We start from the raw sequence: 56,898 nt of genomic DNA, 5'->3' as shown, positions 1-56,898 counted from the left end.
TTGCAAATCCTCTGACTTTATCACACAGTGGCAGCATCAGCTCTGTGTACTTTGTTCCTGTAGAAAGTTGTCCAGAGCTACAGTCAGGGGATAGCAAGAGCAGGAACTGAGGACATGGGGCCCAGGGTTCTAGTGTAAAGACTTTTGGCCCTGGCCCTGACTTGCTTTCCCAACAGCTTTGGCTTCCCCCCTCCTTGTGCATTCCACTGATGTCACTCAGACACTTCACTTTCTACCTCATACTCTGCAGTCTCCAGGCCTGTTGCTATAGTGCCCACCTGAATGTCAATCAACAGCAGCTGAAGCAAAAAAAGAAAAAAAAAGAAAAGAATAAAAACCTGTCCTTAGCATTTCAAATATATTCTAGATTTATACATCTCTGTTTAAAACTAAATAGAAAGAAAAATAGTAAAAATTAGTAGTAATATTTTCATTTACACTTTGATATTTTTACAATCTTGACAAAACAATGATGAAGTGAACATGATTTATAGAAATTACATAATTTTAACTCATATGATCAGGACATTTTGTAATATGAAATGAAAATATATATTTCATTATCACTTAAATATCTTTGCATTTAATAAATTAGGAATGTGTAAATTTAACTAATTTTCGCTTTCACTCCACTTTTCCATGTAAATGATCAGGATAATGTACAGTTTCCTCCATGTGGTAGGTTAAATTAAACTTGTTTCTCTTCACCTTCACTTAACGTGGAATGGGAATACTTAACTGCCTATCTTTGACTACATCTACTAATTTATTTTAACCAAAGAATGCATTGTCCATTCAGAAGAGAAATCCCACATGAAAAATGACAGGAGAAAGATACAGAACAAATATGAATCCTGCAGCTTAGAGCCAGGATCAGCCAACTCAAGGATAAGAGTTTAGAGAAGAAAGTAATACTTTCTGAATCCCAAAGATTGAGTTATTAGTTAACCAGATAGTTCTAGCAGCAGGTGATTAATAAACTGTGACTAATAATGCATGTAATTTGAGGAACAATTATGAAAAAAATTATTAAAAATCTGTAATATTTTTCTAATTTTGTAGGCACATAAGCATAGTAGTTTGTATAAATACATAATATTAAATTGGAGGTTTTTTTTTTCCAATCGTAATGCCATCTTTTTTTTTTTAATCATTTTTTACAGTCCAGATTTTTCCCCCTCCTGGTCTACCCTCTGACTATTTCACATCCCACATCTCCTTCCCCCACCCACAACCCCATGTCTTCCACAAGTATGGAAGCCACCACCACACCAAACCTCCTCCCTGGGGCCTCCAATCTCTTGAGGTGCATCTTCTCTGAGTCCAGACCCCGGAGTCCTCTGCTGTATAAGTGTGGAGGGCCTCATATCAGCTGGTGTATGCTGCCTGGTTGGTGATCCAGTGTCTGAGAGATCTCGGGGGTCCAGATTAATCGAGACTGTTGATCTTCCTACAGAGTTGCCCTCCTCCTCAGCTTCTTCCAGCATTCCCCTAATTCAACCACAGGAGGCAGCAGCTTTTGTCAACTGGTTGGGTGCACATATTTATATCTGACTCTTACAGCCGCTTGTTAGATCTTTGGAAGTGCAGTCATGATAGGCCCCCTTTTTGTGAGCACACCACAGACTCAGTAATACTGTCAGGCCTTAGGGCCTCCCCTTGAGCTGGATCTCAATTTGGGCCTGTCCTTGGATCTCCTTTTCCTCAGGCTTTTCTCCATTTTTTGTCCCTGAAGTTCTTTCAGAGAACAATAATTCTGGGTCAGAATTTTTGACTGATGCCCTGTCTTTCTGCTGGAGGTGAGTGGGCTCTACAAGTTCCCTCACCCCACTTTAGGGCATTTCATTTAAGGCCTCTCTCTTTTAATCCCTATTGTCTCTTACCTCCCAGATCTCAGCTACACTCTGGAGGGTACCCCAAACTCCTTCCTCCGGAGGTTGCCTGTTACCATTCTTTCTACTGGCCCTCAGGGTTTCTACCCTGTTACCCCCACCCAATACCTGACCATGTTCCCCTGTTCCTTTTCCCACCCTCTTTCTGCCTCCTGAGATTGCTTTCTTCTTGCCAACCTGGATTGAGGCATTCTCACTTGGGCCCTTAGGCTTCTTAACCTTCTTGAGTTCTGTGGATTATATCCTGGGTATTCTATACTTCTTTGGCTAATATTCACTTCTTAGTGAGTAAATATCATGCATGTCCTTTTAGGTCTGAGTTACCTCAGTCAGGTTGATATTATATAATTCCATACATTTGCCTGAAAAACTCAGGATGTCCTCATTCTCAATATTGTATATAAGAAACACGTTTTCTCTATCCATTCTTTTGTTGTGGGAAATCTGGCTTGTTTCCAGATTCTAGTTATCAGAAACAAGGCCACTATGAACAAAGTACAACATGTGTTCTTGTGGCATGATAGGGTATCTTTTGGGGGATATATGTCCAAGAGTGGTATAGCTGGGTCTTTAGATAGATCTACTTCCAATTTTCTGAGGAACCTCCAGATTGATTTCTAGAGTGGTTTTACCAGTTTGCAATATGACTAGCAATGGAGAAGTGTTCCTGTTTCTCTGCATCCTCGCCAACATGTGCTGCCTCCTGAGGTTTTGATCTTAGCCATTCTGATTGTGATGTGGAACCTTGGGGTCATTCTGATTTGCATTTCTCTGACCACTAGGGACTTTAAACATCTCTTTAAGTGCTTCTCAGCAATTCAGGATTTCTCTGTTGTGAATTCTTAGTTTAGTTCTGTACCCCATTTTTTGATTGAGTGGTTTGGGTTTTTGGTGGTTACCTTCTTGAGTTCTTTATATATTTCAGATTTTAACCCTCTATAAGATGTGGAGTTAGTGAAGATTTTTTTCTAATCTGAGGTTTGCTGATTTGTGCTATTTATTGTGCCCTAAATACACCTTAATTAATTCATGGAGAACATTATACATTATATTTTCATTTTAATCACTCCATTCTCTGACTGCTTCTAGATCTACTTTTTTGCCATACACCTAAAGTTGTGTGTTATCATATTTTTACTCAGACCATCAGCTAGTGATTCCTTGTGTGTTGCCATCCAATGTAGCCAAAACTACTAAATTCTGTACTCTTACAGCAAACTAATTCTCCCTCTCTCAACAACTGTCAACTGACAATAATTCTGCTCTGTGTGTTGAACCTTCATGAACATCTCCTTTCTCCATGCTTGTACTTTGTCTCCCTTGAGCTTTGAAAAATCTTATGTAGGCTATCATGACTGTTGTGATACCATGTGCAAAACTGCCTAACTTTGTCCAGAAACTTTGCTTCATGGTAGTGATATATATGATCACTATATATATATATATATATATATATATAACATATATAATACATATATATAATACTATACATATATGACCTTTAGCTTTTAAAATATTTCTGCTGCCACTGTTAGATAGTTACCCCTTAACCTTCAAAGAAAGGATGTGACATGAATGTCCTACTTAGAACTGCAGTTCACAATCTCTTAGTCTCTACACATTGACTAGTTTTAAGACGCTGTGTTGTCACGAACTACAAGTAAAAGCTTTTATGATCAGTGCGTAGAGATTATATGAATAGAATTACATGTTATTAGGATTCATTTTAATACTGTGTACCATAGCAGACTAATAGAAATAAAATATACTATGGTGCCTATGTCCTGTCTAGCTATAGGTTTTGGCCCAGATAACAGTTTATGATATAGATTCCATATGTGTGTGGGTAAAAAATCTAATGCTAATATTATTGTTTACATTAATGATGTTTGTGTCATTATTGTATCAGCAGACCTGTATTTCCAGGCTAGACATCACTGTAAGTCATAGGGATCCCAGATGGATAATATCCATGATTATTTTTCACCTCTGCTAAAGTGAAAAACACCTTTACACAATATAGCAGTTAACTAATGGAGAAGTTTCTGTATCAATGTCATCTTGACATTTCCATGTTCTATTACACAAATGTATGGTGTATTCCCCAAAAAGTCTTACCATATAGATGAAAGAAAGATAAAACCTACATAACTCACAGTGTTGAGCACAATTTTCCAAATATACTATACAATGAAATTATATTCACTTCCTCAAAATCAAAGAATGACCATATGAGACTCATGCCAGTTTCGAAAAGCAGGGGAAGTTAATACTCCTTTTCTGATCACTTTCTCCTTTTTATGCAGACTAGGACTCTAGCCCTATATTGATTGGAGTGGTAGTTATAAGATTTTCATAACTTAAGTAACCTAGTCTATATACTCTCTAAATTTTTTTTTTCAGAACGTAACCTAATACTGGCAAACTCTCATAGGCATTGCATTAAGGCTTATCTCCTAGGTGTTTCTATATTCTGTCCTCCTGGCAATACTTAGCATTGCAACCCCACTCCTTGTGAACTTGATACTGAAACCCATCCTTTATAAGCCATATTATTCTGCTTGTGACCATAGTATCTCATAATGCCAAATACGTAGTCCAATTTCAAAAGCACCCATTTTCTTTAACATTTCCAACTCTATTTGAAAGTCTGGAGTCCTAATGTATTCTGAGACTCAAGGCATTATCTAAAGTGTGAAATTCTTCAACATTTTACTTAAAATTCACATCTATCTATGATGGGAAAAGGGCCACTTGAACATGAACCAAACACTTATGACTAGGCCATCCGCTATGATGAAAAATTTTATTTGAAAGTTAAATCACAGAAATTCTATAATTTGTCAAATCCTATACATCTTTCACTTGGGTCTGGACAGTTGATTCCCACCGCCTAAATGACCTAAATAGGGGCACCACCAATATGCATACTAGTTCAGAAAATGGAATTCTTAGAGGGTCCCAATCTTAAAGAACTACAGGCAAGAAAACAATATGGAGAGCAGGATAAATAGTTCTCTCTATGGAAGAATATTCAAATCGAGTATCCAGTGTCATGTGGTCAGCCCTGAAATCATATACAAAAGTAACATTATATAGTTAGAGCAGGTTGCATACAGCCCGTGAATCTGAGAAAGAAAAAGGAGGGTGTACATTGGAACAGTATAGTACAGGTTATACCAGAGAAAGGAATGGGAGGGAGGAAAATCATGTAATCATATTTTAATTTTAAAATAACACTCATACGAATGTGTAATATACACATTATGTAAATATAAAGTAAATATATATTCTGTATATAAGTAAGAAACTAAAAAATGAACAAAATCCACTCACTGAAAACCTGAAAATATAGAATTTATACTCACTTTTCAGGTAAAGAGAAACTCCATAACAAATAAGAGAGAAAAATCACTAAATAGTATTTGGAGAAGAATTATCATGACACCAGGCTCCATATTCATAGTCATGTGACCTATTCTAAGTAGGACCCTGACACTGAGATAGTACTCAACTGTTACCATTCTGATATTAATCGTTTCTACCTTTCATCTAGTGTCCTGTACATAAAGATGTATTGTCATAGATCACTTTTGTATACAGAAAGGAATACCACATCACACATCCATCCTTCCTTTTTGTAATATTTACATATAGTTCATGATGTTTCTGGACAGAAGATTCCAAAAAATTCCAGGGGGGAGTCAGTTCAGTGAGATGCAAAAAATTTACACAGTAACTGTGTCTTAACTATTCTGGGGTTACTAAGAGCAAAGACTGTCCTGGGATATAGTCTAGGACAGAGAGTTTAGAGTACCAAAGGAACACAAGAGTGTTTCTACCAGCACAAATAATAACGCAATATTAAACTAGAGTTATTTCCAGTAATTTATTCATTTATTCTTTACATCTTGATCACAGCCTCCCCTCCCAGTTCTCCCCTCACAGAGTCCTTCCCCATACCTGCTCTATTGAGAACAGAAGGGCTCTCCTGGGTACCAATTCGATATGGTAGTTCAAATCAAGGCAAAGTAAGCTCTACCTCTCTCACTTGCCCTCCCAGGGGGGCAGCCCTGACATTGTTCTTTCTCCTGTTTTTTCTTTTTGAGGCAACAGAGGGAGAAGAGCATGGGCGGAGAGTAAGACTTTGTCTTATGAGATATTTAGGGTTGCTGTATAATATTAAGTTTACTTATCTAAGTCTAAGTTACTATGTTACTGTAGATGATTTACTTATTTATGTCTAAGTCACTGTACTCTGCTACTGTAACTGACCTGCCTTCTGTGTTCCTCTGAGGCCAGACACTGCAGTCTATAGCATTTAGCACCTCATTCTAAAACAGCTGGAGATCAAGTAGAGGATTAATTGCTGGAGCCTTTTCCCTTTTGTCCCTAAGCTTCTTCCTTGCCAGGCTAGGGGGAAGTTTGGAGCAATAAACTTCTATTGAACCAAGAGAAGTGAATAGCGCTTGCAGAAGAAAAAACTTTTACATAGCCAAATATACAAAAACATATATAATTTCACACACGGATTCAATAAATGCACATTGACACATTTCCACTCAAATTCAGCTGGGCCCAGCTTAAGTGCATTCTAACAATTACATTCTTACACACACACACATGCATACATTCTCACAATTACATACTTACACAGTCGTTCATACTTACATATGCATATGGAGCAAAAGGCCAAGCATCTGTGCAGAAAGAACTCACTCATTCTGGATGAAAGATGAGCTCCAATCTTTATTATAAAGAGAAAGAAATAGCTTCTACCCTTTTAATACTAAATGAATTAAACCCAAGTTTGTCAGAGAAAAGGCTTATTCCTTTTAATAAGACCAAGCCTGCCTTGCCTGTTCTGTCCCGTGGTAAGAAGAAACCTGCCTGCTCCTTCTGTTCTCTCCAGTTTCTTCATTTTCCTCTTTTCCTCTGCATTCTGCACATTGCTCTGTCATGTTACCTATAGTCTCTAAGTTCTTTCTCTCTGCATTTCTTCTCAGCCCAGATCTTTTTAACTCAGTTCTACTTAGCTCAGTCCTCTTTAGCTCAAACCTGATTCTTCCGCTCAGTTCCTCTCCAGCTCAGTCCTTCTCTCTGTCCTTCTGTTCAGTCCTTCTCTCTCAGTCCTTCTGTGACTCTTCTCTTTTTCCTCAGCACTTAAACATCTTTCAGAATACATGATCACGTGTTTAAAGTTCATCACAAGTTCATATGAAAGATCAAAGCATAAATTGAATTAGAAGTTTACAACCAAGAGTGTTTACATGAATATCCATCAGGAGTATAATTAATCACCAGTGTCAGGTCTACAGGTTCACAGAAGGTCTAAAACCATAGTAGTTAGTGAAGTTATGTATAGACAAACCCATTCAACATCTTATCCTCTGTTCTTGCACCTGTAATAAATCATTTGTTCTCTATTTATGACTCTTGATAATTGTTTTACAACCTCTTGGAATGTGTTCTGAGTAGGAGAAAGTCTGGTTACTATCTAAGAGCAATTAACTGGTGACACCTGGGAGACTGGCAGAGTTCCCACTGCAATTTTAACTATCAGAAAGAGACTTAATAGCAGTCCCATTATAAAAGAGCTTAATAATCATTGATATAATTTTAGAAATTCTTATAGGATCATCATTAAGACTAAAGAAATCATTTATTTGTCTGTATAGCATGACTACGAGACAGTACAACTTCGTAGGTCTGCAGAGATCTGCTCCAAAGGGGTGTGCTATTACTCAATGATTGTTATATATGTCTAATAATAACAACAGGAAACACATTTTAATAGCAGGAATCTTTCCCAAAATGAATCCCTTACAGCCTTGCTTAATAAGGGCAAACCAGTCACAGATTATATAATAATCCAAGGCTGGCCATCTTAGGATGATCACTTGCTAGTTATTAGCTTGTCATGTTATGGCTCCTGACACTCACTGAACCCAGACAGGTCAGCCTTATTAGGTAATAGCATCCACAAGCAGGCAACGGAGTCAAGGACAGCCCCACTTCAGTTGTTGGGAGACCCACATAGAGACCAAGCTGCACATGTGCTACATATGTGTGGGCGTCCTAGGTCCTACCTTTGTATGCTCTTTATTTGATGTTTCCATCTCTGGGAGTGTCCAAGAGCCCAAGTTAGTTGACTTTGTTGGGATTCCTGTGGTATACTAGTGTTTCTTATTAATGATTTTTTCTTTAGTACCATACATTTTCTTCTGCTAAAGGTAACAAAGAAAAAGAGAGAGCAACTGTCCTTCCACTGGCTTTAAATTTGTTCTTGACCTCCTACTAAAGGAAGGAGAATGTTAGCATAATATGCATGTATTCACAGATATGTAAGGTACTGTGGGGCAATGAATCATACAAGGAAACTTGGTAAGGTTGAGTTGGTTTGGAAGTCATAGAACCTCATATCACAAGTGCATCTCTGTACCACAACCAGGCCCCTTTCACATGACCACAGCAAGTTATGGAGAGGAACAAGACAATCAGTTGCATAGGGGCAGCATCCTAGGCACCTCCACATGCAGATGAGGCATCCCTAATATTTCAGACCAAGACAATAGAAAAAATCTGCTGTCAAACACCAACCCACCCCAAAAGGAATATATGATCCTATCCAGAAGGAATAAAGGTATAAGAATTACTCCGTCAAAGATCATCTGAGAGCTTCTGTCACAGAAGAGCTTCAACACTTCCAGGAGAAAAGGGCTTGCTCCCAATGTTTTTGCCACTGGAAGTTTCCCAGGTCCACATAGGTAACTTTCTGCCAGGTGGCCTAGCCACTGTACCTCATGTACTAGCTGAGTCCACAATGGCTCTGTGCAGTGTCTAGCTGCTTCTTGACTATGTAACAGCTGTGGGACTCCCCTATCTCCTTTGGAGATTGAAGTTCCTTGACCACTCCCACTGGACCAGAGCCCCCTAGCACTCCATGAACAGCATCCAGCATACAGGTTGGCAAGGTATAGTGCTATAGCGATTTTTGAATAATTCCCCTGTTCACAAAGCATATGCCTCTGTGAATCACAAAATACCTAGTGGGCTACCTTTTTCAGATTTACAAACAAAAATTATACAGTATGATTATGGTAAAATTCATAGCAATGATTTAATTATATCCTTTCCCTAGAATGATGTTAAATATAAAATCAAAACAAAATGATAATGAGAGACAAGTCATGAAAATCTGGATTAAAAAAAAAAAAGGTCCGTTACTTTTAACAGCACTTTCTCCATGATTCACTAATAACTAAGCTCATTTTCAGTTTGTTCCAGATACTTGTTGGGCATTTAAACATCCATTCCAAGCTGTGAGAAACATCATTTGACTATGGCTGGTAATTTGATCCTGTGCTTATCAAGGAATTACTATTCTCTGGGTATGAAGACTCAAGGAAAAGAAGATATTAAAATGAAAATGAGACTACGATGAGACTTGCCACAGTTACTGAAAATTTCACACCTCTTTGCTATTCATAACCATTTTATGCTCCGTGGGCAAGAGGAGCACGATCATTGGATTGCAACGTGTAGGATAAGCATTGCGTTGTTGACATATAGAAGGCATACGATATATTTTCCTCACTAAAGCTGGGTTTACACTGCTCAGATTCTACCTGGCTCTGTTAGAGTCAACAATTCACATTGTCATACAAATGATTTGCATGACTGTGTACCTCAGTTAATATTGGCAACATCTATAATTAATGAAATTTAAATTTGTCAGAGCTTCAAGAAACAGACAAAAGTGGATAGGATAGTTTATTTGCATAATGCCCCTTAAGGCTCTGATTCAACTATAAGATTTGCTTTGCTCCTCTGACTATTAAGAATTTTGTTTGTGTACAACAAATCTCTTGTACTTAATCCATACATACTTGCTCTTATTTTGTGCATCATACTTCAAATATTGTTCAAGTAATCAAAATCCAATTTACTTCAATAATTATTTGCAGCCAAATATGACTCCCTGATCATTTATTAGCTTTATTCTTTAATAGTTTGGGGGTTCACTGATTATTTTTTCCATCTTTATTAAATTGGGTATTTCGTATTTACATTTCAAATGTTATTCCCTTTCCCGGTTTCCAGGCCAACATCCCCCTAACTCCTCCCCCTCCCCTTCAATATGGGAGTTCTCCTCCCCATCCAACTCCCATTACCACCCTCCCCCCAAGAATCCCGTTCACTGGGGGTCCAGCCTTGGCAGGACCAAGGGCTTCCCCTTCGACTGGTACCCCTACTAGGCTATTCATTGCTACCTATGAATTTGGAGCCTGGAGTCAGTCCACGTATAGTCTTTGGACAGTGGCTTAGTCCCTGGAAGCTCTGGTTGGTTGGCATAGTTGTTCATAGGCAGTCTCAAGCCCCTTCAGCTCTTTCAGTCCTTCTCGGATTCCTACAACGGGGGTCCCGTTCTCAGTTCAGTGGTTTGCTGCTGGCATTCACCTATGTATTTGCCACATTCTGGCTGTGATCTACACTAGGTACCTGCAATTCTTAGCTTCATCCATATTATCTAGTTTGGTGGTTGTATATGTATGGGACACATGTGGCACAGGCTCTGAATGGGCATTCCTTTAGTCTTTGTTCTAAACTTTGCCTCCCTATACCCTCCTATGAATATTCTTGTTACCCCTTTAAAGAAGGAATAAAGCTTCTGCATTTTGGTCATCCTACTTGAGTTTCATTTGGTCTGTGCATCTTTGGTAATTCGAGCATTTGGGCTAATATCCACTTATCAATGAGTGTATACCATGTGTGTTTTTCTGTGATTGGGTTACCTCACTCAGGATGATATTTTCCAGTTCCATCCATTTGTCTATGAATTTCATAAAGTCATTGTTTTTGATAGCTGAGTAATATTCCATTGTGTAGATGTACCACATTTTCTGTATCCATTCCTCTGTTGAAGGGCATCTGGGTTCTTTCCGGTTTCTGGCTATTATAAATAAGGCTGCTATGAAAATAGTGGAGCATGTGTCTTTGTTATATGTTGGGGCATCTTTTGAGTATATGCCCAAGAGAGGTATAGCTGGGTCCTCAGGTAGTGCAATGTCCAATTTTCTGAGGAACCTCCAGACTGATTTCCAGAATGGTTGTACCAGTCTGCAATCCCACCAACAATGGAGGAGTGTTCCTCTTTCTCCACATCCTCGCCAGCATCTGCTGTCACCTGAGTTTTTGATCTTAGCCATTCTGACTGATGTGAGGTGGAATCTCAGGGTTGTTTTGATTTGCATTTCCCTTATGTCTAAAGATGTTGAACATTTCTTTAGGTGCTTCTCAGCCATTCGATATTCCTCAGCCTTGAATTCTTTGTTTAGCTCTGAACCCCATTTTTAATAGGGTTATTTGTCTCCCTGCAGTCTACATGTTTTAAAATTTATAAAACACAACCATAAGTTTTTAATTGAATCTTTATTTGAATTTTTGTTTTGTTGCTACTTTTGAAGATTTATTTGATTTTAAATTATGTGTATGCATGTATGTGCTTAGGTGAATATAAGTGCAGGAGTCTGTAGGGGCCAGAAGATATTTGATGTCATGGAGCTGGAGATGCCGGTTCTTATGATTGATTGACTTGATATGAGTTTTGAGATTTGAATGCTGATACTATGGAAGAACAATAGGTTGTCTTAACCTCTGAGCCATCTCACCAGCTTCTGGAGAACTTCAGCTAAACAAGTATTTGTCTTCTCTGTGGTCTTAGTTAAGATCTGTGCCAATCTATTGAAGCAGAATTTTTTCTTTGCTTCGATACTATTTCCATCAGTTTTGTTTGACATTTAATAGCTCTCAATCAAACTCATATGGTAGGTATCAGAAGACATAGAGGAATTGGAGTAATGAGAGCACTTTAATTTTTAAAGAGATTTATTAACTGATTTGACTGGAAATGTTTCTGTTATGTGGCAACACTGCGGATGTGTGAAATTTTTATCAAATATGCCAACATTTTTAATAGTTTTAAGTCATTTTAGCAGTTGTATCATAAGCTACCAAATCTTTATGGAATGTTTAAATTTTAAATGAGAAAGCTCATTAAGTACAGTTAAGATTTTGGAACTTGAGATTTTAACTGAAATTTGTTATATCATAGACTTAAAGCTGTGCTTTCTAAATTTATTTATATTTTATGGAATGACAAACAGAAACCAGCATTGTATAATATTCCTCTATACCTTGTCAGTAATTTGGATTGAATTGTTAATGGTTTCTTCACAAATTCTACAAATTGACATTTAGAAATGTTGAGGTGAAATGTGTGCAGAAGAAAGTCACTCATCATCTAGTTGAAGCATGGGGTGTTGCACGCGTCTTCCTCCCTGAGGAAGCCACATGCTGTAACCATATTATAGCATGAACAAACAGCATTTTTACCAATCTGAGTAGAAAAAGAGGAATTTACTCCTAGGCTGTTTTACTAAGTGGATTCAATAAAAATATAAAATTATTAATCATCTCTTTAAGTGGGAGTTAACATTTCAAACTAAGACAATTTAAAGGGATTGTTGAATATCTTGAAAAGTCATTAAATTATGTTTTGTTATTAAAGAAAAGAAATAAACAATTTTCACCTCATGCATCAAAACCATTCGGTACTGATGAAATTTTTCTTATTCTTCAAAATCATTTTCAAAGATAACAGACTGAGTTTATTTTTTATAGTAGTGGAAAGAGAGAAAGAGAAACATGTCATCTTATCATAGCACCAAAGATTATTACTAAACAATTTGACACTTCAAAGTCTAAAATTTTCTTATTATTTCAGAATTAGCAGACAAGGCCTTCAAGAGAATCATCAGTGACAATTTGAAATGAATTAACTGAAGAATGTTAAAATGATGGCTATAATATTAATTTACAAAAAATACCCTGAATGTTGAAAAATATCGTGCTTAGGAAATCTGCTGAGCTTTAGGAACTACATTTTCACAAAGTAATCTGATTTATGAAGTTAAAGCTTTTTGGATAATATTAGTAATGAGAATTTCTTAAAAACAAGATGAACAAACCCAGAAATGTGAGATGTTGAAACAACACGGAGAGATGTAGTTTTTGCTAATAAAATATTTTTAATCCCACTTAAATAAAAAAATTATATCTGAAACAATAAATATAATGAAAATTCTTTAGAACTTGAATTACCAAATGAACTATTTAGACACATTGACAATAATGAACCTCTTTTATATTTATTCTGATCTTTGTAAATGATAAATTTTCACATAATATAACTTTCCCGGTAATAAATACACTGTAATTTTTAACAATTTACAGACATCACATTTTAAGAAAACATATCTATGGATAACCCCTCACTAAATTATATTCTGATAAATCAATATTTAACATTTTTGAGACCAACATTAACTCAATAAAATTGTCATTGTTTGAAATTAGATGAACTTTATCCTGATGAAACTAAATTACCTCTGAGATTTTCTCTATAAAGGCTTGTGATGATTCTCTTATGTAGCATATAAAGAAATACACCAATGATTTAAATACATAATAATATATTTATTTTCATAAATATATATATATATGGTGATTGTTAACAACAACAAAAAAAAAAAACTTTGGAGTTTCAACAAAGGCAAGGGTAAGGGGTAACTCAACTTTGAATATTTAACAAGAACTGTTTCAGAAAGAGCAGAAATGCTTGAGTACTAAGCAGGTAATTTGGAATTATTTATCCAAGATGAGAGAAAATTACCAAGGAGGATAAATGATTTCTCAGAATTTTAAAACCAAAACTTTAGTAACAGACATAGTTTTTAAAAGGTTAGATTTGGTTTATTTATAACTTCTACATGTGGGAAGAATTTTCAGGACAATTATTCCAGCTTGATGTCTATTTTCAGTGGGGAACTTTTACCTGTCTAACTAGTTTTCAGGACACTTACCCAGAACCATCAGTTTATCTTCTGGGCACCTTCTTTGTCTTTATGCTTTCAAAGTAGAATGGGCTCAAATAGATGCCTCTGTTAAAAGAATCATTAGTCTATTTGTAATGTAATTTTCAGACCAAATACTATTTTTATGTTACTTACTTAATTCACATCCCAACTGCAGCTTCCTTTCCCTTCTCTCCTCTTAATCCTCCATTCTTATCTCACTCCCTCCATCACTCCACCTTTCCCTTTTGCCTGTAAAAGGAGAGTTCTCTGATATCAACCAGCCTTAGCAAGTTGCAGTAAAACTAGGTACAGCTTTTTCTGAGACAGCCACTCTGATCAAATCATTTTAAGCTCCAACATATCTATTACTTAACAAGGAAGTCATCAACTAATATTTGTTCTTATTATTGTTACTGCATTTTGAACTTGTGGAAAAAAATCTTAAAATAAGAATTTGACTTGTCAATCCAGCAAGTCAAGTGAGGATAAACTGTAAATCAGGATTAATTAGGTGACTAAATAGTGATAAAAAAAGCAGAATGAGGAAGGAATAAATCTAATTTTTTTATACATGGTTTATAACTAAGGGATGAAAATAGTAGGATTTTCAGAGAACCTACAAATCATTCTTTTAGAATATGTACAAAATGCATACTGATTGATGATGTAATAGGTTTTTATGTTATTAAATTTGCATAATTCACCAACAAAACTATAACCTCAGAGTGCTTATTATTAACAATGTTTCATTAGGTCCAAGTTGTTTTAATTGTGAAACAGCTTATATGCAAGAAAATAATAAAAAAAATGTTACAAAGAAGTACATATTCGAACCATATTTTGCTCAGTTTTCAGATTCATATAGAAAATACCCAAACCTCAGAAGCCTCTTTGAAACCAGTTTATCTTCTGTCGTTTATAATCAAGAGAAATTGGACTTATGCACAGTTTGCATCTTTGTCTAGCTTACCTTTTTTCATTCCTATATTCCGGTTTAAATATGCTTGTTATTTAAACTCTTGCCTTCTGATACTTTTATTCATGAGATTCTCATTATAAAGTATACTAATGAGCATTATAATTGTTAGTAATAAGAAGACCACTGTAACTTTTAAATTATCAATGGATCTGATTTATTTTTTCAAACATTGCAAATGTTTGTAAAGTCAACTTGATTTGACTCTATTTAGCATCTTATTTTGTGAATGAGAAGGGTCTGAGAGCCATTGCAGAACATGGCAGAAAGTTGCCTGAATGGTTTGTTGCTTTGACAAAGAGGTAAAACAATTATTACTACAAAAAGAGTTATTTTGCAAAGTCTTGAAAAGTGCCATTAATAAACTCTAAATGGAAAATGAAAATGTAACTCAAAATGACTCATAATGCCCACAATCCCCTGAATAATTTCCTCTAGCCAAATGATTTATGAAAACTTAATAACAATCTTTTAGTAGAAAAGTGGAAGTAAATGGTAAAGAAATTCTCAAAGAGTTTTCCAGTATAAATAAAATGATTAATGTGTTGATTGTACCATTATGATTAGACAAAGACAAGCAAGTACATTGTTATACAAAAGAAATTACATTTTTCACTAAGCCAGTATCTGGACCTGTTTAGAATTCATTGCAAAATAATCAGTTAACTATTTTGAGCCACATGCATATCCCATAAATACCACTATGAGAATGAATACTTTAAGAGAAAATGATATATATGAGAACACATTTTACTGTCTTTTCACTTAAAATGTACTCATAACAATAAAATATCTATTATAAAACACATATCATTGCTAGCTAAAATATAAATTATTGTAGAAAGTATTTCTCTTTTGAATACCTTCTATACTGTTGAAAGTGAGCTCTAGACCTTTTTTCCTATTTTTAAGGATGCTTAGTTTAACAATGCATGTTAGGTTGAATGTTTGTATCTTTCTCTGTCATTGTATATGCTTGAATACTCCTAACAGTGTCCAGATGGATTCAACAACTTGGAATACCACTTGTGATTTTTCTGCCCAAGAACTGATTTTTCTCTTTTTTAATCGAAAACTCTTTGGAGTGAACACTACGAAGTGAAAACTCTTTACTCTTTCCTGTGAGTGAGAGTTTCCTACCTTTTTTCACCCCTGGTTTGGGTGTCAAAAGATAAGGTTATCAATAAGTTTTAACTGAGGAGGGTCAAATGTAGTGTCAGCAATTGGGGTTGGTTCTAATAGCAGCAACAAGCCTGCACTATTATACCTGATGGGGTGTCCAGATAGCAACTGATGTAGGGGTGCTACCTATGGCAGCTGGTGTCTAGAGAAAGGGGCAGAAATCCTAAATACACACACACACACACACACACACACACACACACACACACACACACACACCATTAGTGGATGGCACAAAGCAAACTCTAACAATGTTACACATTTACACATACACACACTTATACATACACACATATGTATGCACATACATACATACATACATACATACATACATAAATACATACATACATACATACATACATTTAAACAGACAGAAAACCAGATATTATTGGATGAATGGAACAAAGTTCCACCTAGCAGGTTCCAGCAATTTTGCGTATGCTCACAAACACACATACACATACACACAAATACACACACACACACACACATATATATATAACACAAATATATATTACACAAATATACATATATATATATTACACAAATATATTTATGTTACACAAATATATATATATATATATATATATATATATATATATATATTACACCTTTGGTGGATGTAACAAATTCCAATGAACTGATTCTAACAACTTTATTTTTTTCCGTTATCCCTCCTATACACTCTATGAAAAAGTTTTCTAAGAAGCAAATTACCTCATAACCACAAGTTAAATATTCTCTAAAAACAAACACCATAAAAATATACCCCTCAGAAACAGATTACAATCATTATATTAAAAGAAATAACAATTGATTGTTGTGTTGAAACTTACAGCTATCTCTCATCCATCTTCCTTTCCACAAACTCATGTAATCCCAAAGTAGTGATGCTATTGTCAATGACTAAAAAGGTGAAACAAGCCAAGTCTATACTAGTAAGTTTCTCCAGACCTGTAGCTGACAACAATTTGTATTTACTAAGAATAGATCATCTATTTATGTCTTATTTTTTGAACTCTTGTAATTGGGTAATTATCTGTTATCTGTTTTTATTTACTCTTTATTCATAATCCTGTCTTTTCATGGTACACATAAAAACTTATAGCCACATCATGAGATAATAAGATCCAAGAATGCAAGCTTAACCTAGAATGATTGTTTTCTTTAACTTGTCCCAAGTCTATTTTTCTTGCTACTATAATTATGTGCTTGAAACTCATGAAAGCTCATTATACTCCTTTTCTCCCTTTTGCATTTTTTGGTATTCTATGATGAGTGGACAAATTCTATCCTTGATCCTAGTTTTAAACCCCTGTCAATTACCCTAACTTCCCAAAATTATTTAAATCAAACTAACTTCCTAAAATTACTTAAATCAAAACAGGAATCCCATAATTCACCTAATAGCTTTATCTCAAGAATGTTCACTTTCTACTTGATCTGCAGGAAACTTGTCCAAGAGTGGGCAATCACCAAGAAAGTAATAACGCCAAGCTATAAGTAGTGAGGGTCTCCCAATGTCCAATCACATCACGCAAGATTAATGAGGACTATAGATTGTTTGAAGAATATGACAAACATGAGAAGGCACATATATAATAAGAAGCAAGCCTGGATAGAAGCCCCTTGGGTTGTGCCTCTCCAAGATACATCCATTGAAGCCAAGCAAAAATGGTGGATTGCCTTTATTAGAAGCTCACTAGCCCACTGCAACTCTTTCTACATAGCTTCTTCCATCTGGAAAAAGCAAGCCCTGAATGCAGGGTTGATTAGGGATTATATTCCTGCTCTGTTATCTCTGAATAGAATTTTGAGACCTCAACTGCAAGATTTTCTTAAAGATATCATGATCCAGCAAGGATATCTCCTTTCCTTTCCTTCCCTTTCCTCTCCTATCCTCCCCTCCCCTCCCCTCCCCTCCCCTCCCCTCCCCTCTCCTCTCCTCTCCTCTCCTTTATTTTCATTTATAAAAACAAAGAGTTTACTCAGAATCAAGGTATTTTGAAAGCACCTCCCAAAAACTCTATATCTGACACAATGTGATTAACTTCACTTCTCTATTGACAAAATTAAGAGTCGTTTACTAAGTAGCAGATTAGTTAACTTTTGCAGCATATTTTACCTAAATATGTAGGGCTGACATAATGTTAACTTTTTTTTAGAAGAAATATATATATATATATAGACATTTCAAGGAGACGCATTGTTTCTCAAGCTCCTTCTTCCAAAAAAATTCCTGCTGAAACAGTTATTGAAAATCCTTTTTATTAAAAAAAAAAGCAAGAAAAGTGAGATTTTTCTCAGTCCTGTATTAATATATACAACTTTTTTTGCAGCTGACGTTATTATTCAGTGTTGACATTTTCAGCGTGGGAACCCAGTGATGTTTTGTTAGAATTCATTTTAGCATGACTTGGCCTTTGCTTTCTGTGATATGCTGTCAGCGGGTACGAACACACCTACAGAATTTCTGGCTGTTAAGAGACAAGAAGAAAAATATGCATTTTCGAATTTTACTATAAAAGAACTTTTAAAGAGTTCTGTTGCGTCGGGGTGGCACTGCTTTAAAACACACGACATTTGAGTAGTTTATTCCCAACACCTTTGAAGCATCCTACCTATAAACGTTTGTGAATACACATAAATGGCTATAAAATCTAGAAACACTCTAGTTCCTAAGTTATTTTGGAATTTTCACTAAATGATCTGAAATATATCCAGTTTCTTTCTACTATCCATCAAACAAAAGTATATTTGCCTCAAATTACTAATAAAAACTGAATATTTGAATAAAACATTGATTGCTATCTTGTAAGATTCAGATGCTCCCGGTTCTAAAACAACTGATTTATATATGCAAACCACACTGTCTTTTAAATATAATTATTAATAGACTTCTAGTCTTGTAAGGTACCTCAAGAAAATCAAATCACCATAAGCCTTTGATAAATATTATTTTTTGTTGGAGAAAATCATTGCAAAGAAAAAATTCCTACTTTGCCAGGGAAAAATTATAGGGTAGATACATAATGCAATGACAGCATCAACAAATTTATATTTAATATTGTGGATAAATATATTTCTGGCATCTTTTGTATTTTAGTTCTGATAGATTATTTTTAACACCATGGGTAGAGTTTTGGTGATGTTTATAAGGAATGATTTACAGAAACAAATGTTTTAAGGATTGAGAACTGCTCATCATCAACGGCAACAAAAAGCATCAGGGCACTAGAGGCAACCGAGTGGGAACACGTGTAAAGTCCTGTGTGATAATCTGACTTTCATTTCCAATACCACATGGTAGATGGGGGAAAGTGATTCCTGAAAATTTCCCTACGTGCACTGTGTCATACTATAACTCATATTCACATACAATAAATAAATAGAATGGCTTAAACCTAGAAAAAGTAAGAGGGAGATGATGTAATTGTATTATTGTATTATTGTAATCTAAATAATAAAAAAAATAGAGAATGAGAGATGTTACACAAGCAACATATCCTACTATGTGACCAAAGAAGTCAGATATTTTCTGCCTCTGACAATGAAACAAGACAGTAAACACAGGATGGTATTCATATATTAAGTTCGGGTGATTATGGTTGAATCACTCACAAGGGCTGTTATTGTTAGACAAAGTTATTGATCAAGTTCTGGTATCTATGCAAACTCGCTTTGGTAAATGGGACCAATGATACCATAACTCAAAGAAATACTAGGTAGAAAAAGGCACTAATGGAGATACGAGGGAAATTATGCTCAGGAGTTGGTTTGAAGGAAGAATAACATTTATGCTTAATATAAAAGGAGAACCTTTTTCCTAACAGTATTCTACAAGACCTAAGAACAATCACAGGAAATTTTGTAATGATTAAACATGACTGTGTCTAAGGAATTATGCTTTAGCAAGAATAAGAATGTATAAAGGAAGTCAATGCATGTGTTGAGGTGTGAAACTCTTGTCTTCCTCCTCTTTCTCTTCCAAATAATTCACCTTAAGCAACTTCAGAATACAAAGAGAGAGTTGGCTATGATACTTCTGTAGTGTCTGTGTGGTGGTTGACAGTATTGTTGCTGCCCTACCATGGTAGAAATCCTCTGGATTATTCTACAAATGAGATTTTCATTGTGTTTATTCCTTCATAAATATCAAACTTAATTAGAATGACCAGAGCACCCTTCCACACTGTGAGTTATACCAGTTAGTGTTGTACATTCACGTATATCCCCTGAGAAATTAGGGTCAATAGAACTGAGGTAGGTCATTTGGTTATATGTCCAAGAGAGATATGTAAACTGCTTTATAACATACTTGCCAAGATAAATATAGCTTTTTTTTTTTGGTTTTTTTTTTCGGAGCTGGGGACCGAACCCAGGGCCTTGCGCTTCCTAGGCAAGCGCTCTACCACTGAGCTAAATCCCCAACCCCATAAATATAGCTTTTTAAGTTTGTTATTCTCCAACTATTTTTGGTTTTGTTTTAATTTATTCTATATTTTTTTTACAGTCCAGACTTTATCTCCCTCCTGGTCTACCCTCTAACAGTTCCATCCCACACCTCCTCCTCCCATCACCAGGGAGATATCCCCACCACCCATGACCACCCCCACTCCCTGGGGCGTCGAGTCTCTTGAGGGTTAGCTGCATCTTCTCTGCTTGAGTCCAGACACGGCTGTGTATGTGTTGGTAGCTTCATATCAGCTGTTGTATGCTGCCCGGTGGGAAGCTCAGTGCCTGAGAGATCTTGAGGGTTCAGGTTAGTTGAGACTCCACCCTCCTCCTCAGCTTCCTTCAATTTTCTCTAATTCAACCACAGGGTTCACCAGCTTTTGTCAATTTGTTGGGTGTAAATATCTGCATCTGCCTCTTTCAGCTGCTTGTTGGTTCTTTCAGAGGGCATTCATGATAGCTCCCTTTGGTAAGCATCAGTAATAGTGTCAGACCTTGGGCTTTTCCTCAAGATTTTATCCATTTTTGTCCCTGCATTTCTCTCAGACAGGAACAATTATGGGTCAGAGTTTTTGACTGTGGGATGGCAACCCCATCTCGCCATTTGATGCCCTGTCTTTCTACTGGTGGTGGGTTCTACAAGTTTACTCTCCCCACTGTAGGACATTTCTTCTAGGGTCCCTCCCTTTGAGTCCTAAGAGTCTCTCACCTCCCAAATGTCTGGTACACTCTGGAGGTTCCTCCTCCTCCTACCTCCCGAGCTTGCCTGTTTCCATTCTTTCTGCTGGCCTTCGGGGCTTCAGTCTTATTCCCCCCACTCAAAACCTAATCATGTTTCCCTCTTTCTTTCCCTGTCCCCTTTTCCAGCCAGGTTTCTCACTCCCTCACCCCTATCCCCACCCACGATTGCTTTTTGCTTCCTCCCAAGTGGGGTTGAGATGTCTTCATTGGGCCCTTCCACTTGTCAACATTCTTGAATTCTGTGAATTGTATTCCGGGTATTCTGGACATTTTTGACTAATATTGACTTATTAGTGAGTATATACCATGCCTCTCCTCTTGGGTCTCAGATACCTTACTCAGGTATCCATTTACCTGCAAAACTCATGATGTCCTTGTTCTTAATATCTGAGTAGTATTCTATTGTGTAAATGAGTCACATTTTCTGTGTCCATTCTTCTGTTGTGGGACATCAGGCTTGTTTCCAGCTTCTGGCTATCACAAATAAGGCTTCTATGAATGTTGTGGAACATATGCCCCTGTGGCATGGTAGGGCATTGTTTGATTATATGTCCAAGACAGGTATAGCTTCATCTTCAGATAGATCCATTTCCAGTTTTCTGAGGAACATCCAGATTGATTACCAAAGTGGTTGTACCAGTTTGCAGTCGTACCAGCAATGGGGGAGTGTTCCCCTTTCTCCATATCCTCACCAATATGTGCTATTGCCTGAGGTTTTATCTTTGCCATTCCGGTTGTTGGAAGGTGGAATCTCAGAGTTTTTTTTTTATTTGCATTTCCCTGATCACTATGGACTTTGAACATTTCATTAAGTGCCTCTCAGCCATTTGAGATTCTTCAGATTGAGGAAAAAACTATACTAACCCAACATCTACTAGAGGACTAATATCCAAAATATATAATGAATTCAAGAAGCTAACCACCAAGAAACCAAACAAACCAATCAAAAACTGGGGTATAGAAGTAAACAGAGAATTCATAACAGAAGTATTATTCAACTTTTAACAATAAACATCCAGTGTGGAGTTCAGCATCTTGAAAAGGCCTGACAGTTAAAAAATACTACTAAATGAACACATATTATTTTGGATTACTTTCTTATTACTGTACTATGGTACAGTAGATTGATTTGGGTCATATTATTCTATGGTATTGTTGAGGTTACTATTAAAACTACTACATACTTGTTTTGCCAAATGAATTTTAACAACAAAATTACATGTGTATTTTAATACAAGCGTCAGCCTTAGAAAAAAGTAATACACAAAGTAAGAAAAAAGGCCTAAAGAAAATACTTCATTGGTAAAATGAAAACTGAGTTTGGGGCTATGGGCTATTTTGAGAGCCATTTTGTCTGCTTCTGTGAAAGTTTCTTTGTCAAGCAGAGTCATGTCAGGCCAGGGTCTGATGAAAGATTTCCTAGCCTGCTGATATATGAAACTATAAGAGGGGATAAACTTGAAACTCAAGACAAGGGGGTAAATGTTCAGATAATTTTGTAGGAAAGTGCAGGAAAAGATAGGGAGGCCTCCGTATGCGTATAGATAGCAAATGTTTATCAGCCCTTTACCCTGCTACCTTGTGACTTCATTTCCCATGATGCTATAAAGTATATAAAGCTTATAAGAATTAAACTCGGATGCTGCAGTACTGGCTGGACAGTATTCCTGATTTCTAACTTTTGTCTCGGATTCTTTTCCATCTTCCCTATAGTCATCCTCACTTCTCCCTCAGAGGACTGTTCTACCTGATACTGGCCTGACTGGTACAAGGCAGTGATATTAGCATTGAGGAAGAAGGCACAGGCAGATCTCTGGGATCCCAGGGATGTCAATAGAGTTTCCTTGACCAACTTCTGTCCAGGGAAAAATATTGTCTCAGTCCAACAAAGTAGAAACCATCTGAGGTCAGCAGAGAACTCTGATGTCTGACTCCCAGCACAAGTAAAAATAGGGACACTTGCACACACTCAATCACATGAATATATACAAATGAAAAGGTTTCAAAGACAGAAACATAATTCTTGAATTAAATATTTTTATATATCTGTACCATATAGCCATAACCTGTGAGTTTTCTATCAAATTCATTTTGGAAAAATATTAGAAAAATTTAAAGTGGAGGCTGAGTTCATTCTCAAAATCATTATAATTTAATTGCCAAAATGTGCACTTTCTTGAAATATTCTTCAAAAGTGTTCTTATATTCCAAACTTTCTTTTTTTTTAAAGATTTATTTATTTATTATATATAAGTACACTGTAGCTGTCTTCAGATACACCAGAAGAGGACATTGGATCTCTTTACAGATGGTTGTGAGCCACCATGTAGTTGCTGGGAATTGAACTCATGACCTCTGGAAGAGCAGTCGGAGCTCTTAACCGCTGAGCCATCTCTCCAGCCCTATTCCAAACTTCCTTAATAACATTCATAAATGTCAGTAAAAATGAATCTAGCAATATGAAATGGATATGTTGTTTATCATTTTTCTCTATTCCTGACATGTTAAGCATGCCATGTTTTGCTTATTTCAGCTAATTCACTTAATGAATGTTGGATAAATATTTCAGATCTGAAAATCTCCCTTGTGTGTGTGTGTGTGTGTGTGTGTGTGTGTGTGTGTTACGCATGACCTAATGCCATCCCCATTTCTAAGTGTCAGCTCTCATTACCTAGAAATACACGTTGCTTGAACCCTCAGTATTCACATCCAGCAGAATTCTCAAAGAGCTCTCTCCCAGGCAACACACAGTCAGGGAATCCATCCAAGGACAAGAGGCAGTAGAAGAAGATAAGGAGCAAAACACCAAACCAGAGAGACAGAAAAAGATATTATCACCGAGAATTGGAATCCTCCTAAACTCAGATGCCTAACACCTGTATAAAATAATCACTGACAATCAGGACAATACATATCCATTAGAATTCAGCAAAACTACCACAATAGTTCCTCAGAATTGCTGGAGCACAAGATAAAGACCTTAAAATAGCCTTAATGAATATGATAGATGTTTCAAAGAGGAAATTCATAAATCTCTTAAAGAAATCCTATATGCAAACAAGGGAATGAATAAAACAGTCTAAGACTTGAAAGCAGAAATAGAATGAAAATAGAAAACCCCAACTGAAGGAAATCTGAAAGTGAAAAATGTAGGGATTTGAGCAACACTCTCAGATGTATACTTCACCAATAACATACAAAGGAAGAAGAAAGAATATAAGGATCTGAAAACACAATAGAACAAAGAGATACCTTGGTCGAAGAAATCTTGGTGCAAAACACCTAGGATATTTGCTGTGTTACCAACTAGGCAGCATACACCAGCTGATATGAGGTCCAACATATATACAGCAAAGAACTGCTGGGTCTGGGTTCTGTCAGAAAAGATGCACCAAACCCCCAAGAGACTGGTGGCCCCAGAGAGTTGGAAAGTCTGGTGGAGTGCTGGGGGTAGAGGGGAGCATCCTCTGGAGACAGGGTGAAGAGGTGTGGGATGTAGAAATTTCAGAGAGTAAATCTTGAGGAAAATAAAAGTCAGAGGGCAAAATAAAAATTAAATAAAATTTGAAAAAGAGAAAATCTGATAATATGTATAGGAGAATATGAAGAGACCTAGGAAAAGGCACAGAATATTTTAACAAACTCATAGAGTAAACATTTCTTAACCTAAAGAATGAGATTCTTATCAAAGTATTCTAATCAAACAGAACATAAAATGATAAGAAAAGCAGTTCCCCATGGCACATGATAATCAAAACACTAAACATACAGAACACAGAAAAATATTAAGAGCTACAAAGGAGCATATTAGAAAAGGACATTTAGTCACACAAAACAAGCATTAAAGATGTATTCACACAAAGATTCGGGATGTGGGAAGACATGGTAAGAATACAACTTTCTGCAATGCAACAGCAGAATTAGTAGGATCTCAGCCTTTGACATTTTGGTCCTTCAGACCTTATATCCATTGTTGTTTAAGCCATATAACCTGTGCTATTTTGTCATGGAAATTAAAGCAAACCAATACAGCGAAGCACTGTGGCTTTGTAGACAAATTTTATATTATGGGGATTAAGGAGTTCACATCATTAACATTTTCTATTGAAAAATTTGGAATCTAATTTGAAATTACAGTGGGGTACAAAGGCAGTAATTGAGAAGATAGCAAAGATGTGGAAGGCTCAACATACCAAGACAGATGGAAGATTTCTAGTATTTGAGGGATTAAGAATTATTTAATATTTTTAAGTTATTTCTGCAATTTAGTTGGTGAATAAACGCCTCAGACATGGATATGGCTTAAGGTTTGATGCCATGGGACAAATTTTGAATGAATAATAAAAGTAAACATTTTTAAATGTTACATGACTTCTTCATTTTTGAGAAAGAGAACAAAAACTATGTACTGTGAAATATTTTTGTCTTTCGAAGTGATTTTATTCAGTAATAAGTAGTTTGTAGGACGATGTCATCACACAGGTATAGGGAGGTACAAGATAGAATGAGGCCTGTCATTGGATGAGAAGGAAGGATGGGTGGGAGAAGACTTTTAGAGAGAGCAGGAGACTGAAGCAAGGCAAAAGAAGCTGCGGTGAGAATATGGAGGCTGATGTTAAGATTCCTCTCTGCTGCCGGCCCGCAGCAGCTCTCTGCCCCCAGACCCTGTGAGAGAGAGACCCAACCGCCTGGTCAGGTGGGCACTCCTGAGGCTGCAGAGCGGAAGAGACCACCAACACTGCTCACCCCTGCCCACATCCCTGGCCCAAGAGGAAACTGTATAAGGCCTCTGGGCTCCCGTGGGGGACGGCCCAGGAGCGGCAGGACCCCTGCCTGAGACACCGCTGGAATCTGAAGGAAACAGACCTGATAAACAGTTCTCTGCACCCAAATCCCGTGGGAGGGAGAGCTGAACCTTCAGAGAGGCAGACAAGCCTGGGAAACCAGAAGAGTCTGCTCTCTGCACACACATCTCGGACGCCAGAGGAAAAAGCCAAAGACCATCTGGAACCCTGGTGCACTGAAGCTCCCGGAAACGGCAGCACAGGTCTTCCTGGTTGCTGCCGCTGCAGAGAGCCCGTGGGCAGCACCCCACGAGCGAACTTGAGCCCCGGGACCACAGGTAAGACCAACTTTTCTGCTGCAAGAAAGCTGCCTGGTGAGCTTGGGACACACGGAAGCAGAATTCCTCTAGGACCAGGCACATTCTATGTTTACCGGAAGTCCCACACCCGCGGATCCCGGCCCGCAGCAGCTCTCTGCCCCCAGACCCTGTGAGAGAGAGACCCAACCGCCTGGTCAGGTGGGCACTCCTGAGGCTGCAGAGCAGAAGAGACCACCAACACTGCTCACCCCTGCCCACATCCCTGGCCCAAGAGGAAACTGTATAAGGCCTCTGGGCTCCCGTGGGGGACGGCCCAGGAGCGGCAGGACCCCTGCCTGAGACACCGCTGGAACCTGAAGGAAACAGACCTGATAAACAGTTCTCTGCACCCAAATCCCGTGGGAGGGAGAGCTGAACCTTCAGAGAGGCAGACAAGTCTGGGAAACCAGAAGAGTCTGCTCTCTGCACACACATCTCAGACGCCAGAGGAAAAAGCCAAAGACCATCTGGAACCCTGGTGCACTGAAGCTCCCAGAAACGGCAGCACAAGTCTTCCTGGTTGCTGCCGCTGCAGAGAGCCCGTGGGCAGCACCCCACGAGCGAACTTGAGCCTCGGGACCACAGGTAAGAACAAATTTTCTGCTGCAAGAAAGCTGCCTGGTGAACTCAAGACACAGGCCCACAGGAACAGCTGAAGACCTGTAGAGAGGAAAAACTACACGCCCGAAAGCAGAACACTCTGTCCCCATAACTGACTGAAAGAGAGGAAAACAGGTCTACAGCACTCCTGACACACAGGCTTATAGGACAGTCTAGCCACTGTCAGAAATAGCAGAACAAAGTAACACTAGAGATAATCTGATGGCGAGAGGCAAGCGCAGGAACCCAAGCAACAGAAACCAAGACTACATGGCACCATCGGAGCCCAATTCTCCCATCAAAACAAACATGGAATATCCAAACACACCAGAAAAGCAAGATCTAGTTTCAAAATCATTTTTGATCATGATGCTGGAGGACTTAAAGAAAGACGTGAGGAACTCCCTTAGAGAACAAGTAGAAGCCTACAGAGAGGAATCGCAAAAATGCCTGAAAGAATCGCAAAAATCCCTGAAAGAATTCCAGGAAAAGATAAATAAAGAAGTAGAAGCCCATAGAGAGGAGACACAAAAATCCCTGAAAGAATTCCAGGAAAAAATAAATAAACAAGTAGAAGCCCATAGAGAGGAGACACAAAAATCCCTGAAAGAATTCCAGGAAAACACAATCAAACAGTTGAAGGAATTAAAAATGGAAATAGAAGCAATCAAGAAAGAACACATGGAAACAACCCTGGATATAGAAAACCAAAAGAAGAGACAAGGAGCTGTAGATACAAGCTTCACCAACAGAATACAAGAGATGGAAGAGAGAATCTCAGGAGCAGAAGATTCCATAGAAATCATGACTCAACTGTCAAAGATAATGTAAAGCGGAAAAAGCTACTGGTCCAAAACATACAGGAAATCCAGGACTCAATGAGAAGATCAAACCTAAGGATAATAGGTATAGAAGAGAGTGAAGACTCCCAGCTCAAAGGACCAGTAAATATCTTCAACAAAATCATAGAAGAAAACTTCCATAACCTAAAAAAAGAGATACCCATAGACATACAAGAAGCCTACAGAACTCCAAATAGATTGGACCAGAAAAGAAACACCTCCCGTCACATAATTATCAAAACACCAAATGCACAAAATAAAGAAAGAATATTAAAAGCAGTAAGGGAAAAAGGTCAAGTAACATATAAAGGGAGACCTATCAGAATCACACCAGACTTCTCGCCAGAAACTATGAAGGCCAGAAGATCCTAGACTGATGTCATACAGACCCTAAGAGAACAAAACTGCCAGCCCAGGTTACTGTACCCAGCAAAACTCTCAATTAACATTGATGGAGAAACCAAGATATTCCATGACAAAATCAAATTTACACAATATCTTTCTACAAATCCAGCACTACAAAGGATAATAAATGGTAAAGCCCAACATAAGGAGGCAAGCTATACCCTAGAAGAAGCAAGAAACTAATCGTCTTGGCAACAAAACAAAGAGAATGAAAGCACACAAACATAACCTCACATCCAAATATGAATATAACGGGAAGCAATAATCACTATTCCTTAATATCTCTCAATATCAATGGCCTCAACTCCCCAATAAAAAGACATAGATTAACAAACTGGATACGCAACGAGGACCCTGCATTCTGCTGCCTACAGGAAACACACCTCAGAGACAAAGACAGACACTACCTCAGAGTGAAAGGCTGGAAAACAACTTTCCAAGCAAATGGTCAGAAGAAGCAAGCTGGAGTAGCCATTCTAATATCAAATAAAATCAATTTCCAACTAAAAGTCATCAAAAAAGATAAGGAAGGACACTTCATATTCATCAAAGGAAAAATCCACCAAGATGAACTCTCAATCCTAAATATCTATGCCCCAAATACAAGGGTACCTACATACGTAAAAGAAAGCTTACTAAAGCTCAAAACACACAGTGCACCTCACACAATAATAGTGGGAGATTTCAACACCCCACTCCCATCAATGGACAGATCATGGAAACAGAAATTAAACAGTGATGTCGACAGACTAAGAGAAGTCATGAGCCAAATGGACTTAACGGATATTTATAGAACATTCTATCCTAAAGCAAAAGGATATACCTTCTTCTCAGCTCCTCATGATACTTTCTCCAAAATTGACCATATAATTGGTCAAAAAACGGGCCTCAACAGGTACAGGAAGATAGAAATAATCCCATGCATGCTATCGGACCACCACGGCCTAAAACTGGTCTTCAATAACAATAAGGGAAGAATGCCCACATATACGTGGAAATTGAACAATGCTCTACTCAATGATAACCTGGTCAAGGAAGAAATAAAGAAAGAAATAAAAAACTTTTTAGAATTTAATGAAAATGAAAATACAACATACCCAAACTTATGGAACACAATGAAAGCTGTGCTAAGAGGAAAACTCATAGCGCTGAGTGCCTGCAGAAAGAAACAGGAAAGAGCATATGTCAGCAACTTGACAGCACACCTAAAAGCTCTAGAACAAAAAGAAGCAAATACACCCAGGAGGAGTAGAAGGCAGGAAATAATCAAACTCAGAGCTGAAATCAACCAAGTAGAAACAAAAAGGACCATAGAAAGAATCAACAGAACCAAAAGTTGGTTCTTTGAGAAAATCAACAAGATAAATAAACCCTTAGCCAGACTAAGGAGAGGACACAGAGAGTGCGTCCAAATTAACAAAATAAGAAACGAAAAGGGAGACATAACTACAGATTCAGAGGAAATTCAAAAAATCATCAGATCTTACTATAAAAACTTATATTCAACAAAACTTGAAAATCTTCAGGAAATGGACAATTTCCTAGACAGATACCAGGTACCGAAGTTAAATCAGGAACAGATAAACCAGTTAAACAACCCCATAACTCCTAAGGAAATAGAAGCATTCATTAAAGGTCTCCCAACCAAAAAGAGCCCAGGTCCAGACGGGTTTAGTGCAGAATTCTATCAAACCTTCATAGAAGACCTCATACCAATATTATCCAAACTATTCCACAAAATTGAAACAGATGGAGCACTACCGAATTCCTTCTACGAAGCCACAATTACTCTTATACCTAAACCACACAAAGACACAACAAAGAAAGAGAACTTCAGACCAATTTCCCTTATGAATATCGACGCAAAAATACTCAATAAAATTCTGGCAAACCGAATTCAAGAGCACATCAAAACAATCATCCACCATGATCAAGTAGGCTTCATCCCAGGCATGCAGGGATGGTTTAATATACGGAAAACCATCAACGTGATCCATCATATAAACAAACTGAAAGAACAGAACCACATGATCATTTCATTAGATGCTGAGAAAGCATTTGACAAAATTCAACACCCCTTCATGATAAAAGTCCTGGAAAGAATAGGAATTCAAGGCCCATACCTAAACATAGTAAAAGCCATATACAGCAAACCAGTTGCTAACATTAAACTAAATGGAGAGAAACTTGAAGCAATCCCACTAAAATCAGGGACTAGACAAGGCTGCCTACTCTCTCCCTACTTATTCAATATAGTTCTTGAAGTTCTAGCCAGAGCAATCAGACAACAAAAGGAGATCAAGGGGATACAGATCGGAAAAGAAGAGGTCAAAATATCACTATTTGCAGATGACATGATAGTATATTTAAGTGATCCCAAAAGTTCCACCAGAGAACTACTAAAGCTGATAAACAACTTCAGCAAAGTGGCTGGGTATAAAATTAACTCAAATAAATCAGTTGCCTTCCTCTATATAAAAGAGAAACAAGCCGAGAAAGAAATTAGGGAAACGACACCCTTCATAATAGACCCAAATAATATAAAGTACCTCGGTGTGACTTTAACCAAGCAAGTAAAAGATCTATACAATAAGAACTTCAAGACACTGAGGAAAGAAATTGAAGAAGTCCTCAGAAGATGGAAAGATCTCCCATGCTCATGGATTGGCAGGGTTAATATAGTAAAAATGGCCATTTTACCAAAAGCGATCTACAGACTCAATGCAATCCCCATCAAAATACCAATCCAATTCTTCAAAGAGTTAGACAGAACAATTTGCAAATTCATCTGGAATAACAAAAACCCCAGGATAGCTAAAACTATCCTCAACAATAAAAGGACTTCAGGGAGAATCACTATCCCTGAACTCAAGCAGTATTACAGAGCAATAGTGATAAAAACTGCATGGTATTGGTACAGAGACAGACAGATAGACCAACGGAATAGAATTGAAGACCCAGAAATGAACCCACACACCTATGGTCACTTGATTTTTGACAAAGGAGCCAAAACCATCCAATGGAAAAAAGATAGCTTTTTCAGCAAATGGTGCTGGTTCAACTGGACGGCAACATGTAGAAGAATGCAGATCGATCCATGCTTATCACCCTGTACAAAGCTTAAGTCCAAGTGGATCAAGGACCTCCACATCAAACCAGACACACTCAAAATAATAGAAGAAAAACTAGGGAAGCATCTGGAACACATGGGCACTGGAAAAAATTTCCTGAACAAAACACCAATGGCTTATGCTCTAAGATCAAGAATCGACAAATGGGATCTCATAAAACTGCAAAGCTTCTGCAAGGCAAAGGACACTGTGGTTAGGACAAGACGGCAACCAACAGATTGGGAAAAGATCTTTACCAATCCTACAACAGATAGAGGCCTTATATCCAAAATATACAAAGAACTCAAGAAGTTAGACCGCAGGGAAACAAATAACCCTATTAAAAAATGGGGTTCAGAGCTAAACAAAGAATTCACAGCTGAGGAATGCCGAATGGCTGAGAAACACCTAAAGAAATGTTCAACATCTTTAGTCATAAGGGAAATGCAAATCAAAACAACCCTGAGATTTCTCCTCACACCAGTGAGAATGGCTAAGATCAAAAACTCAGGTGACAGCAGATGCTGGCGAGGATGTGGAGAAAGAGGAATACTCCTCCATTGTTGGTGGGATTGCAGACTGGTAAAACCATTCTGGAAATCAGTCTGGAGGTTCCTCAGAAAATTGGACATTGAACTGCCTGAGGATCCAGCTATACCTCTCTTGGGCATATACCCAAAAGATGCCTCAACATATAAAAGAGACACGTGCTCCACTATGTTCATCGCAGCCTTATTTATAATAGCCAGAAAATGGAAAGAACCCAGATGCCCTTCAACAGAGGAATGGATACAGAAAATGTGGTACATCTACACAATGGAATATTACTCAGCTATCAAAAACAACGAGTTTATGAAATTCGTAGGCAAATGGTTGGAACTGGAAAATATCATCCTGAGTGAGCTAACCCAATCACAGAAAGACATACATGGTATGCACTCATTGATAAGTGGCTATTAGCCCAAATGCTTGAATTACCCTAGATCCCTAGAACAAACGAAACTCAAGAAGGATGATAAAAATGCGAATGCTTCACTCCTTTAAAAGTGGAACAAGAATACCCTTAGGAGCGTATAGAGAGGCAAAGTTTAGAACAGAGGCAGAAGGAACACCCATTCAGAGCCTGCCCCACATGTGGCCCATACATATACAGCCACCCAATTAGACAAGATGGATGAAGCAAAGAAGTGCAGACCGACAGGAGCCGGATGTAGATCGCTCCTGAGAGACACAGCCAGAATACAGCAAATACAGAGGCGAATGCCAGCAGCAAACCACTGAACTGAGAATAGGTCCCCCGTTGAAGGAATCAGAGAAAGAACTGGAAGAGCTTGAAGGGGCTCGAGACCCCAAAAGTACAACAATGCCAAGCAACCAGAACTTCCAGGGACTAAGCCACTACCTAAAGACTATACATGGACTGACCCTGGACTCTGACCCCATAGGTAGCAATGAATATCCTAGTAAGAGCACCAGTGGAAGGGGAAGCCCTGGGTCCTGCTAAGACTGAACCCCCAGTGAACTAGACTATGGGGGGAGGGCGGCAATGGGGGGAGGGTAGGGAGGGAAACACCCATAAGGAAGGGGAGGGGGGAGGGGGATGTTTGCCCGGAAACCGGGAAAGGGAATAACACTTGAAATGTATATAAGAAATACTCAAGTTAATAAAAAAAAAATTCCTCTCTGCGTATTTACAGGTTATTATGAATATTCTTAAGGGATGGATATGTACAGGGTTTTGTATTTTTAGGTGAGCAATTATATCTTATCAATTAGATCAGAGGTTGTGTGTTCTTTCATGTGGTAATTTAAGTTTAAGAGAGTATATGGCAGCCAGAGACACTAAGCCGCCATGGAATGAGATGTATATTTCTGGCCTGGTGGCAATCTGCCTTGGGAACTAGATTAGTAGAGAGATTGTTGCCAGGCTCAGAAAGAAGCCTTAGGCAGTGTGATATGGGATAGAGCAAAGCTGTTAAGAGGCTTTGCTGACCGAGATGAAGATATCTACTAGATATCTTGGAGCACTATGATGCTGGGCATAGATCGGGATAAAAGACAACATTTTTTAAAATAATTTTGTGGTAGCAGTAGTTTTGCATATTTCTTATGGGAATAAAGTTATTAGTCAGAGCTTGTACAAGAATCTATTTTGATATCTGACATGATGGAACAATCAATATCTTATGTAAATTTTTCTGTGCACTGATTTGCCAACCATATGTTTTTAAGAATTCTGTTTTGTTTTTGTTTCTTGAAGTAACAAACTGGTATGATATATACTGTATGACTAGAGGAACATAAAAAAAGATAGAAGGTATCCTATTTGTCATATTTTGTTCAACAAAGAGTGAGGTAAAATCAACATAGTTCACTGAAAATTTGATATACTTTAGAAATCTTAATTTTAATAATGAAATTCTAAAAAGAAAATAGTTATTGCTTACTAATATGGAAAGTAAAGTATACGTTTCTTATGAGACAAGCATTCATATTTCTTTTTTTTTTTTTTTTTGAGCTGGGGATCGAACCCAGGGCCTTGCGCTTGCTAGGCAAGCGCTCTACCACTGAGCTAAATCTCCACCCCGCATTCATATTTCTTAAACAGAATTGCAGAAAAGAACATAACTAGGAGGAAGAAGAGGAGGAGGAAGAGGAGAAAAATAATAAGAACACATGACCTTTAAAATATATTTTAAAATTTTAATAATATATTTTAAAAATATAATATAATTGCTCAGATCTCTGTGAGATGGATTGTAATTTTTAACTCTTTTTGGAATATGCTATATAAACCACAAATGTACCAGCAAACCAATTTAAAAATATGTGACTGAGCTTTGAATTTAACAGGGTTAATTATGGAAAGAAATATAGAGCATAAGAAAAAGGAAATAACAAATTAGCTATCTCCAATATCCTTTCAGCTTCCTGACTTTTAGTATGTAGAAATATTTGTTCATAGTTTCTAATGGTATCTGTGATGTCAAGATTTAGGGAAGGAGAGCACTCAAAGTGACATTTATATTAAAGTTGCCAAAACCAAGGTATTAAGGAAATCACTTCAGTGTATGGAATGCTTTATGAAAGAAATGCAAAATCCTACACATTTGTGAAAGAATTTCTGATATATCATGGGAAGAAAAATAGAATATGGCCAGGCATCATTTCACTGAACTTTCTTGATGGTCCATTTTGTCATTAAAGCTTTCAGAAATATAAGTTACAATATCCCTAAGGTGGTTTACTTCTGTAGAATGTATTCTGAGGAAGCTGTTATAACTGATGTCAGCAGGGGTTGTTGAGTATTTGTCAGGGTTATCGAAAAGGACTGGCTGGAGACATAGCTCAGTGGTAGAATTCATACTGAGCAAATCGCCCTGGATCTGTGCCTCGTACAACTGAAAAAAGAATAGAAGGAACTAAAAGACTTCAAAACTGTGATTAATTTTCATTTCTGGAGAACAGACTCTGAACATGATTAAATAATCCTGTGACATTTGTAGATTCTCAGATTTTTCTAACAAACAAACAACGAACAATTATTACACGCTCAGGGATACTATGATCCCATCAAACTAAAGTGAGATCTTTGAAATATCTTTACATGCAAATGTTTTAAAGCATGAGAAGAGAATCTAGAAGATACATTTCAATTCACAATATGGATTCAGAATGGAATGAGACTTTAAATAATACAACCATGGTGAATTTATTTTTTAAATAGATAGAGGCATATTGAGAGATAAAATGGAGATCTTTATGTACTTTTATGTTTTCAATGAAGATATTTTCTGGTGCACATCTAACTATTTCACCCTGTATATTATATGGGAGTGATAAATATAGCTTGAACAATTTTGTCTGAGTGAATGATATTTATTTGTTAGCTTTTCCTAGGAATCATTGAATATTAACGAGTGACAATGTGAGTCAGAACTCTTATAATAGTTCTATATAGTTATATAAGAACACCCCCATGGGAAAATGAACTATGGCCTTTTAAACTAGTTGCTGAATTGAAGACAGATTCTCTTCTGTTTGTTTGTTTTCTGGTTTCTTATGTGACAGAACTATCTTTCTAATTGCCACTGATTTGAGGTTCTAGTTGGATGTGACCAGTGTGACTTTTCTGATGATTTATATATCCAATCAAATCATTAGGTCAAGGTTTCAATGTGATACCCTTGACTTCATTAAGATTCAATTGTGAACCATGATTTTTATCTAGATTAGGATTTTTATGCATTTTGCATGGTTATTTGTACAACTGAGGATAGATCAATTTTAAATATTCCAAATCATGTTCTACTCACTGGTATATCCAATTATATTTTTGATTCATTTGATGAATATTCATTTGCATTCTGGAGCTTGTGCTAAAGTTTATGGTGTGTGTGTGTGTGTGTGTGTGTGTGTGTGTGTGTGTGTGTGTGTGTGTGTGTTATCCATTAAGGATATATTTCAAAGCAAATGCTGTTTTAAAAAAATAAGAAAGAAAAGTGTGCCATTTTCAGTATATATCGGATTCATTTTCTAATATATGTAAAAACCGTTTCATATTGTGATCTCTAATTTCTTACAGTAATTTAAATATATGCAGCCTCATAACCAATTCTTTTTGCATATTAAACAGACTTAGCTGTTCAAAATTACTCATGCTTCACTATCATTTTGCATGAAGCTTTCTTCATAAAAATTCTCTCCATCATAATCAGTTTTGACATGGTCAATTGACTGAGTTTACCATTTCATTTTACTGATAGAATAACAGTTGAGAGTTACAATTTTTGTCTTTTATTCTCTTCATCACATTTATAACATATCCTTGCAAGCACTCCCAAAGCATTCATCATTAAATGTTGAGTTAGCAGTTTTATTTTTATTGGATATTTTATTTATTTACATTTCAAATGTTCTCCCCTTTCCCAATTACCCCTCCCCAAACCCCCTATCTCCTCACCCCTCACCCTGTTTCTGTGAGGATTCTCTGCCACCCATCCACCCACTCCTGTGTCCCAGCCCTAGCATTCCTATACACTGGGGCTTTGAGCCTTGCTTTAGGTTTCTATTCCTGCACAAACATCCTGAGCAAGGAGCAAGCTGGGGAGGAAAAGGTTTATTCAGCTTACACTTCCACATTGCTGTTCATCACCAAAGGAAGTCAGGACTGGAACTCAAGCAGGTCAGGATCAGGAGCTGATGCAGAGTCCATGGAGGGATGCTACCTACTGGCTTGCTTCTCTTGGTTTGCTCAGCCTGCTCTTTCATAGAACCCACAACTGCCAGTCCAGAGATAGCAGCACCCGCAATGGGCTGGGTCTTCTCCATTTGACCACTAGTTGAGAAAATGCCTTAGAGCTTGGTCTCCTCAAGGCATTTCCACAACTGAGGCTCCTTTTTCTTTGATAACTCCAACTTTTATGAAGTTGACACATAAAACTAGCCAGTACAATTGATCCTTTGTCAACTTGACACACAAACACATCACTATTAAGCCTCAACCCTTACTTTCTTACTCATCCCCAATATCTAAATAGCTTTAAGAGTCCCACAGTCTTTACATATTATATATATATATATATATATATATATAATTATAGTTCAATCCCTTTAAAATATCCAATACCTTTTAAAATTCAAAGTCTCTTAACTGTGGATTCCACCAAAATACTTTCTTACTTTAAAAGGGAAAAATATCAGGGCAAAGTCACAATCAAAAGCAAAAAAAAAAAAAAAATCCAAAGTCTGGGATCCACTCATGGCCATCTAGGCTCCTCCAAAGGCTTAAGGTCACTTCTCTAACTCTGCCCTTTGTAGCACACATCTTGTCTTCTAGGCTCCAGATGCCTGTACTCCACTGCTGCTGCTGTTCCTGGTGATCATCTCAGGGTACTGGCATTTCCAAAACACTGCTGTCTTCAGCTCCAACTAGGCTTCACCAATAGCTTCTCACAGGCTCTCTTCATGGTGCCAAGCTTCAACTCCTTTGCATGACCCCTTCAGTCCTGGGTCATCAATTGCAACTGAGGCTGCACCTTCATCAATTTCCTTCCTTGGCTTCTCACAGTGCCCAGCCTCAGCTGCTCTTGCACTCTACAAAGGCCAGTCACAGCATGAGGCACTACCTTGGCATTCTCTGGAACACAGTCTCTTTGTGCTGTCAGAAAGCACTTTCCAGAATATTTTGCATCAATGGTACTGGTCTCTTCTTAGTCACCACTAATGTCTTAGCTACAGCTGACCAGCATCAATAGTTCCAGTAATGCAAAGGATTGGCTTTAACAGTTCTGTTATCTTGTTAATCACAGCTGATTCCTCAGCTCCAGCTACCCAAAACCACAGAATCTTCACAATCAAAACAGCAACAGTCCTGATTAGAGTCTTTAAACGTCCCTCTGAAATTTCACATCTTCTGCACTGCTCTTTTTTTTTTATTAACTTGAGTATTTCTTATATACATTTCGAGTGTTATTCCCTTTCCCGGTTTCCGGGCAAACATCCCCCTCCCCCCACCCCTTATGGGTGTTCCCCTCCCTACCCTCCCCCCATTGCCGCCCTCCCCCCAACAGTCTAGTTCACTGGGGGTTCAGTCTTAGCAGGACCCAGGGCTTCCCCTTCCACTGGTGCTCTTACTAGGATATTCATTGCTATCTATGAGGTCAGAGTCCAGGGTCAGTCCATGTATAGTCTTTAGGTAGTAGCTTAGTCCCTGGAAGCTCTGGTTGCTTGACATTGTTGTACATATGGGGTCTCGAGCCCCTTCAAGCTCTTCCAGTTCTTCTCTGATTCCTTCAATGGGGTCCTATTCTCAGTTCAGTGGTTTGCTGGTGGCATTCCCCTCTGTATTTGCTGTATTCTGGCTGTGTCTCTCAGGAGCAATCTACATCTGGCTCCTGTTGGCCTGCACTTCTTTGCTTCATCAATCTTGTCTAATTGGGTGGCTGTATATGTTTGGGCCACATGTGGGGCAGGCTGCACTGCTCTTAACATTATCTTTCAAGTTCCTTCAGAGCATCCCACTGAGCTCTTAATATCCTAGTGGTTCTTCTAGCTCAAAGATCAAAGTCCTTCCACAGTCCTCCCCAAACATGGTCAAGTTGTCACAGGGATACTCTACTCCTGGTATCAATTTGTCTTAGTCAGGATTTTCTATTCCTTCACAAGCATCATGACCAAGAAGTTGAGGAGGAAAGGGTTTATCTAGCTTACACTTTCATATTGCTGTTCATCACCAAAGGAAGTTAGGACTGGAACTCAAGCAGGTCAGAGAGCAGGAGCTGATGCAGAGACCATGGAGGGATGCTATTTACTGGCTTGCTTCTCTTGGCTTTCTCAGCTTGCTCTCTTATAGAACCCAAGACTACCAGCCCAGGGATGGCTCCACCTACAATGGGCTGCATCCTACTCCCTTGATCACAAGTTGAGAAAATGCCTTACAGCTTGGTCTTCATGAAGGCATTTTCAAAGGGAGGCTTCTTTTTCTTTGATAACTCTAGCTTGTGTCAAGTTGACACATAAAACTAGCCAGTAAAATCTTCACAGGACCAAAAACCTCTCCTTCCATTGATGCTCAACATGGTCATCCCCTGCTACATATATAGCTGGAGCCATGGGTCACTCTTTGGTTGGTAGTTTAGTCCTTAGGATCTAGGGAGAAGAGGTCTGGTTGGTTGATATTATTGTTCTTCCTGTGGGGTTGCAAACCCCACTAGCTCCTCTGTCCTTTCTTCAACTCCTCCATTGGAAAGCTCAGTTCAGTGGTTGGCTGACACCATCCACTTCTGTATTTGTCAGGTTGTGACAGAGCCTCCCAGGAGACAGATATATCAGGCTCCTGTCAACAAGTACTTCTTGGCATTTGCAATAGTGTCTGTGTTTAGTGCATATATGGGATGGATCCTCGGGCAGGGCAGTCTCTGGATGGCCTTTCCTTCAGTTTCTGCTCCACACTTTGTCTCTATATATTCTCCTTTGAGTATTTTGTTGCTCCTTCTAAGAAGAGATGAAACATCCATATTTTGGTCATCTTTCTTCTTCAGCTTCATATCATCTGTGAATTGTATCTTGGCTATTCCAAATTTTGGGGCTAATAACAACTTATCAATGCGTGCACACCATATATGTTCTTTTGTTGCTGGGTTACCCCGCTCAGGAAAATATTTTCTAGTTATATCCACTTGCCTATGAATTTCATGAAGCCATTGTTTTTAATAGCAGAGTAGTACTCCATTGCATAAATGTACTGCATTTTTTGTATTCATTCCTCTGTTGAAGGACATCTGGGTTCTTTCCAACTTCTTGCTATTATAAAAAAGTCTGCTATGAACATAGTGAAGCATGTGTCCTTGTTATATGTTGGAGCATTTTCTGGGTCTGAGTTCAGAAGAGGTATAGCTGGGTCCTCAGGTAGCACTATGTCCAATTTTCTGAGGAACTGCTGGACTGATTTCCAGAGTGGTTGTACCGGTTTGCAATCTTACCAGTGGAACAGTGTTCCTCTTTCTCCACACCCTTTTCAGCATCTGCCGTCACTTGAGATTTTTGATCGTAGGCATTCTGACTGGTGGGAGGTGGAATCTCAGTGTTGTTTTGATTTGAATATCCCTGATGACTTAGTGGTTTTATTCTTTATTATGTTTCAGGAGATGGAGATGTATATAAATTATAGGAAAGTACTCATATAGACTGTTGAATTGTTTTAGTGAGTAAGGAAACTTGCAGTGGATGCAGGAAAGATTAATCAAAGAACCACTTAAAAGAAAGATGTGATCTTGCATTCCTGAAACCCTCAAATTGTAAGGAGACTGATGGATTTCAAGAGTTTACTTGCCAGATGATATGGCTACAACTGTTAACTTTATTTTTTGTAAAGATCATCTCCCAAATAGTAAGTTGGAAGGTATAAAAGAAAATGGATGTCTGATTTTAGTCTCCTTATCTTTATAAATTTTATAAATACTCACATATCCCCCTACACAGAGACAAAGATAGAGACAGAGAGAATAAGTAAATAAATATTTCAAAGAAATTGGATTAAGTTTCCCCTGTCATAAAACATTACAAAATTGAGAAAAAATGATATACTTTTGTCAAATATCAGATCCTGGCACTTGAGGGATTCTTGTTCTACTAAAGAAGAAATAAATATTGACATTTATAGATCTTCTGTCTTATATTGAAAGTCATGATCTAGACATTAATGCAATCAGAAAACTGACTCAAGAAGAGAGTAAGGTTACTGATTTCAGAGACTTATGGCAGAAGCATGTAGAGAAAATAGAATTTGGAAAATCCTAGAACTGCAGCAATCTGAATGCTTCAGAAGTCTCTGAGAATGTTGTTTGAATACTTACTGTTAATTCATACAGTATACAAGCATAAAGCAGAGTATGCCCAGAAAATGATAAATATTGCTTAGAGCTCATTAACCATTTGTACAGTTTTCATTGACTTTTGCACTTTGGTAGTGAATCAAGACGTATCATAGAAATGTGATTAGCATTATCCAGAGTTAGTTTTAAATAGACATCTTAAAGGTTGGAGGCAAATTCAAATGCTGCTACTTTTCTTTAATAAAAAAAGTAAAACAATTTATTTGCATTGAAAAATGTTAACTACTAGTCAGTTATGAAAAGTGAAAAGAGACACTGAAATGACAGCTATTAGAATGTACAGGAGATATTTTTTAACCTACTATAATTACTGAAGTGTACTCATGAGAGTAAAATCACACTTTACAATAAAAAATTTTTAAAACTAAAAATGAACATTTGTTCAATATAAAATCCAAAAATATTAAAAGTAACATATTTTATAGTATAGAAGAAATGATCATTGAACTTAAATGTAACAAATCAGAGATAGTCTCTATAAAAATAGAAGAAACATCTGGAAAAAGAATCAAAACACTGTGCAAAGTACTAAGTATGATAGAAATTATAGAAAAAAACTGGATTATCATATGCTCTCCAAGAGTCAGTTATGCTGAAAACTCACTTAAGAAGTATGCTATTAAGATGAAAATATGAGATCTCTCCATTTTTTTGTGGGAACTTTTATGGCTATGAACTTGCCTTTTAGACTTGCCTTCAATTTGTTTTGTAAGTTTGGGTAAATTGTGTAACTCATTTTCATTCAATTCTGTGTTCACCCAAATATGTTTCAGTGATGAGTTATTCATTTGCAGAAAATTGTAAACTCCCTATTGTTTCTGTTATTGATGTCATCAAGCTTTTATACATTGTAGTCAGGTCAGATAGGATATGTGCTTGTAGATTTAGTTTAACACTTCTATTATGTTAATTCGGATCTGAAAATTGTATGAGAATCCCAGATGTAAGATACTGGTGGTTCTTGTCCCCAGTCATTTTCTATTGGTAAATTAAATTGCTAGAAGCCAATTCCTGGTCAGGGAGACAGAGGCAGGAATTTAGGATTCACCGGCAAGAGGTTTGGGAAAAGAAAAGGGAATGAGATTCAGGCTTGAGGGCTGCAGTAAAGAGAGCATACCATCATTTAAGAGCCAGAAAGAGCAGCCGGAGTGGGTACCCTATTGGGCCTAGGGCAACGAAGATGGCATACAGATTTTAGTAAGTAATAAGTCAGGTGTATCAGAGGGGAGGTATTAGCCATGTTGATATTGAAAGTGGCCCAGACATTGAGATGATTAAGACATTAAATACAAGACTGTGAATGTGGGTCTTTCATTTGGGAAACCAGAACATTGGGATGGGTAACAAGGAACTTGTGCCATCACTGCCACTGCCACCACATTATCACCTACTACTACGCATGCTTTTATTTATTTTTATTTTTATTTTTTTAATCTGTTGGGAATTGCTTTGTGTCCAACTATACCATCATTTTTGAAAAAAAGGTCCAGGGAGTGCTGAAAAGAATATTGCTTCTTTGTTCTGTAACATGAATTAGGTTCATTTGGTCCATGACAACATTTATCTACAATATTTCTGTTTATTTTTTCCCTAAATGACCTGTTTGTTTACAAGAGTTCTGAAGTCTTTACAGATCCCTGTTCATGAGTCATTTATGATTTAAGCTGTGGTAATAGTAATGGTCATTTCGTTTGTTGTTCTTTTTTTGTTTTGTTCTGTTTTTTATTGGATATTTTTTTATTTACATTTCAAATGTTATTCCCTTCCCGGTTTCCCATCCATGAGTCCCATCCCCCCTTTCCATACTTCTATAAGGGTATTCTCCCACCCATCCACCTACCCCTTCCTACCTCCCTGCCCTGATATTTCCTTACACTGAGGGAACAAGCCTTGGCAAGACCAAGGGCTTATCCTATCATTGGTGTCCAACAAGGCAATCCTCTGCTACATATGCTGCTGAAGCCATGACTCTATCCATGTGCACTCTGTGAATGATTTAGTCCCTGGGAGCTTTGGTTGGTTGATATTATTGTTCTTATGGGTTTGCAAAATGCTTTAGCTCCTTCAATCCTTTCTCTAACTCCTCCAATGGAGACGCTGTTCTCAGTTCAATGGTTAGCTGCGAGCATTTGCCTCTGTACTTGTCATGCTCTGTCAGAGCCTCTCAGGAGACAGCTATATCAGGCTCTTGTCAGCATGCACATTGGTATCAGTACCAATACTGTCCAAACTATTCCACAAAATAGAAACAAATGGAGCACTACCAAATTCCTTCTATGAAGTCACAATTACTCTTATACCTAAACCACACAAAGACCCAACAAAGAAAGAGAACTTCAGACCAATTTCCCTTATGAATATCTACGCAAAAATACTCAATAAAATTCTTGCAAACCAAATCCAAGAACACATCAAAATGATCCTCCAGCATGATCAAGTAGGCTTTGTACCAGGGATGCAGTTCAATATATGGAAATCCATTGATGTAATCCATTATATAAACAAATTTAAAGATAAAAATCACATGATCATTTCATTAGATGCTGAAAAAGCATTTGACATGATAAAAGTCCTGGAAATTCAGGAATTCAAGTCTCATACCTAAACATAGCAAAATCAATATATAGCAAACCAGTAGCCAACAAAAAACTAAATGGAGAGAAACTTGAAGCAATCCCACTAAAATCAGGGGCTATTTTAATATTTTAATCAGGGCTGCCCACTCTCTCCCTGCCTATTCAATATAGTACTTGAAGTCCTAGCCAGAGCAGTCAGACAACAAGAAGAGGTCAAAAGGATACAAATTGCAAAGGACAAAATCAAAATATCGCTATGTGCAGATGATATGATAGTATATTAAGTGACCCCAAAAGTTCCACCAAAGAACTACTAAGACAGATAAACAACTTCAGCATAGTGGCAGGATATAAAATTAACTCAAACAAATCAGTAGCGTTCCTCTAATCAAACGATCAACAGGCTGAGAAGGAAATTAGGGAAAAGACACCCTTCACAATAGGCATAAATAATATAAAATACCTTGGTGTAACTCTAACCAAGCAAGTGAAAGATCTGTATGATAAGAATATCAAGTCTATGAAGAAAAAAAATGAAGATCTCAGAAGATTGAAAGATCTTCCATGCTCATGGATTGGCAGGATTAATATAGTAAACATGGCCATCTTGCCGAAAGCAATCTACAAATTCAACACAATCCCTATCAAAATTCCAAGTCAATTGTTGTTCTAGTTTGTTTGTTTTTTAATGATAATATATGAGCTTGTGTTGATTTTCCCTGGATATGTATATATTGGTGTTTTTTTACATATTTTCTGATTAGTTTTGGTTTGAAATCTATTTTGACAGATATTAAAATTGGTAAGCCAGTTTTTTTCTTAATCTCATTTACTTATTTTTTTATCCTTTAAGCCTGAGGTAATATATCTCCTTTATGTCAAGGTGTGTTTCTTGGGTGCATCAGAAAGAAGGATCCTACTTATGTATACAATCTGTTAGTCTGTGTCTTTTCTCTGGTAATTAAGACAATAGATGCCCATGGTTATCAACTTCCTGTGTTTGTTGATTCTTATTATTTTTCTTATATGGTGTGGGTTTCCCCAACTTCTTTGATTTGCTTTGCTGAGATTTTTTTTTACTTGTATTTTCTTGGGTGTGAGTATGGTTTTGGATTGATGACGTGTAAGTGGCTGGATTGGGAGGATCAAATGGCAAAGGGTACAGGAGAGGAGGAGTGAGAGAATATAGGAAGAAAGAGACAAAACTAATGTCTATTTGAGGGGTAGTACATGAACATAATACAATAGAAGCTTCATAAAATATACATATATAAAGATTATCCTCAGCTTGACATTTCTCATTACTGGATGAACGCTCCATTTCTGGTAAAGGGCTACATTAAATTGAATATTGGCAAAAGAGTCCCCACAGAAACACCTAAACAACAAAGGCTACTGATAAAACTCACAGGTGTTCTTTGTAATCTTGTCAAACCCTATCACTGAAGACAATATCTATATAATTCATTGAGCACCAAGAGAGATCCAGTTAGCCCCTACCTAGAGCCTTAATTCTTAAAGACAATACTGTTCATGGTTCTGAAACGTACTCTTCAATCTATCAAAGGAAGAAGGTAAATATTAATATAACAACAAATCTTTGGATCGCCAACAGTGTCCTGCCTTCAAGATATGCTAGTGAAATTGTGGCACAAAGATTGTTACAATAACCAACTAGTTCTGGTAGAATTTCAGGCACACTCTATGAGGTGGAACATATCACTGAAATTGTTCATGTGGCAGTAGGAATAAAATGACTCTAATAACATTATCCTATGCTCATAAATTAATGTGTTTTCAGCCATTATCAGAGAAGCTTCCTCTTGTATTAAATGGATACAAACACAGAAACCCAAAGCTGACCTATGTGCAGAGAGTGAGAGATCATGGGAAAGTTAGTATTATATGGGCTTCTTCAACAATTCCTTCTTTTCAGGACTCAGAGAATTTAAGAAAAGGAGCCAGAGGGAATGGAGGACACAAAAGAAAACAAGTTATTCTAAAACCAAGCTGACTGATGAGCTTTTATGATCTCGCAGACACTGCCAGCATGCCCAACTCAGTTGACAGAGGCAGTAGACACAAGCCCCCCCCCCCCAACTCAAACCAACTGATAGCCACTGACAATAAAAATTAGTTTTTCTCAAGTAAGTCTCAGAAGATACATATGCCTCTTTTAAGCATGGGCACTTTTCCCCACAATAAATGTCAAATATGAAATAAACACAATGGTATATTTAGAGGATGGGTCATAATTTTTTTCAAGATTTTTTAATTTTTTATCTTTTCCTCACGGATTTCTTTTTATGTATTATGGCTTTCATTTTGTGCCCTTTCTCTGTGTCTAGCATCTATATCTGATTCTTAGTGCTTTTTCTTTGGCTCTTTTTCCTTCATTTGTTTATTTTTTTATTTGTTTTTCCCTTATGCTTGTTTTTAGTCTTAATTTAGTATTATTTTAGATGTCTGTTTATATTTTAATGACACATAAGAGTAAGTTATGTAGGTGTGGGTATGTAGGGAAATGCAGAGGATCTCGGAGGAGATGTAGAAGAAATTATTACCAAATATCATAGAGAAAAACATAAAAAATTCTACACTACGTAAATATTCCTAGCAAGAAATAAACAGATTTCAAACTAGAATAAATATAATAAAAATAAATTTTACATTTATAGCTTTTACATGATATAGCATGACTAGAAATTAAATTTTAGGGATTGGGGATTTAGCTCAGTGGTAGAGCACTTGCCTAGCAAGTGCAAGGCCCTGGGTTCGGTCCTCAGTTCCAAAAAAAAAAAAAAAAGAAAGAAATTAAATTTTAGATTTTGGTATGCCTACAAGTTAATTATTTTAATCAAGAATCATGGAGTATATAAATGCAGTTACTTACCTGTGAGCATTGGGATCATTGGGCTTTTTGACATGATTGTTAGATGTATATTCAACATTGATTTATTATTTTCTAGCTGAAATCAGAAAAAGATCATCAGTCTTATTGCTAGAAAACAATACAGAAACACAAAATATTTAGATGAAATTGTCTTGAACATTAATTTAATAACTAGCCTATTCAACGTCCTAGAACATCAAAAAATGTCCCTCCATTATTAAGAAGGGCTGTTCTAATCTCCAAGGGTGATAACTCTGGGGCTTGTTATTTCTGATTAAAATTAGAATTGTGTTTGTTTATTGTGTGCTAATTCTTTACCCTCTCACAATATAAAATCAAGATGCATTTTCTCATGCTGCTTTTAATAAAAATTAAATATTCATTTATTTCAAAATTGCTAATATTGTACTGGTTCTTCAAACAGTTCAATGTAATTCATTTAGACAACTTAATTTAAGCAACTTGCCTTATTTCTTGAGATGACATGGACAGGGTTTAAAGTGTATGTACAAGGAAAAAATAAAGATGTTTGGAAAACACTGTTTTTTGATACATAAAGTTTTAAACTTTTCAACAAGTGTATAAATTTAAATGCATGGAGAAATAGGCTCCACATCTGTGGAAAAATTATTATATACTGACTGACTCTAAAGAAAACATACAATAATCTTGGTAATGTATTTGATTGCATGCTTTCTGGATATTCTGGTTATAGTAGCTATTTCCCTAACTATTATTTCTACAATTAAAAGGCATATTTTCAAATGACTGCCATGCAGGTTTTGGTGGTAAGACCTCATTGTTGAAGACATCATAACTTTTTCGTAGGATAAAGAGAAACCAAGTTGATATTTTACAGGAAGCTCTTTCGCCAGCTAGCTTTCACAGCACTGAGAGTTGCAAGGCATGCATATAGATGCAAAACTGAAACCCAACTGGTATGGACAATCACTTTCTGTTTCGATTTAAGGCCTGTTTAATCAAAAGAAAACACTACTTTAAATTTATTCAAGAACCATGCTTGGGGAACTCATAATCTCCAGAGATTAACCTGTTAGAGCAGTTTGGCTAAAGGACATCATAATGTCAAACTGCTGTCTAGATTCTTATCACTGAAGGTTCAGATTAATGCAACTCAAATACTGCTCTTCCTTTTATTGTCCAAGAAACAGGACTTCACTCCTACACAATAAACTGGTTACTGTCTCTGCTCTCTTAAACCTGAGAAGTACTTATCATTTTTCTTTTGTAATTCCACTGAATTTTAAAATGTTCTGTGAATTATATTTTAGTTATGCCTTAAGCAAATCAAGAACTAATTTTTTTCAAATTGTTAAAACAAAAAAAAAAATCTAAAGACACATTCAGTTATGATTGCTTTTCATGTTTCTCTATCCTGTTGCAACTGTAAATTTTGATTTAATTTCCACTGATGGAGAGATGGCATAATAGTTATACCCACCCAAGCAGTATAAATACACAGCTTGGATTGAGGTCAGAGTGCTTCTATCCCCTTCTAGCTCTTTCTGAATGGTTCAACTCAGTTGTTCTTGACTCAAACTCTTCTCCAAGTTGACTGACTCAAATTGGCTTCTTTCAGCTTTGGACTGAATTGTTCTGCTTGGATAAACTGTCTTTGAACTCCATGAACTGAAGTGCTTTGCTGTGAATGGAGATGTACTGCACCAAACAGACTTCACACCACTGCTCTACATTCAACTGACTACTCTCTATATGTGCTGCTTTTTAAGTAGCCTCTGCTTCCCCTCTGTTCTTGTGAGAGTTGGTCATATCCTCCTCTAACTATTTCTGTCAGTTCTGATACATCCCTTTGTTCCTCAATTAATGGTGTTTTCTTCTACAAACTAAACACATCTATATTGTTTGAGATTAAAGATATGTACTAGCTTTCTGTATTACAGCTAAGGGGATTGAACGTGTGTGACACGTCTGCATTCCGGCCAGATCACACAGACCTAGGAGGTCTTTAGAGGCAATCCCTTGCTAGAAATGCCATGTTGCTCATTAAAATTCCTCTAAAATATGGATGCCTCATCCCATTCTTTTTGTAGTCTCCTTAATGACAAGACCAGGAGCTGTTCTCCGTAGGCTACTATTGCTGTAATTAAACACTATGAAAACTTGTAACTTTGTCAAGAAAGGATTCCACAGCACTGTTCAATGCTGAAGGAAGTTACAACTAGAATCCAACAAGGCAGGCATTCAAAGGCAGGAGCTGGTAGAGAGTTAATGCTCAGGCTCATTTTTTTTTAATAGAGCCTAGGACCGCAAGCCAAGGAATAGAACCATCTACAATGGACCAGGCTTTCAACCTCAATCACTACTTAAGGAAATGAGCTAGGATCCAGCCTGATCTTTAAGAGGCATTTTTAAAATCGAGATTCTCTCCTCTCACATGAGTATAATTTATGCTTAGGTGAAATAAATTTAGCCAGCAGAGAGCCTCAGTAATATATGTACCAGCTACCCTTGATACAAGATTTCTGGATATGATTTTGAATTTTCCCCCATTCATTTATATAATCACTTCACGTATCAATATCGGTCCCCCTTACAATCAGTTCCTCCTCCTCATGGCCCTACCCCACATTCCTCCCTCTCCTTCATCTCTGAGAAGAGTGAGGTTCCCCCTGGATACTAAGCCACACTGAGACTTCAAGTCACAGCAGGACTAGGTACTCCCTATACTACTGAGACTAGGAAAGATATCTTCCAATAGGGGGATAGAATTCACAGTCAGTCAACAGAGTCAGGGTAAGGCCCAGCTCTAGTTACTGGGGAACCTGCATGAACTCCTAGCTGCACGAATGCTGTATATGTTCACGAGCCTTACGTTCAGTCCTTGTATTTTCTTTGATCGGTGGTTCAGTCTCTGCAACCCCCCAATGTCCAGATTATTTGACTCTGTTAGTCTTCCTGCAAAGTCCCTCTCCCCTCTGGTTTTCTCAATGATTCCCCCAACATTTGAAAAATACTTCCCAAGCTACATCTAATGTTTGACTGTGGGTCTCTGCATCTATTATGATCAGCTGTTGGGTGGGGCCTTTCAGAGGACAGTTATGCTTGGCTTCTATTATGATCAGCTGCTGGGTGGGGCCTTTCAAAGTACAGTTATGCTTGGCTTCTATTATGATCAGCTGCTGGGTGGGGCCTTGCATCTATTATGATCAGCTGCTGGGTGGGGCCTTGCATCTATTATGATCAGCTGCTGGGTGGGGCCTTGCATCTATTATGATCAGCTGCTGGGTGGGGCCTTGCATCTATTATGATCAGCTGCTGGGTGGGGCCTTTCAGAGGACAGTTATGCTTGGCTTCTGTCTGCAAGCATACCAGAGCATCATTAATAATGTCAGGGATTTGTTCTTTTAATGGGATTGATCTCAAGTTGGACCAGGTAGTGACTGACCATTCTCTCAATTTCTGCTTTTGTCCCTGAACATCTTTTAGGTGGGACACATTTTGTGCTGGGGACTTTGTGGATGGATTGTTTCCTTATCTGTCCACTGGGAGTCCTGCCTCCCACTTCAGGCTCGATATCCCACACTGCTGGGACCCTCAGCTAGAGTAACACTCACAACCTACCTGGAGCTCCCTCATCCAAGGTATCTGTCCTGATCTGCCCTTCAATTCTCCTTCCCCTCTTCCACCCAGATCTCCCCCTCCATCCAATTCTAATAACAATTTTATTTCCCATTCTGAGTGAGATTAAATCATCTTCCCTTGTTCCCTCCTTTTCTGTTATTTTCTTTGGTTTTGTGGATTGTAGAGTAGGCATCCTTTATTTTATGGAGAATATCGACTTATAAGTGTGTGCATATCATGCAAGACCTCTAGGGTCTGAGTTACTTCACTCAGGATGATATTTCCTCATTCCATTCATTTGCCTGAGAATTTCATGATGTCCTTGATTTTAGTAACTGAGTAATATTCCATTGTGTAAAGGGACTCCATTTTTTAAATTTTATTTTGAGTTCATTCTTTGTTAAGAGGCATCTAGGTTTTTTTCCAGTTTTCTGGCATTATGACTAAAGCTACTCTGAACATAACGGACAAAATGTCCTTGTGGTATGTTGTGTCATCTTTTGGGTATATGCCGAGGAGTAGTATAGCTGGGTCTTGAGTTAGGACTATTCCAAGTTTTCTGAGAAATCATTAAATTGATTTCCAGAGTGACTGTAGCAATTTGCACTCCCACTATCAACGAAGGAGTATTTTTCTTGCCCCAAATCCTTGTCAGCATATGTTTTCCCTTGAATTTTTTATCTTATTCAGTTTGATATGTGTGAGGTAGAAGCTCAGAGTTGTTATGATTTGCATCTCTCTGATGAATAAGGATATTGGACATTTCTCCCTCTCTCTTTTTTTTAAAATTATTTTTAGAATTCACTTTACATTCTGGTCACAGTCTCCCACCCCCTCCATTCTTCCACCCTTCTCCTCAGAGATGGGTAACGGCCTTTGAATGTCACACTATCCTAAAGCATTCAGTCCCAATATAATTTGGCAGATCCTCTCCCAGTGAGCCCCAACCAGGCAGTCCAGGAAGGATAAAGAGGATCCAATGGCAGGGAACAGAAACTGAGACATTCTTTCACTCAGTGGTTATTGAATTGAGAGTAAATACATAGTTGTTTAGTTTACATGTTTGTAGGCTTTCTGTTATTTCTGTTGTTAAAGTCCAACTTTAATCTATGATGATCTGATAAGACACAAGTGTTTGGTTTTGTTTTGTTTTGTTTTTTTCAATCTTCTCGTATTTTTTGAGGCTTCTTTGTGACTGGGAAAATTGTCAATTTTGGAGAAGGTTCTTTGACGTGCTAAGAGGAAAGTATGTTCTTTGGTAGGTGGGGTGAAATGTCCTATAGTTACCTGTTAGGTCCATTGGATTCATAACCTGTTAGTTTCACTATTTCTCTGTTTAGTTTCTATCTTAATGACCTGTGAGTCATGAGAATGGGGTGAAGATTTCTCCCACTATCAATATGTGGGGTTCAATGTGTTATTTAGGCTTTAGTAATGTTTATTATACAAATGCAGGTATCCTTGTATTTGGGAGATAAATGTTCAAAATTGAGAAGTCACCATGGTGGGTTATTCCTTTGATATGTATGAAATTCATTTCAGCATCTCTTTCAAAAGTCTATTTTATTCGATACAAGAATGGCTATTCCTGCTTATTTCTTGGGTCTATTTGCTTGTAAAACCATTTTCTCACACTATACACTGAGGTAATACTTGCTGCTGAGGTATGTTTCATGTCTACCACTGAACAAAGGATAATATTTAAGCATTCACTCTATTACAATGTTTCTTTTCATTGGAGGATTTAGTCCACTGATGCTGGCCATATTAATGACTGATGTTCTGATGTTTGTTAATTCCTGGTATTTTGGTGTTTGTGGCAGTAGTAGATGTGTGTGTGTGTGTGTGTGTGTGTGTGTGTGTGTGTGTTTCTGGTTTTCTGGTGTGAAATTATATATTTTTATCATTTTCTTGTGTGTAGATAGTTTCCTTCAGTTGGAGTTTTCCTTCAAGAATCCTCTGTAGGGCTGGGTTATCAGAAATGTATTGTTTAAATTTGGATATGGCATGCAATGTCTTGTTCTCTCTGTCAATAGTGCTTTAAAGTTTTGTTGAATATAGTAGTCTTGCATCTGTGGTTTCTTAGGGTCTGCAAAATATCAACTCAAGCTATTCAGACTTTTAGTGTCTCTGTTTAGAAGTCAGGAATAATTCTGCTAGGTGTTCCTTTGTATATTTTTGGCCTTTTTCAATTTCAGCTATTAAAAGTTTTTCTTTTTTTTTCTTACATTCCAGCTCTTGCCCCTTTTCATGTTCCCCTCCCACAATTCCTCATCCCATCCTCATCGCCATCTCTAGATGATATAATTTGTAAATTGCTCTCTCTAGATCTATGAAGAATTGAGTTGGAGTTTTGATAGGGATTGCATTGAATCTGTATGTTGCTTTTGGCAAGATAGCCATTCTTACTATATTAATTCTACCAGTTCATGAGTTTGGGAGGTCTTTGCATCATCTGACATCTTCTTCAATTTCCCTCATTAGAGACTTGAAGTTCTTGTCAGATCTTTCACTTGCTTGGTTAGGTCACACTAAGGTATTTTATATTATTTTTGCCTATCATGAAGGATATCATGTCCCTAATTTTTTATTATTATTATTATTATTGTTATTATTATTATCACTTTGAATGACTTAAGGGAATATTCTTAGCTGTAGCCAGTAAAATGATGTTAATAATATTTTTTCATGAATTCATGGATTAATGAATAGAGCATATGGATTTTATTATGTTTTTTCTGCTGCAGTATATGGAGTATTGTATAATACTAATATGTCAAGTAATTTTTTTTATTCCAGCAGTGAAAACTAATAATGGTAGTGAAATTCCAACAGTGAAAACAGATAATGTATTTGGATAAAATGTAAATGCTAACTACCAAACAGAGCAATCCTCTGAACTAATTGGAAGGATTACAAAAGGATTACAAAGAATTAGTCGGCATTAATACATATAGTAATGGTAGTCATTTTAGTAATACCATCTCTTTAGTCATATTTTGAGAAATAACATATAAAATATAGATTTATAGAAGATAATTACAAATATTAAACAATAAATATATTGTATTGATTTTTTCATTGTATGAAACATTTAGAATTTCAAGATAATTGAATTTCTACAACAATTTACATTTATTTTTGTTAGTGTATATGCTATACAATTTAAATAAATTAAAAGGAACTTGAACTTAATTCTGTTACAGAATGATAAGAAAAATGTCACCCTCTGTTATTGGTCAAATTAAACAAACAATAATTTTAATGTTAATATGCTTAGTAATAATAACAATATACTTTAAAATAACAGAGTTTAAAGGTCTTTTCCATTATATGCTTCATTTTTCAAGACTGTAATTTATCATTAGGTTGACATATGAATGTCAGACGTGATTTTCTATGTAGGGATTTAATGAGGGTTTTTTTTTTTCCCTGAGATTGCAATAATCATTTTGCGATCTCTGTTTCTGTCCCAACATACCATATGGTAGACCTGAGTTCTTCAAAACAAACAGCAAGTCACCCCTCCCCGCTCAGATACAGAATTTTACATTTTTCATCATTATCCAGCACACGATACTATAATCGTGACATTGAGAATGCCATAATAACCCTTGGCTTCTGGGAGCAGTTGTTTTGTCATCGTTCTAAGTCTTAACAATTGTGTCTATAGAACAAGTTACAACCTTAAAGCAATGTCTGAGGAGGATATTTCAGGGCATGGGCAATGTGCTATCAAAGAGCTCCTCCTTCCTCTCAACAGGTTCTGTCATCAGAGACACTGAATTCAAGAATCACATCCTGAAAATTCAAATCATTACTTCAGTGGTAATAAAAGCAAATTATTTATAAACAGTCAAAATTCCCGAAGAATATTCAAGGCCTAGTTTATTAGGCATAATTACTTGAAAAAGTGAGCATGTTATTTGTGGATTGAGGAGTGGAAGACTATTTTCAGGAAAGAGGAGGGTATATAAAATGTTCAAGATTTACAAATAGGTCTGTTCCTTTAATCCCAGAGAGTAATGATGCACTCCTTTAATCCCAGCATGTGGGAGGCAAAGGCAAGCTAATCTCTAAATTCAAGACCAGCCTGTTCAGTTTCAGAACAGCCATGCTGTTCTACAAGCTAAACAGATCAACCCTATCTTTAAACAAACAAAACAACAACAACAACAACTACTACAAAAACAAAAACAGAAAACCCCCTCCAAAAAACAAAAACAAAACAAAAAATAATGAGTGTTTACCAACATATACAAAATTCCTGCCTATAATTTTTTTTCTAAAAAGAAATTTTATTAAAATATTGTGAACTACTTAATTTGGATTCTAAAGTTTCAGTTAATATACTGCGAATATATTGGGTATTTATTCAGAGAGAGTTTAAATTTCAACATAAGGTTTTTATAGATATGTTGACATGTGTGTGTACTTTTGACTAAAGATTAGTATAATATCGGGTTGGGGATTTAGCACAATGGTAGAGCGCTTGCCTAGCAAGCACAAGGCCCTGGGTTCAGTCCTCAGCTCCGGAAAAAAAAAAAGATCAGTATAATAAAAAACCATTTTCAGGATTTCAATTAAGTATACATACTTCTTGATATTTTTAATATCATATCAGAGACTGGTTTAATGATTATAAACGATGTCTAATAGCAGCAATGAAATGAAAATTTTTGATATTCAAAAAGTAGTATGTAATTTTAATATTTGACAATTAGTATCTCTTAGTGCTCTTATGTGGATTTTCATAACTTTTATTACATTTCAATATGTAGGGAAACATTTTTTTCTTTCTTTCATTGAGATATTTCACTTAACAGGTCAAGGTGACCTGGAAGCCAGTATTAGGCACATTTTTTTAAACTTGTGACAATCTACTTGCTTCACATTCTGGAGTGCTGAGATTACAGATCGGAGTTACATATTTCTTTTCTTTTACTGTAGAGTTCCAATTTAGCCTGGGGCCTTTGCAAATGCTAGTTTACTGCTCTGTCATAGAGCCATATCTCTGGCACACTTTAATCATTGTATTTTGAGCAAAAAAGTAAACTATTTTCATGAGATTTATAAATTCTCATGTATTAACGATTTTCCTAAAGATTTATTTAACATATTATAAGTTTTAAAATAAAGATTTTGAAACTTGAGTTAATATACTGTGAAAAGATTAGACATTTCCTCATGGAAAATAAAGATATAAATGTAAAGTTTGACACCTCAGTGTTTTCTCCTTTTCCAATTTCTACTTCTGCTATAAACAATAAGGACAATTAGTCTTAAGCCAATAAAATAGAGAGAGAGAAAGATGACTTACATCCTGATTTTAAACATCACTATATTGAAAATGCGTTTCTGAATAAAATCAAACTTATTAACCCATATAGCTGAATAGATGTAAATAATTGAGCATGCTTGGGGACAATTAATTGAGTTTGGCAAAACTCCCATGAATACAGAATAGAAAAAATGGTAGTCTCCTCAGTAAACTGTTCTAAGAATATTGAATTCCATTGTGTATACACATAAACCTCCATTCAAGTTATATTTATCATACATACTATACATAATATAACTTATGCTACACAATAAGTACATTTCTATTAAGCAGACTGGGTAGAAGAGAATGGGATGAAGAACTGTTGAAGAGTGGACCGGGAGGGGTTAGCAAATGGAGTGTAAAACAATAAAAGTAATTTTTTCACCTATTAAAACTTTGTCATTCAAATAACAGAAATTTGAATGTTTTCTTTAATGTTAGTTGAGGTGTCATTATATTTTACATTATATTTTATAACATTGATTTTTTTAACATGTTAAATTGTTAATATTTTAAACATTTTATTTAATGTTTTAACATCTTTAACATTCGATGTTAAAATTTGTTGCATTTATAATTTATCTAATTTGTAATAATTATGCTTTTGGTATGGGAAATATGTGTATGTACTTTAGTATAAAACATTTTCAACTATTTATTTTAGAGTAATAGATTGTTTTTAAAAGTTTCCATTTACTTTAATAATATTTCATTTATTCTTTGATAACTTCACTACTACATTCCTCTAGGATCCTCAGACACACCCTCCTCCAATTCCTGTGTTCCTTTTTCTTTCTTTTTTTTAAAATTTTATGACCACAAATATACCCACATGTGTATGGATGTTGGTCTGGTAAGAGGAACATCAGTAAATTGCTCCGAGTAACATCTTGCAAAGAAAACAACTTCCTACCTGCGAGGAAAATAGCTTCCTCCTGCACAGCATGTATGACCTGCCAAGAGCTGTCCAGTTGGAAGTTGGACCTCCTAAGCCCCTCTGTTACCCATGCTAATGTGACTAACTGATTTTTTGTTCTTGTTTTTTGTTTTAGGGTGGGGATTTTTTGGGTAAAGTACCCATAATATTCAGAAGATAATGTTTCACAGCAACTTTCCCCGTCCTCTACTCTTAACATTTTCTGATAACTCTTCCATGCCATTTCCTGAGCAATAGAATAGGGATGGAATACCTGTCTTGTTTAGGGCTGGATGAATATTTAACAGTCACTTGTAATCAGTGGTTTGACCTGTTTTGAGTAGCATTAACGACTGCCCATGGACAAAAGTACCTTCTGACCTATGAAGAGAGCAGCTTTAATTACGGTTAAAATCTTAATATTGAGAAGACAGCTTGACTACATATCTATTTATCATATCATGAGTAACACATCTATTGCTCTTTGTACTACATATCTATTTATCATATCATGAGTAACACATCTATTGCTTTTTGTCCTGGTGAACTCCCCATCACTTCCTGTTCTTGATAAGAGCATACTAGCATGTCTATACTCATATGGAATGAACTATTAATCCAATCAGAAGGTTCTTAGTTACCTCAAAGCAGTCATAGTAGGACTGCACTAGTGGGTACATGCTGGCTGGCAGATTGCTATTGTAGTACTTAGGGTCCACTTCTGGGTCTGACCCATGCTGACTTTCTCCTACAGTTGCCCGACTAACACCTTTTGGAGGTACAGTAAGTAACCAGTAGTGAAAAAATTACCATGTCAAATGCAAACCATTTCTCTATTTTGAGTAATGAAAATTTAATAAAGACTCACCGGGGTGGGGAAAAAAAAAGACTCACCACCTGGTTATATCAGGTAACTAAGAGTAAAGAT

At 37.0% G+C, this 56,898-nt stretch overlaps 1 long non-coding RNA gene across 1 annotated transcript; it reads right to left on the bottom strand.

Moving 5' to 3' along the window:
- Positions 1-18,219: 18,219 nt before the first annotated feature.
- LOC103693547 (uncharacterized) lies at positions 18,220-49,167 on the bottom strand. The gene is made up of 3 exons (XR_015633039.1): positions 48,983-49,167; positions 46,129-46,204; positions 18,220-18,445 (listed from the first exon to the last, which is right to left on the bottom strand). It is a non-coding gene; the product is annotated as an uncharacterized LOC103693547 (long non-coding RNA).
- Between the last annotated feature and the right edge of the window lie 7,731 nt (positions 49,168-56,898).

Source organism: Rattus norvegicus, chromosome 11 (genome assembly GCF_021556685.1).
Source record: "Rattus norvegicus strain SHRSP/BbbUtx chromosome 11, alternate assembly SHRSP_T2T, whole genome shotgun sequence".
NCBI lineage: Eukaryota > Metazoa > Chordata > Mammalia > Rodentia > Muridae > Rattus > Rattus norvegicus.
The sequence above is the reverse complement of the archived record's forward strand: the minus strand, read 5'-3'. Positions and strand labels throughout refer to the sequence as shown.